The 70,602-nt window shown below is 47.6% G+C and overlaps 2 protein-coding genes and 2 long non-coding RNA genes across 6 annotated transcripts in view; 2 read left to right on the forward strand and 2 right to left on the reverse strand.

Moving 5' to 3' along the window:
* Positions 1-16,589: 16,589 nt before the first annotated feature.
* On the reverse strand, positions 16,590-18,853 carry LOC308465149. 2 transcript variants are annotated; one of them, XR_013980283.1, is made up of 3 exons: positions 18,761-18,852; positions 17,573-17,814; positions 16,590-16,676 (listed from the first exon to the last, which is right to left on the reverse strand). It is a non-coding gene; the product is annotated as an uncharacterized lncRNA (long non-coding RNA). The 2 variants fall into 2 exon arrangements; XR_013980284.1 differs by lacking the exon at positions 16,590-16,676 and having other exon boundaries at positions 17,584-17,814; positions 18,761-18,853.
* Positions 18,854-19,147: 294 nt separating this feature from the next.
* On the forward strand, positions 19,148-54,779 carry CA14 (carbonic anhydrase 14). Of its 2 annotated transcripts, none has more exons than XM_080984793.1 (11): positions 19,148-19,584; positions 29,189-29,209; positions 38,831-39,010; positions 40,675-40,817; positions 46,071-46,166; positions 46,326-46,392; positions 47,872-48,029; positions 48,554-48,680; positions 51,835-51,855; positions 53,633-53,717; positions 54,043-54,779. In XM_080984793.1, the coding sequence occupies exons 1-11, from the start codon at positions 19,527-19,529 to the stop codon at positions 54,110-54,112; spliced, it is 1,026 nt and encodes a 341-aa protein (XP_080840919.1). In that variant the 5' UTR covers positions 19,148-19,526; the 3' UTR covers positions 54,113-54,779. The 2 variants fall into 2 exon arrangements, with proteins under 2 accessions (XP_080840919.1, XP_080840920.1); XM_080984794.1 differs by having other exon boundaries at positions 19,160-19,584; positions 53,633-53,769.
* Positions 54,780-56,885: 2,106 nt separating this feature from the next.
* LOC308465229 lies at positions 56,886-59,004 on the forward strand. The gene is made up of 2 exons (XR_013980374.1): positions 56,886-58,039; positions 58,514-59,004. It is a non-coding gene; the product is annotated as an uncharacterized lncRNA (long non-coding RNA).
* The window catches only part of APH1A (aph-1 homolog A, gamma-secretase subunit), an 18,682-nt gene continuing 6,589 nt past the window's right edge, over positions 58,510-70,602 (reverse strand). The window contains exons 3-7 of the mRNA XM_080984854.1: positions 68,956-69,029; positions 67,778-67,900; positions 64,435-64,562; positions 61,761-61,884; positions 58,510-60,006 (exon numbers count right to left, since the gene is read on the reverse strand). Coding sequence (XP_080840980.1) covers positions 59,942-60,006; positions 61,761-61,884; positions 64,435-64,562; positions 67,778-67,900; positions 68,956-69,029 — 514 coding nt within the window. The 3' untranslated portion in view covers positions 58,510-59,941. The remainder of the gene's footprint in view (positions 60,007-61,760; positions 61,885-64,434; positions 64,563-67,777; positions 67,901-68,955; positions 69,030-70,602) is intronic.

The raw sequence follows: 70,602 nt of genomic DNA on the forward strand, positions 1-70,602 counted from the left end.
CCTTGCCATTGCGGTGGTGTGGGGAAGGCAGCAAGGCAAGTCCGTTTTGCTGCTGCATGTGAGGAAGAAATTCAACAGGTGCAGTTCAGGTTGCACTTCATGCAAGAGGGAGAAAGTTGCTTACAGAGAACGTTCAGAAGCAGTTTTTTAAGGTGTTCCAAGTGATGACAGCCCACACCCTGGCAGCGGAAACAGGTTCTGGATGAGCCCTGTCTTCCGCCAACAGCCGCACACAGGTTGAACTATTTACATAACAAAATGAGGTGGGAAGATGGCAAAGACCCGGGTTGTATTAGCAAAGCAAACCATTTCAGGCTGCAAGGGCGGGTCAAGCCTTTGAACACCCCTTTGCATTAAAAACAAGCAACGCCACACTACACAGGAGTTGCACTGAGTCAGACTTTCGGTTCATCCAGCTAACTATTGCTGACCATAGCTGTCAACTTACAGATTTGAAAATAAGGGACCAGTAGCCTTGAAAATAAGGGATCAGCAGCCAAAATAAGGGATTTTGCTTAGCTCATACAGAAATCCGGCACTGATGGAGCCAGGCTGCTTTGGCTGCCACTGACTGTGTTTTGCAGGGGGTTGGACTAGATGATCCTAAGGGTCTACAACTCCCACCAAAGAAGAGGGGCAGACAAAACTGATGAACGACGTCGAGATGGCAAAGCTTACAGGCAGAATTAGAAACCAGGAAGAGGGCCTCTTTCATAAAGAATGGGGAAAGTTTATAATTTAGTTGAAAAGCTATTGTAAAGAGTTACATACGTTGGTAGGATTGACAAAAAACATGTAAAAATTTGAACTATGGATGGACAAATGATTTATGAAAATAGAGTTATGAAAGGGATGCAGAGGGGGAAATCACTACATTAAGATGCTGCACTGGTTGGAGGGGATGCTAAGCAGCACGTCGGGGCTGCCATCGTCCTGGCGCAAGGAGTTCCATCGGCCCTTCCCTGCCCAAGAGGGGGGGGGAGGGAGAGAGACTCTCGCCCACGCTGCTCGCAAGCCCGGCATGAGGCGCTTGTGGCGGCGGTGCCGCGGCCGCTCAAGCGCCGCCCTTCTGCGTCCATCCCCATCCCCTCCTCTTCCTCCTCCCTCAGGCTGCCTCCTCAGCCGCTGCTGCCTCCGGCTTCCCCTGGCAGCGCGGCGGAAGTCTCGCAAGAGAGGAGATGCTTGCCCACCCGCTGCCACCCGCTTCCTCACGACGTGCCCCTGAGGGGGAAAAGGGAGAGACGGAGACGTGGCAGCTTGTGCGCACGCTCTCTCGCGGCGGAGGGCCCCGAGCCGCTGCTTCCCTTTCGAGCCAGGCGAGCATGAAACCCGGGAAATTTAAGGGACATCATCAATCCGGGACAGCAGCAGGACACGGCGCTGGGATAAGGGAGTTTCCCGCCAAATAAGGGACGGTTGACAGCTATGTTGCTGACACTGGCTGGCAGCAGGTCTCCTGGTGTTCCAGGAGCTGGGACCTTTTGCATGCAACGTAACTAAGGTACAGTCTTGCCCGGTCCTCGTAGAAGTGAGAAAAGAGGGTGTTCTTAAAAATAGAAACCTTGCTCTTTGTGGTTCTGAATGAAGGGTCAATTCAAAGAGTCAGGCTGCTGAGTGCATCTACCTCAGTATTGTCCACACTGACTGGCAGCAGCTATCCAGGGTTTCAGGCGGGGAGCCGCCCCCATCTCTATCACGGATTGAACCAGGGACCTTCTGCATGCAAAGCAGGTGTTCCGCCACTGAGCCACAACTCTTCCCTTAAAAATAAAAATAAGATCCCAGTCCTCATGGTTCAGGGACAGGAAGATGGGAAGGCGCCTTAAACTGAATCTAGCTCAGAAATGAGGTACTGAGCGGATGCTCATTCAATCTGCAGGTGACTCCAAGCAGGGAGGAATAGCTAATGTTACAGAAGACAGAATTGGGATTCAAAATGACCTGAACAGATAGGAGAACTGGGCCCAAACTAAGAAAAGGAAGTTCAATAGGTTCTGCACTTAGGCAGGAAGAACTAGCTGCACAATTATGAGAGACACACCTGGCTTACCAGTAAAAGTTAAGGTAAAGGGACCCCTGACCATTAGGTCCAGTCGTGGCCGACTGGGGTTGCGGCGCTCATCTCGCTTTATTGGCCGAGGAAGCCGGCGTACAGCTTCCGGGTCATGTGGCCAGCATGACTAAGCCGCTTCTGGCGAACTAGAGCAGCGCATGGAAATGCCGTTTACCTTCCCGCCGGAGCAGTACCTATTTATCTACTTGCACTTTGACATGCTTTCGAACTGCTAGGTTGGCAGGAGCAGGGACCGAGCAATGGGGGCTCATCCCGTCGCGGGGATTCGAACCGCCAACCTTCTGATCGGCAAGTCCTAGGCTCTGTGGTTTAAGCCACAGCGCCACCCGCGTCCCAGTAGTACATGGCTTACCAATAGTACATGCAAAAAGGATGCAGATGTCTTTGTAGACCACAAGCTTAACATGAGTCAACAATGTGATGCAGCAGCAAAAAAGGCTAATGTTATTCTAGGCTGCATCAACAGAAGTCTAGTGTCCAGATCAAGGGAAGTAATAGTACCACTCTATTCTGCCTTGGTCAGACCACACCTGGAATACTGTGTCCAATTCTGGGCACCGCAATTTAAGAAGGATGTTGACAAGCTGGAATGTGTGCAACCAAGATGATCAAGGGTCTAGAAACCAAGCCTTATGAGGAACGGTTGAGGGAATTGGGTCTGTTCAGCCCAGGCTTCCTCAACCTCGGCCGTCCAGATGTTTTGAGACTATAGTTCCCATCATCCCTGACCACTGGTCCTGCTAGCTAGGGAACATGGGAATTGTAGGCCAAAAATATCTGGAGGGCCGAGGTTGAGGAAGCCTGGTTTAGCCTGTAAAAGAGGAGAACAAGAGGAGATACAGTAGCCATCTTCAAATATCTGAAGGGCTGTCTGCATGGAGGATGGACTCAAAGCAGTGGCTTCAAATTACAAGGAAGGAGATTCTGACTAAACATCGAGAAGAATTTTCTGATCGTAGGAGCTGTTCAACAGCGGAACAGACTCCCACCGGAGATGTTGGATTCTCCTTCCTTGGAGGTTTTTAAGCAGAGGATGGCTGGCCATCTGTTATGTATGATCTAGCTGAGATTCCTGCATCAAAGGGGGTTGGACTAGATGACCCCAGGTGTCCCTTCCAACTCTATAATCATGTTTCCATAACTGACAGCAGCTCTCCGGGGTTTTCACTGGAAGTGCCTGTCCAGGGTCTCAGGAACAGTCACTCCCAGCCCTCCTTGGAGAGGAATGATCCTGGGACACCCGGCAACACTCAGCGGCCAGCATGACCAATGGTTAGTGCATGATTTAAACTAAGTTGTTTTTAATTGTTCTAAATACTGTGGTTTAAAACTGCAACCTGCCCTGGGACCTTTTGTTGTTGTTGTTGTTGTTGTTGTTGTTGTTCAGTCATTTAGTCATGTCCGACTCTTCGTGACCCCCTGGACCAGAGCACGCCAGGCACTCCTGTCTTCCACTGTCTCCCGCAGTTTGGTCAAACTCATGCTGGTAGCTTCGACAACACTGTCCCACCATCTCGTCCCCTGTCGTCTCCTTCTCCTTGTGCCCTCCATCTTTCCCAACATCAGGGTCTTTCCAGGGAGTCTTCTCTTCTCATCAGGTGGCCAAAGTCTTGGAGCCTCAGCTTCAGGATCCGTCCTTCCAGTGAGCACTCAGGGCTGATTTCCTTCAGAATGGATAAGTTTGATCGTCTTGCAGTCCATGGGACTCTCCAGAGTCTCCTCTAGCACCAGAATTCCAAAGCATCCATTCTTCAGCGATCAGCCTTCTTTATGGTCCAGCTCTCACTTCCATACATCACTACTGGGAAAACCAGAGCTTTAACTATATGGACCTTTGTTGGCAAGGTGATGTCTCTGCTTTTTAAGATGCTGTCTTAAAAATCTTTTTTACCATACTGGCGTGGCTTGCAGGTTCCTGCTCCAGGTGGATCACGTTTGGTCAAAACTCTCCACTATGACTTGTTCATCTTGGGTGCCCTGCACGGCATAGTTCATAGCTTCTCTGAGTTATTCAAGCCCTTTCGCCACGGCAAGGCAGTGATCCATGAAGGAGCCTGGGACCTTAGGGTGGGTAATTAAAAATAAACAAACAGACAGAGAAATAATAGGGCACCACAGGTCATGCCCCCTGCCCCAGCCCCACTCTGTCATCCGGCCCCACCGCAGCTGCACCTATGGGTGCTGAAAGGCAGCCTGCTTTGAGGAATCTGGATGGGCAGGAATGTTCTGGGAGGGCAAACTCCTCTCCCTGCTCTCTCGCTCTCTTTGCAGTGATCTTCCTTCCACTTTTAGGTAAACAAGGCAGCGGCCCGCCGACGCCTCCCGCTCCCTCCCCTCCGGGCCGCACACGTGTCTGAGCAGGAGTAAGGAGGCGGCGGCCGGGCCATGAATGGGTCCCCGGGCCACGCCCACACCCAGGCGCCGGCCAATGGCGCGGCGTTCCATCCGGCGGAGACGGGCCAATGGGGAGCCCGCTGGCGGATCTCGGCACCCGCGGCGTGAGTGAAAGTTACATAAGAATGAATGAGTAGCCTGCCGCGTCAATCAAGCGCGCATCCGCACGCGCCGCGTGTCCCTTTCGGTTTTTTTCCCACCCGCGACGCGCAGGACGAGAGAGGGTCGTGGGGATGAGGATCCGAATGGGGCTCTTAGCTCCCAAATAGAAGTGTAATTCGCTTTTCATAACGTCACCATTTTTTATTGATTTATGGCGCATCTGGAAAAATTATTTGGACCTATTGATCGGTCTTGAGAAAAGATCCCCTTCCTTTTTTTAGTTAGTAACGTGAATAACTTCACTTCTGGGTGGGTGAGTTGTATGTGCAAGAGCAGCATAAATTAAATTAAAATAGATAAATAGGTTGCTTTTTGCCACGCAGAGGGAATTCACGTTTGAAGAGCCAAGTAGATGTATTATTCGTATTACTTTTGTATTTTATTATTAGTAGAACTGTTAATTAACTATTAGTAGTATTAATTACTCTTCCTTCGCTCTTAAGTCTCACGGGTGGGTTGCAACAATTAAAGCACAACTTTTTTTTTAAAGGGGGGTTTGTTGTTTTTTTTTTAAAAAGCTACAATCACAAAAAATAAGGTTTGGTGTAGAGTGTCCTGGGTTCAAATAATTTCCCTTCAGTGGCCATGTGCATAGCCAGGATTTTTGTTGGGGGGGAGGCAGGCCTTTTGTTATGGGGGGGGGAGGCAGAACCTCAGTTTGCTATGGATCTTTATTGATGGGGGGCAGCTGCCCCCCCCCCGGCTACTCCCATGCCTCACTCCCATGAAGCTCGCTGAAGGTGACCTAGGAGCTATCTCAGCCTAACTTTCCTCAGAGGGTTGTTGTGAGGAGAAAGCAGTGAAAAGAGGGGGGGGGGAGTAGCATGTCACCCCCGGGTCTACCCATGCGCTCTTTGGAGAAAAAGTGGGATATAAATGAATGCATAGAATAAAAAAAAATAAAAACAGATACCTGTATGCATGCCTGCTAAGTACAGTGGTACCTCTGGTTGTGAATGGGATCCGTTCTGGAGCCCCCTTCGCATCCTGAAGCAAACGCAACCTGCGTGTGCAGGTCGCGATTCGCCACTTCTGCGCGTGTGCATGACGTCATTTTGAGCGTCTGCGCATGCGTGAGCGGCGAAACCCAGAAGCAACGCGTTCCGTTACTTCCAGGTCGCTGCAGAGCATAACCTGAAAACCCTCAACCTGAAGCGACTTCAACCCGAGGTATGACTGTACTTCTTATGGACTAGCACATGGGTAGGCAAACGAAGGCCCAGGGGCCGGATCCGGCCCAATCGCCTTCTCAATCCGGCCCACAGACAGTCTGGGAATCAGCGTGTTTTTACATGAGTAGAATGTGTCCTTTTATTTAAAATGCATCTCTGGGTTATTTGTGGGGGTAAATTCATTCATTTACACCCCCCCCCCAAAATATAGTCCGGCCCCCCACAAGGTCTGAGGGACAGTGAACCGGCCCCCTGCTGAAAAAGTTTGCTGCCCCCTGGTCCATTGCAGCTTCTCCCAGTGATAGCTCATGCTGGCTCTGGCTTCAGGGAAATTAAGTTGTGAGATTCTGCTGAGACTTTTCTTTAAAATCCTGTGCAGCGCCTGACAGATATTTTATTTCCTTTCACATGTTTATATGCCGCTTTTGGTCACAAGGAACCTCAACCCGGTTTATGTAAAAATATATATATTAAACAAATTGTATCATTACACCTGCTTATTTATTTATCGTTTCATTTATATGCCTCCTTTTCTCCAAGGGGCTCAAGATGGCGTGTGCACACTTCTCCAATTCTCCATTTCACCCTCCCAACAACCCTGGGAGGTAGGCCAGGCTGAGAGGTCATACCCAGGGAGCTTCAGGGCCAAGTGGGGATTCCAACCGGGTCTCTCCCATGTCCTAGTCCAGCACTCTAACCAGTACACAATACCGACAGAGGATGCTTGATCGCCAAGAGACTCCCATCCATAGCTGTCAACTTACAGATTTGAAAATAAGGGATCAGCAGCCTCGAAAATAAGGGATTTTCCGAACACAGGTATGTTCAACTTCTGAGCCCCTCCAAGCCCCTTCCAAAGCCCAGCCAGCAGCAACGAAGCTCAAGCGGTGGTTCCCACAGCGCAGCAACCCGGCAAAGGGGATGCAGCAAAGAAAACCACCGTCACCTCTCCGCTGGGAAGCGCTGAGCAAAGGCGAGTCCCCAGGCAATGCGGCTGATTTGATCGGCACAAGGCATGCAAGCTCCACCCCCCAGTCGTTCTTAGACTCCTTATTGGGTGAGCAACGCAACACAGTTGGAGCCTCCCTCCTCCCTGGCTGGCAGGGAGGGAGGGAGGGAGAGGAGCTGCTTCCTTTGAAACCCGGGAAATTTAAGGGACATCATCAATAAGGGACAGCCGCGGGACACGGCGCTGGGATAAGGGACTTTCCCGCCAAATAAGGGACGGTTGACAGCTATGCTCCCATCTAGTGCTGCCATGGTTTGCATGACAGAAGAAAAGAGATGTACAATTTATAATGGAACAACAAAAAAATGGCCTCGTCGCTGCATCACAACGCCCCATTCTGTATTGTTTTAGATGCCTGCTTAAAGCTTGATTTATTTCCAGAAGTCTCCCTAGGCATATAATTCAGTTTCCTATGTTGCTTTTTTTTAAAAAAAACACTACTTATTTTCTCTGTGTTTTAGTGATACTTGCTTTATGCATATTTGCTTTTGAATAGTTTTGTGGATTTTAGCCGCATCTGAGCTACAATTTTAATGGCGTGTGCACTGCTTAGAGAGCTCTTTGATTGAACAGTTTAGAGATACTTGCAAATAAACAAATTTACTGTTATTATTGCTACCAAATAACTCTTTCTTGTTACTGTGTGCCAGACATTGTATCCTTGGGTGTTAGGTTGCCACTTCGCCCCCTCCCAACCCTTGAAAAAGCTGCAGAGCAGGCAGAAATCCAACAGGCGAAGCTTGGCCCAGCTTTGAAAGACTTGGGGTGCTTTTTTGGAGGTCTACAGCAGGCATCTTCTAAGCCAGGGGTCAGCAAACTTTTTTTTTTTTTTAAATAATTTTTATTAAGGTTTCAGTAAAAAGTTAAACAGAAAAACAAAAAAAAATACACAAATACACAGTACATAATCCAAAAAAAGAAGAAAAACACAGAGAGCAGAAAACAAAACAAAAAAAAAAGGAACAGAACAATTAAAAACAATATCACCTTTTCATTTCCGTTTTTAAATTTACTTATTTTCTGGACTTCCTCATACCTCCCTCTTTTGTATTCCAGTCCAAATTATTTGTCCAGCAATTTCTTTTCCACTTTTTTAATCCCAATCTTTAATCTCAATATAATATAGCATTAAAATTTTACCTCTTAAGTACCAAATTTCCATTTCGTTAAATTTCATTAATCCTAATCTTTAATCTTAGTCTAACTATAACTTTATCCTATACAGCTGGAAACCACTTATTTTCAATCCAACATCACTCTAACATTCTTTAATTTTGCAATGTTTCTGTAGGTAGTCTTTGAATTTCTTCCAATCTTCCTCCACTGACTCTTCTCCCTGGTCACGGATTCTGCCAGTCATTTCCGCCAGTTCCATATAGTCCATCAGTTTCATCTGCCATTCCTCCAGCGTGGGAAGTTCTTGTGTCTTCCAGTGAGCAAACTTTTTCAGCAGGAGGTCAGTCCACTGTCCCTCAGACCTTGTGGAGGGCCGGACTCTATTTTGGGGAAAAAATATGAATGAATTCCTATGCCCCACAAATAACCCTGAGATGCATTTTAAATAAAAGGACACATTCTACTCATGTAGAAACACCAGGCAGGCCCCACAAACAACCCAGAGATGCATTTTAAATAAAAGGGCACATTCTACTCATGTAGAAACATGCTGATTCCCAGACTGTCCGTGGGCCGGATTTAGAAGGCGATTGGGCTGGATCTGGCCCCTGGGCCTTAGTTTGTCTGCCCATGTTCTAAGCTCTCTCAGGCTTGCAACAACAAAGGGATGTTTCATAAGCCTTTTTACTGGGGAGGTGGGAAAGAGTGATGTGCTGACACAGTGCACCAGCCCAGGGGCGGCTGCTTTTTCAAAACCCCAGCTGTCAACAAGCCAGCCTCTCCAGGGCAGGGCAAAGGTTGGGCTTATGAAAGCAAAGGGAAGCCACGTGTGAGCAAACCAGTCTGTTGGGCCAGGGAGGTGACGGCGAACTGGTGAAAGTGGCCAGCCTGAGCCGTCTGGAAAAGGTTGGCACCGGGTTCAGGAAGCGCTGCTGTGCAACCTGAGCTGATTGCTGGGTGTGCTTTTTTGGGAAAGGGCCCGAGGAGGGGAGACATGTGAAATGAGTAAAAGTTTGCTGCGAGTCTATTTCCGCCCCAATCCCAGGTTCAGTTCCTGGCAGGATCTCCAGGTAGGGCTGGGAAAACACCATTGGCTGAAACCTTGGAGAGGTGCTGCCAGTCAGTGCCAACAATACTAAGCTTTTTGTTGTTGTTGTTTAGTTGTTTAGTCGTGTCCGACTCTTCGTGACCCCCTGGACCAGAGCACGCCAGGCACTCCTGTCTTCCACTGCCTCCTGCAGTTTGGTCAAACTCATGCTGGTAGCTTAGAGAACACTGTCCCACCATCTCGTCCTCTGCCGTCCCCTTCTCCTTGTGCCCTCCATCTTTCCCAACATCAGGGTCTTTTCCAGGAAGTCTTCTCTTCTCATGAGCTGGCCAAAGTATTGGAACCTCAGCTTCAGGATCTGTCCTTCCAGTGAGCACTCAGGGCTGATTTCCTTCAGAATGGAGAGGTTTGATCTTCTTGCAGTCCATGGGACTCTCAAGAGTCTCTTCCAGCACCAGAATTCAAAAGCATCAATTCTTCGGCGATCAGCCTTCTTTATGGTCCAGCTCTCACTTCCATACATCACTACTGGGAAAACCAGAGCTTTAACTATACGGACCTTTGTTGGCAAGGTGATGTCTCTGCTTTTTAAGATGCTGTCTAGGTTTGTCATTGCTTTTCTCCCAAGAAGCAGCCGTCTACTAAGCTAGATGGGCTAATTGCCCGGATTAAAAACCAGCCCTCGGTTGAGAACCATGAGGACTAGAATCTTGCTTTATTTTAAGGGGAAGGGCCGTAGTTCATGGTTGAGCAGCTGGATTGCAAACAGGTGGTCCCAGTTTTGATCGCTGATGCGAGTGTCCCTGTTTGAAACCCTAAACTCGCCACATGTTGCTTCTGCATCTTGTTATCTGAGCCACCAGAGGGCAGTGTAAACCAATGCGATTTCAGAACGTAATGCACAGTTTTCAATAGCAAAGCAATGTGTGACTCCTATCAGCCAGATCAGTGGGTGGTGGTATCCAAGCTATGTTTTAATCAGAGGAAAGGTAAAGGGACCCCTGACCGTTAGGTCTAGTCGTGGACGACTCTGGGGTTGTGGTGCTCAACTCGCTTTATTGGCCGAGGGAGCCGGCGTACAGCTTCTGGGTCATGTGGCCAGCATGACTAAGCCGCTTCTGGCGAACCAGAGCAGCGCACGGAAGCGCCATTTACCTTCCCGCCGGAGCGGTATCTATTTATCTACTTGCACTGCATGCTTTCAAACTGCTAGGTTGGCAGGAGCAGGGACCAAACAACGGGAGCTCACCCCGTCATGGGGATTCGAACCGCCAACCTTCCGATCGGCAAGTCCTAGGCTCAGTGGTTTAGACCACAGTGTCACCTGCATAGAGTAGAGTAGACTCGATGAAATAAATGAGCATGCGTGGCTGGGGAAACCCAGCCAGATAGGCGGGGTATAAATATATTATTATTATTATTATTATTATTATTATTATTATTATTATTATTAGGATGAGGCCCTAAGCTACTGAAGGTTATGAGGCCCTTTATATGTCCAGCTGTAAACAAATTGTCGCTGTTTTGCGTGTTGAATATATGCTATATGGTAATTTATGGACCTAATTGGTATCTCAAGCCATTTGCACATAACAAGATAGGTAACCCAACACTGTTGCTGTGTGTAGGTTTTATTTTATTTGTTTTCTATCTTGTATTTTGGAAATGTACATCCAGGTTTTTTTCCCCTTTAAATTTTTTTTGGGGGCCCCCAAGAGAGTGGGGTCTTAAGCTACAGCTTGTTTAGGTTATACGTACATCTGGCACTGGGAGCACCTTGAATTGGGCCTGAAAACAAACTGGCAACCAGTGCGGCTGTTTTAAAGGGGGGCTTGCACAAGACCTGAACAGGGTACCCCCGCTGAGGCGGTTTTATGCCAGTGCCACTGAATTAGCTACAACAATGCAGTGGAATGGAGCGCGAGAGGCAAGGGGTGCCGGATTTTAGTGTTGCACCGGTTGCCGCTGAAATTTGAGAACCCAACGTCTGCCCGTGACTCCGGCCAGAATTCCGGCTGCTGCATTTCGGACCGGCGTCAAGCGCGCACAGGAAAGCACACAGGCTCAAAATGCATTCGGAAACCACCAGAGTCAAACTGATGTAACAGCTGTGTTTTGCCTGCAAGGGATTATCTTTTATTTTATTTATTCCCCCCCCGGATAATCTTTATTTGTTTTTTAATTACATACTACACACACACATATTACATTACCTTTTACATGTATACTTGTTCCTAGGAGCTGACTTCCCTCCTTCCTTCTTCTGGCTTTTTTATATCGTCTCTAAAAGCAGAGACATCACCTTGCCAACAAAGGTCCGTATAGTTTAAGCTATGGTTTTCCCAGTCATGATGTATGGAAGTGAGAGCTGGACCATAAAGAAGGCTGATCGCCGAAGAATGGATGCTTTTGAATTCTGGTGCTGGAGGAGACTCTGGAGAGTCCCATGGACTGCAAGAAGATCAAATCTCTCCATTCTGAAGGAAATCGGCCCTGAGTGCTCACTGGAAGGACAGATCCTGAAGCTGAGGCTCCAAGACTTTGGCCACCTCATGAGAAGAGAAGACTCCCTGGAAAAGACCCTGATGTTGGGAAAGATGGCGGGTGCAAGGAGAAGGAGATGACAGAGGACGAGATGGTTGGACAGTGTTCTCGAAGCTACCAGCATGAGTTTGACCCAACTGCGGGAGGCAATGGAAGACAGGAGTGCCTGGCGTGCTCTGGTCCAGGGGGTCACGAAGAGCCGGACACGACTAAACGACTAAACAACAACAATTTTTTTTCGCATTGTCTTTACCCATTTTGTATACTGTTGTTCTTCTTCCACATTTGTCCATAAAACGTCTGTAAACAAATAAATCTTTCTATATATACGTTTCTTGTTGTCTGTCTATATTCATTTACAAATACTGTTAGTTACATTGGTCACATTATACATTTTATTATTGTCCCGTAATATTCTTTGTATTTTCCCATGATGAGGTTTATACCAGTTCTACTGGTTTTACTATTTCACCTTATCTTTCCTATATATGACATAAATTTTTCCCATTCTTTTTGAAATGTTTCGTCGCCCTGTTGTTGAATTCCCCCTCTTAATTTGGCTATTTTTATGTATTCCATAACCTTCTGCTGCCACTCTTCTACTGTTGGCAGTTGATGCTGTTTCCAAACCTGCGCCAGCAAAAACCTCGCTGCTGTTGTTGCATATAGGAACAATTTCTGAGCATTCTTATCAATATCCTCTCCCACCATTTCCCAACACGAAAGACTCTGGTTTTTTCAAATTATCTTTTATGTATGAGCGCCGAGCTCGTCTTTGCCGTTTCTGGACCTGCTTATTTTTCCTGCTCATGGTGAACTTCTTTTTCCATCACTCGGAAAGAGGTAGATGGTGTGCAGGGCCGAGTTTCAACACCTCAAAGGCCTCTGGCTCCACTTCATCAGATAAGGAGCTGTACACAAAAAGCGGAGTACCATTTACTCTCACCAGAGAGAGGGATCATAGCCAGCCAATAATTACTGGGAGCTTTTTAGGGCAAAGGATGACAACTTTCCCTCTCCTGTTATTTCTGATACTTTTAATCCCCACTCCTATGAGTTGGTGTGACATTTGGAGGGGAGAGAGGTCTCTGCCCCAAGGGAATTGCAATTTAGAAATCAACATGAGGAGAAAGCAGGGGAAGGGAACGGCGGTAGGGGCAGCACCAGAATTATATTTTTTGGCGTGGGTGATGGGGATGGAGGAACAGGAAGGTCAAAGTATATTTCTAGGTGGGTGAGCTGAGTCCCACATGTTACAAATTTTAAGAACGGCACCCACAAAAACATTCATTGAATACAGTGGTACCTCGGGCTACATACTCTTCAGGTTACAGATGCTTCAGGTTACAGACTCCGCTAACCCAGAAATAGTGCTTCAGGTTAAGAACTTTGCTTCAGGATGAGAACAGAAATCGTGCTCCGGCGGCGCGGCGGCAGCAGGAGGCCGTATTAGCTAAAGTGGTGCTTCAGGTTAAGAACACTTTCAGCTGAAGAACGGACCTCCGGAACGAATTAAGTACTTAACCCGAGGTACCACTGTACTGACCAGTTAAAAAGAGAAAAAAGGCCTGTGCAATATGAACAATGCAGACTAGGTTTGAGCGCGCCTAAAATGCAATTTTTAGGGAAAGCATCATACAGGAACTGAACGATATTAGGCAGCATTACTTTGCAAAACTGCAATGTTGGTAAAATTGCAAGCAAGTCTTTGTGTGTGCAGGCATTGGTACTGAAATACTAATAAATTTTCATGGTTTTGAATGACTATTATTTTTAACGATGAATAAAATCGCAAACTAATTTGGTCATGTGGAGAATTGAAGTCAATAATTAAAAAGAGATTTTGAGAGAAAACGGAATTGACAGATTTGCCCGCGCCTAGACGCAGCCGAAAGGTGGTTGTTGTTAACTACATTCAAGCCCCACTTTTTTCCTTGAAGAGCTCCAGGGGGCAAACATGGTTCTCTCCTTGCCCTGGCGCCACAACATCCCTGTGAGGTAGGTCAGGCTGAGAGGCAACGACTGGGCCCCCCAAGGCCATACCCAGGGAGAGCTTCATGGCCATGTGGGAGAACTCGAACCCTGGTCTCTCCCAGGTCCTAGCCCGGCACTCGAACACACTACACCACACCACGCCGGCTCTCGTCCCACTAAAACTCTCCCCTCCCTGCTGTTCCGACAAAGGGGAGGTGGTAACCAAACGATCAAACAAACCCCTATGTTGCAAACAAATATCAGTAATATCCAATGGCAACACGATGACCAAGTTCAACAATGCGATGTCAATATAAACTCTTTATACAATCTATACAGAACATTGAACAATATGAAATATATGAAATATGCACTCTCTGCAAAACCAAATAAACAGAAATCTTCTAAATCTCTGAAAGTCACAAAATATGCACTCTTGATGGATTCTCTTGAAAAACCTAGAACCTACAGAAATGCTTCATAATCCCATCTATATGGTGAATGGAATTGTATAACTGTTATGTACTGAAGTTCTCACCCTGGGCCAGCAGGGGGATACCGTAGATAGTTATGCAAATAAGGGATTGAAAGTGACGTTCAGTGATTGGATAGTTTTAGAAAATTGTTACAGTTACGTTGTAGTGGAGCTCTATATAAGCAGGCTGACTTAACCCCTCCAGTTCAATTCTGTTCTGGCCTGTGAATAAACAAGAGCTGTTTGAAGAATCGCTGTGTCATCTGATATGTTCACCCACAACTTAACAATAACAGCAATTGCTATGAGGCATTTCTGTATCCTTCTGCTGTGCTGAAGAAGAATTCCACGAAACGGGGGATATCCGGAATCACTGTTCACTACGTCTGTTTGCGGACCACTTCGGCAGCGTTGGACGTCATAAAACAAAGCTTTAACGGCTTGTTTTCACCAGATAAGAATCTGACCCATTGCTTCTCTCAGAGACTTGCATAGCCCAACACACACTTTCAGAGACCTATAAGCCACCTGTTCATTTGGTTCTAGGTTTTCAGGAGAATCCATCAAGAGTGCACATTTTGTGACTTTCACAGATTTAGAAGATTTCTGTTTATTTGGTTTTGTTGACAGTGGTACCTCGGGTTACATACGCTTTAGGTTACATACACTTCAGGTTACAGACTCAGCTAACCCAGAAACAGTGCTTCAGGTTAAGAACTTTGCTTCAGGATAAGAACAGAAATCGTGCTCCGGCGGCACGGCAGCAGCAGGAGGCCCCATTAGCTAAAGTGGTGCTTCAGGTTAAGAACAGTTTCAGGTTAAGAACAGACCTCCGGAACGAATTAAGTACTTAACCCGAGGTACCACTGTATTTGGTTTTGCAGAGAGTGCATATTTCATATATTTCATATTGTTCAACGTTCTGTATAGCTTGTATAAAGAGTTTATATTGACATCGCATTGTTGAAAGGGGAGGTGGTAGCAGGATGCAGGTAAAACCTAACGGAAGGTAAGCAAACTGCTTGCGGTGGAGAAATCAGGGCACTGTGACCGTGACTCCGTTTGCAGCGGTGAAGAGCAGGCCTATGAATAGAGCAGGACTCCGGCCCGCAATGTTTGGTCTGTCAGGGAGCTGACTTGACAAGGGTACAGTTCAAATCCTGAAGAGGCCACGGCTAATGTTACAATATGACGTGTCCAGGATCCAGCCGCCGTGGCCATGCCAAAATGCCTCATGGGCAGCAGAGCCTGGCATGATTCCTACACCTCAGGAGGTCCACGCATTTATTTTTGAGAGCTGGTGAATCTGCCACCTCGGAGGAGCTCACCTGTGCGTCTCTGTGTGAATCTCTCTGTGTGCGGAAAGGACTATTGATGGCTATCAGCCACAACGACCTTTCTCTGCAAGAAAGCAGGAAATGCTTCTGAATCACAGTTGGGGGAGAGTGTTGCTTTTGTGCTCAAATCTTGCTCAAGAGTTTCCCGCAGGTTGGTCACTGTGAGAAGAGGATCCTGAACTAGGTGCATGCTCTAGTTATTTCCCGCTTGGACTACTGCAATGCGCTTTACGTGGGGCTACCTTTGAAGGTGACCCGGAAACTACAACTAATCCAGAATGCGGCAGCTAGACTGGTGATTGGGGGCGGCCGCCGAGACCACATAACACTGGTCTTGAAAGACCTACATTGGCTCCCAGTACGTTTCTGAGCACAATTCAAAGTGTTGGTGCTGACCTTTAAAGCCCTAAACGGCCTCAGTCCAGTATATCTGAACGAGCGTCTCCTCCCCCATCGTTCTGCCCGGACGCTGAGGTCCAGTGCTGAGGGCCTTCTGGCGGTTCCCTCATTGTGAGAAGCAAAGCTACAGGGAACCAGGCAGAGGACCTTCTCGGTAGTGGCGCCCGCCCTGTGGAACGCCCTCCCACCAGATGTCAAAGTGATAAACAACTACCTGACATTCAGAAGACATCTTAAGGCAGCCCTGTTCAGGGTAGTATTTAATGTGTGACATTTTAGTGTATTTTTGGTCTCTGTGGAAGCCGCCCAGAGTGGCTGGGGAAACCCAGCCAGATGGGCGGGGTACAAATAATAAATTATTATTATTATTATTATTATTATTATTATTATTATTATGTGCGCCCCCGATGGAGGTAAATATATTTAGCTCACCCGTATGGAGTACAGTGGATGCTCGGGTTGTGAATGTGATCCGTGCAAGATGCACGTTCGCAACCCGCAGCGTTTACAACCCGTGTCTGCGCATGTGTGGGTTGCGATTCGGTGCTTCTGCACATCCGCAAAGCGCAATTTAGTGCTTCTGCGCATGTGTGACCGCCGAAACCCGGAAGTAACCCATTCCAGTACTTCCAGGTTTCGGCAGGTCCGCAACCTGATAAAACGCAACCTGAAGCAGCTGTAACCCGAGGTATGACTGTAATAAAAGAATCGGCTGGACGCCTAGATTGGTCTTAGCACAATCTCCCATGGGAGAGAACCCCTTGCAGAATTTAAAACAGTCATAATGCCATGCAGGGGAATAATAGGCTGTTGGACCCTTTTACATACCCCATTTAGCTTGCTTACGTGCTTCCCCCGTCACAATGAACAGACCACACTCTTAAGTAAGTTTAAAAGTTTTACTTGCAAAATCCAAAGGTCTGGTTCATGTATCATTCCACGTGGCAGCAAGGAGAACACAGGTAGAATACTCTTGGATACAATATATAGAAAGTTAGTTTCAAGATCAGACATGTCCTTCCTGGTATGTTACATGGCAAAAAGAAGAATAAGGAAAGAAGATTCACTTCCTCCCTCAATGGAGGCGAGGGGGTGTGAGTCTAGCAATGCAGCTCTGTGGTCTTAACCCTTTCGTGCCTTAACTAGCTCTACGCTTGCAAATTATGTTTAACTGCAATTTCCCACACCCCTTTGGCCTGAACCAGCTGAAGGGAGTCCTTACGTTCTTATGAAACCCACAAGAAGGGCGAAGTGTCGAACTGCCCTCTCCTGCTATTGCTAACTCACAACTAATATTCACAGCAAGGCTGCCTCTGATCATGAGGGTAGCATTGACCTTCCAGAAAGGGATTACTGGATTGCTCCCAGAAAGGGTAAAACCCAGATTAAATGCAAAGGGGGGTTGGGAAGGCTGGAGTTTCGATGCAAGCAAGGCGGCACGTGATTGCTACAAATACACTTTCACGAATGGGAAGCCCCCCACCTCATAAATAGACGCCTGTCTGGAAGCCTTCAAAGAAATGGAAAGATTTCTTTAGGAATAAACACTGAAATCAGTGGAATTTAAAAACGCTTAAGGGGTGCATGCTTACTTGGGCAGAGTAAATCCCTCTCAAGCTAAGCAGCCACTGATTGCCTTACACTCTCCAAATTTGATCCCCTTTTTAAAAGGCATCTAATTTGGTGATTTCCTGCAGCAGGGAGTTCCACAGTTTGGTCCCTCGAAGGAGCACGTTTGTCTGTTTACCACCCATGTAGCTAAGTATTTTGGGTGGTTTGCAAATGTCGATATTTGCAACCCCAACTGCGAAAGCAGTTAAACCTGGTAATAAATAAAAGCATCTGTGTCGGAGCGCAGTGCTAGCCACCTTAATCCTCCTTACGCTCCCTTCAGATATTTATTTTGAAGACTGATGCTCATCACAGAGGTGCAGAAGGGGCTGACATCCGTCCTGGACACATTGTCGAGGCCGACAAACAGCTTTGAGAAGTCTCCCACAGCCTCTGTTTTTGGCTGGCCTCCACATTGCGTTCTTCTTTGGTCATCTTCGCTGCCTTCCAGGCCTCCAGAGAGCCAAACCAAGAAAGAGCCTCGTGGTACAACAGACGCCTTAAAAGAAAAAAGCAAACACATTTGAGCATCCATAAGCTTTTGTGGACCAGATGCCACTTTGCCAGAGTCCGGGTTTCAGTTCTGCGTTGTGTAGGAATGCAGGAAGCTGTTGGCTGACATCAACAATGTGTCCGGGACCAATTGTTCCATCTAGCATCTAGCATTACCAGCACTGACTGGCAGCAGAGGCTCTCCAGGCTTTTGGGCAGGAGACCTTCCCTGCCCTACCGGGAGAAGCCGCTGGCAATTGAACCTGGCCCCTTCTACATGCAGAGCAGGTGCTCTCTCGACATCTTCCTGCAAAAGTAAGAGTTTTGATTTGTAACATGGTTTTGATTTGAGAAGGTAAAAGGGTAAAGGGACCCCTGACCATTAGGTCCAGTTGTGACCGACTCTGGGGTTGCGCTCTCATCTCACTCTATAGGCCGAGGGAGCCGGCGTTTGTCTGCAGACAGCTTCCGGGTCATGTGGCCAGCATAACTAAGCCGCTTCTGGCAAACCAGAGCAGCGCACGGAAACGCCGTTTACCTTCCTGCCAGAGTGGTACCTATTTATCTACTTGCACTTTGATGTGCTTTCGAACTGCTAGGTTGGCAGGAGCAGGGACCGAGCAATGGGAGCTCACCCCGTCGCGGGGATTCGAACTGCTGACTTTCTGATCAGCAAGTCCTAGGCTCTGTAGTTTAACCCACAGCGCCACCCGCGTCCCCTGAGAAGAAGGTAGGAAGATGTTTTTCACCAAATCAGTCCCTGGGCTCCATCAGGCTCGGGCCTTTTGCATGCAAAGCAGCTGCTCCCTACCACCGCCAAACCCCGACCCTCGGATCCTCGACCGTAATGCCACGTGGCAGATAGTAACTGGCCAATTTCCTCTAGGTGAAGTGACTCTGCCATTTAACTCAGACGGCTGAGGCACAGTGTCAGGGCTCTGTAGGGCACTGACCTTTTAGATAGAAGGTGCCCCATATGCTCAGGGACAAGGGAGACAGTGACAACTGGAACCTTTGCGCTCCAGGGCATTCTGTGTATGCTCAGTGGAACCCTTGCCTTCATTGTTACATTACAGGCGTCCTAACAGGCTCCTGGTGCAGGCAAACGAGTCCCTGGCCCCGGACTCGCTTTGGCCATTTTATAATCACCGCCAGAACCGTCCCTTTCCCACGTCCCCCACTCCAGCCCGTCTCCTCTGTTAGGACCAGTGGATCAAAGCGGCCGGCCTCTTGCAGAGGGACTTGGCTGGCACAGACCTGAACAGCGGCCAAATTCCAGCCCCCCCTTCCCCCGTCCCCTTTCTCTCTCTCTCTCTCGCCTTGTCCAAACACCGTTGGGACTCCACAGACTTCTGTGGACGACGTATTTAAGGAGCAGGGACCTCAGGCGGCGGGCAAACTCCCTCTGTCGCTCAGAGCTACCTTAAAAACAAAATAAAAAACATCCAGGGTTCTTTTTTGTGGTGGTTGGCAAAGTGGCTCCGATGACTCCCTGGGAGAGGACAAGGTAAAAAGGCAAAAGAAGGCAGATCTCATCCGTGGTGACCTGGACGTCCATCTGAACCCATTCTGTTTCGGGGAACTGAATATACCTTTGCGCAGACTGGGAAGCCACAGTGGAAGGAAGCATAAAAAGGCAATTATTATTATTTTTTGGACCAGAGAACATCCATCTATTTTAAAAAAAATCCTCATCCACCTGTCTACTGGCATTGCAAGATGCTCCTTGCTGTTCTCTTCCTGCAAGTTTTGCCCCAAGCTTGGACTGGGAGCGGCGGTAAGTCTTCACCTTGATAATTTCTGCTCTTTTGCCGCCGGGTGGATTTCCCCTCTGTTGGGACGAGGTGCAGTTGAGCCCCTGTTATCAACCGTTTGTGGGTGGCTAGAGCATAATTCTCCCCCAAATAAACAGAGCAGCCCTGACTCTTTTTGCACAAACAAACAAACCCCCAAGTGATCAGCGTTTGGATGGAATCAACGGCTACTTCCTCTGCTGCAGACGTGCCCCTGAAGGGCATTTGCAAAGACTTTGCTCCCGTTCCAGAGCCAGTGTGGCTTAGTGGTTAGAGTGTTGGTCTAGGACCCGGGAGAGCAGGGTTCGAATCTCCACTTGGCCCTGAAGCTCACTGAGTGACCTCAGCCTAAGCAATCTCGCAGGGTTGTGGGAATTAAATGAAGACTAGGACTTGGGGGAGACCAGGGTTCGAAGCCCCAGTAGGCTACTGGGTGTTTGCTTGGGCCAGACACTGCCTCTCTCAGCTCAGCCTCCCTCGCAGGCTTGTTGTGCAGATAATAATAATAGTAGTAATTATTATTATTATTATTATTTATACCCCTCCCATCTGGCTGGGTTTCCCCAGCCACTCTGGGCGGCTTCCAACAAAACACTAAAATACAATAACCTGTTAAACATTAAAAGCTTCCCTAAACAGGGCTGTCTTTAGTTGTCTTCTAAAAGTTTGGTAGTTATTTTTCTCTTTGACATCTGTTGGGAGGGCATTCAACAGGGCGGGATAAAATAGAGAAGTATGTAAGCCACCATGAGCTCCTTGAAGGAGAGGTGGAATACAAATGTAAGTCGTCATCATCATCATCGTAATAATAATAATAATAATAATAATAATAATAATAATAATAATAATTCATTTAGTCCAGAGCTAAGAAATGTCTTATAGAACAACATATACTTTGCTATTCCTGACCTGGCACAGGGGAGGAATTTGGCCTTCGCTTCCTGCATGACGCTTCCCAAGGCAGTACAGGAATACAACTATCGTTTGACATTGCCCTTCTCTGAATTTTGCAATGCAGCTGTACAACAAAGCAGTCAACCCAAAAAAGTGAAAAAATGCGTATTTTTTGGGGGGGGGGGTGAAGTGTCCACAAAGTGCATGCATTAGCCAGAGGAGTCTACAAAATCACGTCAGCAGAAACTGCGTGTCAAAAGGTGTGCAAAAAATATGCACAAAAATGCTGGTGAATTTTCGCGAGGGCTTAAGAAACAAAACTAATGTGGGCACATGAAGGCGTGTGACGAACTGAATTTAGGACTGGGGAAAGGAGGAACTCCTCTGGCAGACTAATCCATTGCGATCTGCAACCTCTACAAAACGTTATTTTTCTTACTTACAGTAATAATAAATATTACTAGTTATTATTATCTGTGTTTATTATTTACTATAAATGATTATTAATTACTAGTGATTGTAAGATATTATTAAGAATTTATCAATATTAGTTATTTCAGTTATTATTGTTGATAATAATACCATGTCATCATCGCCATTATTTCTTGTCTACCCTTCTCCATCCAATTGCAGGGCAGGTTACAGCAATTTAGAATTCAATACAGTCGTACCTTGGGTCCCAAATGCCTTGCGAGTTGAATGTTTTGGCTGCAAACCCAGAAATGCTGCAAACCCAGAAATGATTGTTCCAGTTTGCGAATGTTCTTTGGAACCTGAACGTCCGACGGGGCTTCCGCAGCTTCCGATTGGCTGTAGGAGCTTCCTGCAGCCAATCGGAAGCTGCGCCTTGGTTTCCGAACGTTTTGGAAGTCGAACGGACTTCCGGAACGGATTCTGTTCGACTTCCGAGGTACGACTGTATTGAAAGCAGTTGGGGGACTGGGGTGGATCCTGTAAATGTCTATCTCAGGTGTCAAAGGGCAGGGCAAAGAGGTGTGTGACAACAACAACAACCAACAACAACGACAACACACCCCAGCCTTCCACCCTCCTAGGCAAAACTCTCAAGGAGTCAAGAGAGGATAATGACTCAAAATCTGAGGAGTGGACATCCCACACTCTACCTAAAAGAACAGGGAGTGGTTTGTTCATTTGGAATTGTCCACACCTTTGCACCCAGGTGATGATGATGATGCCAACGATAGTAATAATAATAATAATAATAATAATAATAATAATAATAATAATAATACGTTAGGAGGAAATAGCAGAGAATAATCCAAATGCGATTTTGGTTTTAAACGCAGTGTAAGGTAGTCTCCAGGGACACGGGTGGCGCTGTGGGTTAAACCACAGAGCCTAGGACTTGCCGATCAGAAGGTGGGCGGTTCGAATCCCCGCGACGGGGTGAGCTCCCGTTGCTCGGTCTCTGCTTCTGCCAACCTAGCAGTTCAAAAGCACATCAAAGTGCATGGAGATAAATAGGGACCGCTCTGGCAGGAAGGTAAACGGCGTTTCCATGCGCTGCTCTGGTTCACCAGAAGCGGCTTAGTCATGCTGGCCACATGACCCGGAAGCTGTACGCCGGCTCCCTCGGCCAGTAAAGTGAGATGAGCGCCGCAACCCCAGAGTCGGGCACGACTGGACCTAATGGTCAGGGGTCGCTTTACCTTTACCTTTAAGGTAGTCTCTATGGCAGTATATTGTATTTAAAAATGGGGTATTGGAGTTTTTAGGGGGCTAACCAGGTTGTGATAACTGGGATAGCAGGCTTGTTGGTTTTTGAATGTCTGATGTAGATTTTTTCAATTTCGTTGTTCTGTATGGGACAATGACAATAAAGATGATCATATTGAATACTGTGAAATAAAAAGAAAGAAAACGCCAAAGCGGAGCTCTGACGAAGCAGAGCAGGTAATGTGTTCGGGAGAAATATGCTTCCACGTAGAAGAGCCGTGGTCAGAAAATAAAGGCTTTCAAGGTCTGCAAAATGCTGCTGGTACACAGGAATATCAGAAGCTGCCTTGAACCAAGAGACCCTTGCTCTACCTAGCTCAATATTACCTACACGGGCCAGCAGAGGCTCTGCAGGGTTTCAGGCTTAGATGCTGGGGATCAAACCTGGAACCTCCCGCTTGGGGCTCTCTCACTGGACTATTGCGCAGGAGAGAAAGCAAGGTGCTAGTGAACAGACGGCTGAGGAAGAGAGGGAGATGCTTCTCCCCACATCGGGCCCTTGGGTCCTTTTCACTCAGTCTTGTCTGCAACTCTCCAGCATCTCTTCAGGGTGACGCAGTGTTTCTTAACCTGTGGGTGCCCAGATGTTGTTGGACTACAACTCCCATCATGCCTAGCCAGCATAACCAGTGGTCAGGGATGATGGGAGTTGTAGTCCCAAAACATCTGGGGACCCACAGGTTGAGGACCGCTGGTTTACAGGAAGGGATTGCCCCCCCCCCAGCCCTAACTGGACAGACCTGTTCGAAATGTAAGAGGGTTGTGGCCAACCTAACTCAAGAGGAGATTGAGAGCGAGAGGGAGATATTTTTCTTTGTTGTTGTTGTTGTTGTTTAGTCGTTTAGTCGTGTCCGACTCTTCATGACCCCCTGGACCAGAGCACGCCAGGCACTCCTGTCTTCCACTGCCTCCCGCAGTTTGGTCAAACTCATGCTGGTAGCTTCGAGAACACTGTCCAGCCATCTTGTCCTCTGTCATCCCCTTCTCCTTGTGCCCTCCATCTTTCCCAACATCAGGGTCTTTTCCAGGGAGTCTTCTCTTCTCACGAGGTGGCCAAAGTATTGGAGCCTCAGCTTCACAATCTGTCCTTCCAGTGAGCACTCAGGGCTGATTTCCTTAAGAATGGATAGGTTTGTTCTTCTTGCAGTCCATGGGACTCTCCAGAGTCTCCTCCAGCACCAGAATTCAAAAGCATCAATTCTTCGGCGATCCGCCTTCTTTATGGTCCAGCTCTCACTTCCATACATCACTACTGGGAAAACCATAGCTTTTACTATACGGACCTTTGTTGGCAAGGTGATGTCTCTACTTTTTAAGATGCTGTCTAGATTTTTTCTTTAAACCATTTTTCTTTAAATCATCTTAAAAGGCATATCCATTTTGCCCAGATCCAAGCACTCTTTTTCGCCACTGAAGCACAACAAACAGCAATTCAGGTTTCTAGCTGTTTCCTCTGGTTTAGCAGCAAAGCGCAGGATTTCATGGTGAAAGCTCTGGGGCAAAAACAGGGTGCTCAGACACTGAGGCTTAAATCACGAATGGTGCGTGGAAAGTGTGCTTAAGCTCTGCATGTGATTGCATTTCTCAGAGGTCTTAGCCGGACGTCCTCCAGGTGAGAAACGAACAGCTTTATTGTGGAGAAAACTAGCACAACATCCTGTTCTCCTGACATGACAGGTGTCTGCAAAACTGGGCCTGCCATGGTGAAAGCGGATAGAATAATTGAATCATAGAGCTGTAGAGGTGGGCGGGATCCTGAGGGTCATCTAGTCCAAGCCCCCTGCGATGCAGGAATCTTTTGCCCGACGCAGGACTTGAACCCGTGACTCTAAGATTAAGAGCCTCGTGCTCTACCAACCGAGCTATGGCAGGACAGAAAGAGGTTTTTCCCTCCTTTCCTAACACTAGAACTCGTGGGCATTCGGTGAAGCTGAATGTTGGAAGGTTCAGGGCAGATGGAAAGAAACTACGGAACTCCCTGCCACAGGCCACCAACTTCAATGCTTTCTAAAGCAGATTGGGAAATTCACAGAGGAGGAGAAGCCGATCGATGGCTACTAGCCAGGATGGCGATGCTCAGCTGCCACAGTCGGAGGAAGCAGGGGTGGAGGAAGGGGGGCGGTGGGGAGCGGGCCGCCCCAGGTGTCAGCACTGAGGGGGGTGACAAAATGGCGGCCGGCACTCACCACAGGGCCTGCAACAAGCCCGAGCCACGTGTCTCCCCTTGGAGTGATGCAGTGGCTTGGGCGCTTGCTGCCCAAATAATAATCATAATAAAATTTTATTTATAGCCCGCCTTCCCCAGCCAAAGCCGGCCTCAGAGCGGGCTAGCAACAGTAAAAATAGCACAGTTTACATAAAATCATAGTCAATTAATTGAAATACATTCTAAAATCAATTCCTTCTAAAATCAATTCAGAATCAAATCAATGGCAACCGTTGGGCTAGAGGTCTATGAGGATTAACAAAGGAAGGGGTCAGGCTGTGCCTTGGCCAAAGGTCTGGTGGAACAGCTCTGTCTTGCAGGCCCTGCGGAAAGATGTCAAGTCCCGCAGGGCCCTAGTCTCTTGGGACAGAGCGTTCCACCAAGTCGGGGCCAGTACTGAAAAGGCCCTGGCTCTGGTTGAGGCCAGCCTAACCTCCCTGTGGCCCGGGATCTCCAAGATGTTTTTGTTTGAAGACCGTAAGGTCCTCTGTGGGACATACCAGAAGAGGTGGTCCCGTAGGTATGAGGGTCCTAGGCCGTCCACCGTTCCCCCTCAGCTGTAGGGCGGTGGGGTGGGAGGAAGCAGGCAAGACTCCTGTCAAGTCCCATGGACATCCTGCCCTGGCTGGCTCCCAGGACGTTTCCGAGCACAAGTCAAAGTGTTGGTGCTGACCTTTAAAGCCCTAAATGGCCTCAAAGGCCCAGTATACCTGATGGAGCTTCTCCACCCCCATCGTTCTGCCCGGACACTGAGGTCCAGCGCCGAGGGCCTTCTGGCGGTTCCCTCACTGCGAGAAGCCAAGTTACAGGGAACCAGGCAGAGGGCCTTTTCGGTGGTGGCGCCCGCCCTGTGGAACGCCTTCCCATCATATGTCAAAGAGAACAACAACTACCAGACTTTTAGAAGACATCTGAAGGCAGCCCTGTTCAGGGAAGCTTTTAATGTTTAATAGACGATTGTATTTAATATTCTGTTGGAAGCCGCCCAGAGTGGCTGGGGAAACCCAGCCAGATGGGCGGGATATAAATAATAAATTATTATTATTATTATTATTATTAGCCCCACCTCTGGGCACAGGGCACACGCACCATCCCAGGCGCCCGATCAACTTGCTCCACCGCTGTGAGGGAATAATGCTTCTGAATCTCAGTTTCTGGAAACCTCAGGAGGAGAGACTGATCTTGTGCTTGTATCCTGTTTGATGGTTTTCCCGCATGCCTCCGTGAGACCAGGGTGCTGGACTGGGCGGGCCGGATCCAGCGGGCTCTTCTTATTTTCACAAGAAATCCCTCAAAAAATAACTTCCCAGTTCCCTTTGTCTGTCAAGACCCAGTCTCAGCTTCCTGGCCCCTGCCCAGCCCATGGCAGCAGCCCAGACACTGACTCAGCAGCGGCAGGGAGCTTCCTTGCCTGATGGAGAGATGGACCATTGCCCTTATCCCCTCAAGCTCTTTTTATGTTCTCATGACAAAATTCAGCCTGGTGCCTGCACTGAAGTCTTTCAGGAACATGCGATGGAAGCCATTGCTCTTCTGACGTCCTTATGGAACCTCCAGGTCCAGAGGCAGTCTATCTTGATTCTTAGGTTCTTTGGGGGTCATTTGGCCAGCGTGAGACGCTGGACTAGATGGGCCATTGGCCTGATCCAGCAGACTCTTTTTATGGTCTTATGGAGTAAAGGAGTGAACTTCATCATGTTGGCGGGCATTTATACACATAGCACGTGGGTGTAGAGAGAGGGAGAGGAAATGTAAATAGCGAGGCTAGATAGAAATCCGCCCCCCCCCCATAGCCTGTTGACAATCCCCTATAAAGCTCAAATGCTCACAAGGTATGCAAAGTGACCATTTACAGCAGCGGAAATTGGCGCTAACTTAACCATCCTGTTAATGCCCATCTGTTAGAGGTGGGAGGGGGAAAAACCTGTTGTCTTGATTTGGGCCTAGATTAATAGATTCAAGGGACGCGGGTGGCGCTGTGGGTTAAACCACAGAACCTAGGACTTGCCGATCAGAAGGTCGGCGGTTCGAATCCCCGCGACGGGGTGAGTCCTGTTGCTCAGTCCCTGCTCCTGCCAACCTAGCAGTTCGAAAGCACTTCAAAGTGCAAGTAGAGAAATAGGTACCGCTCCAGCGGGAAGGTAAACGGCGTTTCTGTGCGCTGCTCTGGTTCGCCAGAAGTGGCTTAGTCATGCTGGCCACATGACCCGGAAGCTGTACGCCGGCTCCCTCGGCCAATAAAGCGAGATGAGCGCCCCAACCCCAGAGTCGGCCACGACTGGACCTAATGGTCAGGGGCCTTTTACGTTTAATAGATTCAGACTTCCTGGTAAGTTACAGCTCGGCAAAGGCAGCAAAACTGGGGATTCACGCAACCGACAAGGCGAGTTCAAGGCTAGCCCACACAACTGAATGTGCGAGCTTTCAGGTGGCGCTAGGCTCTTCTTGGCTGTGGTTGCTTTGCTCTGGCTGGAGCAGCCACCGGCCGCAATGGCTACTGTCGGAGGCCGAATGTTTTTAAAACAGGCCTGTTGGGGTTTCTTCTTCAGCCAAGATTCCTGCATTGCAGGGGGTTGGACGAATGACTCTCGGGGTCCCTTCCACCTCTATGATTCTATGCTTCGGCTGGCATTCTTACGCTACAACAGAAAAGATTTGAACACGAGGTCACACAAATAGAATCAAAGAATTGTAGAATTGGGAGGGGCACCCAGGGGTCATCTAGTCCAACCCCCTGGAATGCAGGAATCTCAGCTAAAGCATCCATGACAGATGGCCATCCAGCTTAAAAAACCTCCAAGGAAGGAGGGAGTCTGCCACCTCTATTTTTTAAAAAATAATTTTTTATTGAGTTTTCATATTTAATTACATCTCATTGCACAAATCTATGACATAAAGCATTGCTCAAACAGAGCATCGACTTCCTTCCCTCCCTCTTTCTGACTTCCACACATCTTTTACTGAATTCTCGCATTTCTATAACCACTTTTTTACCTTAAAACTTCTTTTTTTATAAAGATTACCTCCTTATATGTAAATCAGTTCCTTATTTTTTCACATTACAAAACATTTCAATTCAAACCTACAAACGTTTTCAAATGTTTACAATTTTCTTTCATATAGACTATAAATTTGCTCCAGTCCTTTTGAAACAGTTCATCTTGCTGATTCCGGATCTTCCCCATCAGCTTTGCCATCTCCACATATTCTACCATCTTTATCTGCCAGTCTTCCAATGTAGGAAGTTCCTGCTGCTTCTCGAGGGAGTCGGTTCCACTGTCAAATGGCTCTTTCCGGCAGAAATTTCTTCCGAGCATTGAATCGGAATCTCCTCCCCCCCCATTTTTCCTTTTTATATAAATTTTATTAGTTTTTTAACACATCATTTCCAACAATAATTAAACATACTTTTGTACCTTATACAATTTTTTTGACTTCCATCAACCACATCTGAACATTTCCCAATCTATTCACTTAATTTACCTTTCTTACTTTCACTATTACATTCAAATCTTATAAAGAATACCTCTATTCTTTCTCTACTTTGCAATGTTTCATATATTTCTCCTTACAAAACTTCTTGTAGTCCTGCTAGCGTAACTTGTTGATTACAATCGCTCTTCAAATAGTTCGTATATTTCTTCCAATCTTCTGTGAATCTCTGGTTTCGAATCCTTCCTGTCATTTTATCTAATTCTGCGTAGTCCGTTAATTTTGTCTGCCATTCTTCTTTCGTCGGAATTTCCTCTTGCAGGAATCTCCCTTCTTGTAGCCCTAACTTCTTCCAAGCTATTGGGGAGGGAAGGGAGATGTTCTCCCCCACTTTTTTCCAAGTTCACGCGACCGAGGTAAATTTAGCAGCGGCCCGAGATAAACTCTCCTGCAAATCAGATCCCTGGCAAGGGACTGGCTTCCTTTTCAGGCATGGAACGAAATTCCAATTCGCTTATCAGCTTTGACTCAGGTTTCTTCTGTTGCAGCTGACTGCTCACCAATTTTAGGTCCCAGGTGTGATTTAACATATCCCTCTCTCTACATACATGCATTCATATATATGTATAGATATGTATATTTCGGCTACAAATAAATTAAAAAGCATTCACCAGCTTTCCCGAAGTTTAATTGGAGATGGGCTTTTTAGATTCGGTGTTTGAGCAGACTCTCAAACGTTCCCTGGGGATGGGATGACCTTTTGTAAAAGCTCCTTCGTCTTTTTAAAAAAACAAAACATATGAAAGGAGCCAGCTTAAAAGGGCAGAACCTCTCTGAGGGCAAGGATGTAGTACTGGCCAATAAACTTTTCAAAATGCCACATGGGATTATGTCATGAGATGACGGGGGTGTGCGTGAGAGAGCAGTTGCGGCTGTCAAAAGGTTTCTTAACAGGACAAGATGGAACCTCAGGATCAGATGCAGTCTACCTCAGATTATGGGACGCGGGTGGCGCTGTGGGTTAAACCACAGAGCCTAGGACTTGCCTATCAGAAGGTCGGCGGTTCAAATCCCCGCGACGGGGTGAGCTCCCGTTGCTTGGTCCCTGCTCCTGCCAACCTAGCAGTTCAAAAGCACATCAAAGTACAAGTAGATAAATAGGTACCGCTCTAGCGGGAAGGTAAACAGCGTTTCCGTGCGCAGCTCTGTGGTTTAGCCCACAGCGCCACCCGCGTCCTCAGAATGTATACATGGTGATTATTGCTGATGATGCTAAGATTTAGCAACATTGACTCGCCACTTCTCTTCTCCCTTTGCAGGATCCCACTGGACATACGAAGGTAAGGAGAGGCTGTTCGTCCTCCCGGTGTCTGAATTTGCTTTCCAGAATTTCAAATGCATTCCTTTGTTGCCAGTGGTAAGTTTGCCACAGCGCCACGTTCGAGGAGGCCCCCTCCCCGAGTTGCAGGCAGCACCAATGAAACAATACCAGGCTGATAAGCTCCTGAGCATGCACAGAAGGTCTTTGCCTAGCCGCCTTCTTTCCCTATGGCATCAGTGTGGTGTAGCGGTTAGAGGGGGACCTGGGAGACCAGGGTTCGAATCCCCCACTCTGCCATGAAGCTGGTTGGGTGACCTGTGGGGCAGTCGCTCACTCTTGTCCTAACCTTTCCTGCAGGCTTGTTGCAAGGATCAAATGGAGACTACTATGTACATTGCAAATAAATGCAACACATATGCAATAAAAAGAGAGAGAGTAAATAATTAAGCTCGTTTCATGCAGGTTTTGGGAGAGGCAAATAACTTGAAAAATTGCTTCTCCCTAGGCAAACCAACCTGGGTATTAAGATCCCTGGTGATCACCTTGCAAAGGTGGATTTAGCCTTAGTTAGCCTTGGTGAAGACCGGATGTTTTCATCCCCAAAAAGCTTTCCATTGAAATGAGGCTGCATTTTAATGTTTTAATGTTGTATTTTAATCTTGTTTTTAAGTTGTATTTCAATTAATTTGTTTTTATATCGGTTGTTAGCCGCCCTGAGCCCAGTCTTGGCTGGGGAGGGCGGGGTATAAACAAAATTTATTATTATTATTATTATTATTTAGTAGGTGTTTGCCCAGCTTCTGGAAGGAGGGTCTGATAGGGTCCTAGAGTCCCCCTCCCCCCTCCCCAAAGCCGGGCAAACCATCACCAGACTGCCAGGGCCTTGCACCTTCTTCCCAAAACCCGACGCCTTGTTTACCTGGCTTAAGCCAGCGCTGCGAGGGCTGGCGGGAGTTTGTGAAGTGGCCTCACATGCGGAGGCATATTACCAAGGTCCACCCCTGTTCCCTTGGCCTCCTCAGCATCAGAGGCCCGGTTGGTGGTGACAAGATACAGGGCCTTTTCTGTGGCAGCTCCCAGATTGTGGAATTCCTTCCCGGGAAAGTCTAGACTGGCTCCCTCTTTGTTATCCTTCCGCCGGCAGGCTGACGCCTTCCTGCTCAGACAGGCCTTTGGAAACGAAGATTCAGATGATACTGCTGTCTGGGCAAACACTCATGCACATTGGCTACATTCAAATGAAGGAAAGGTACTGCATAGCAGCCTAAGCAAGTTGTGCTTCCTTTTTCTGGTTAATTGGCCATAACTTTTGATAGAATACAGATAATCGAACGGACATTGTTGCATTACATTCTCCATTAAATTATCTTTCCATTGATATATAATTTTATGGCATTGCTCCCAAAAAAAGTGGTGTTATGGGCAATCAAACTTCAAAAATACACTTTCCCCACAATTTTGGCCACTAGTGGAAATTGCAGGGGCTCAGTGTGCTCTGATGGGTTTTAAGGGCTGCTTTGAGCAAGTTTGCTTTTGCCACCTTGCATTTTATAACGCTGCCGTTAAATGTCATAAGCTGCCTTATGATGATGGTTAGAGCATGGTGCTAGTAACATCAAAGTCATGGGTTCAATCCCTGTCCGGGACAGCTGCATATTCCTGCATTGCAGATGCTCAGAGGTCCCTTCCAACTCTATAATTATATGCTTCTATGTGGATCTCTAGACAGCATCTTAAAAAGCAGAGACATCACCTTGCCAACAAAGGTCCGTATTGTTAAAGCTCTGGTTTTCCCAGTAGTGATGTATGGAAGTGAGCGCGGGACCATAAAGAAGGCTGATCGCTGAAGAATGGATGCTTTTGAATTCTGGTGCTGGAGGAGACTCGTGAGAGTCCCATGGACTGCAAGAAGATCCAACCTCTCCATTCTGAAGGAAATCAGCCCTGAGTGCTCACTGGAAGGACAGATCCTGAAGCTGAGGCTCCAAGACTTTGGCCACCTCATGAGAAGAGAAGACTCCCTGGAAAAGACCCTGATGTTGGGAAAGATGGAGGGCGTAAGAGAAGGGGACGACAGAGGACGAGATGGCTGGACAGTGTTCTCGAAGCTAACAATATGGATCCCATCTTGGGGGAAAGGCGGGATGTAAATACATTAAATCAAGGGTTCCCAAAGCAATAGGTGGTGCTTCCTGAGGGTGGGTGGTATCACCCAGAGGGTGCCAAGAGGCAAGGGGGGGCATTGGAGGGATAAATGACTCAGACTTTGCAAAGCTGGTCCTTCTTCTTTGGCGATCATCTTAGCCGAGTAAGATTGTCTTCCATAAACACGGTTTTAACAATGAGTCCGTAAGTGACTGTGGAGGCCAATTCTGGATCCACACGTCCTTGCACAGTGGGGACATTGGTTTCCGGGCGGGAGTTGATCACAGTGTGGATTTGCCAAGCGTGCCTTCCTCTTAGCACGTTTCTCCCTTGTGTCCTGAGTTCGAGTGTCTTCAAAGCCCATGACACCTTTGGTAAAGGCTGTTCTCCAACTGGAGCGTTCGCAGGCCAGTGTTTCCCAATTGTTGGTGTTTATACTACATTTTTAAAGATATGCCTTGAGATAGTCTTTAAACCTCTTTTGTTGACCATCAGCATTACGCTTTCCATTTTAAAATTCGGAATAGAGTAGTTGATTTGGAGGACGATCATCAGGCACCCGCACAACATGACCAGGCCAACGAAGTTGACGTTGAAGAATCATTGCTTCAACACTGGTGATCTTTGCTTCTTCCAGTACACTGGTATTAGTCTGCCTGTCTTCCCAAGTGATGTGTAAGATTTTTCGGAGACACTGTTGATGGAATATTTCGAGGCTGGTACCACTGGATCAAATCCCCCTTTTGCCGAACTAATCAAACCGAATAGTTTCCACTGGATTTTGAATAAATGTGCAAGTAGTTGTTGCTGTTTCAGTTTTTGTGTGTGTGTGTGTTAGTATTTCCCCCTTACTGGGTCGTGCAAACTGTTATTCTGAATAATACTTTGTAGAGGGCAGGGTAAGGGGCACTGGGGATGAGTTTGTGGAGCCAAGATGGAGGGAGACCCTAAAAAGTTTAGGAACGGCTGTGTTACATGGAGAGAGAAAAAACAATTCTCCCCTCTGGCCTCTAAGCCCCCAAAGTCCCTTTTGTAACTCCTGAGTGTGTTTTCTACAGCCGCTCTGCTGTTTTCCCCCAGCTAAAACCTTCCGCACCAAATCACCGTCCCAATTAGCAAAGGAACCGGCGACGTTCCAATGAGGTTAGCATTGCGGCACTCAGCCAGGCCAGCTTGATCCTCTTTCACGGAGAGTAATCCAGTTCCATCCCCTCCCCTTAAGCTCACCCAGAGTGGCCAACTCATGGGAAAGAAACAAAGGCATTGTTGATGTTGAAGGGCTGAAAAGGGCTTAGCCGTGGCGGCGGCGAAGGCCGGCTGAGATCCCTTGGCTGGGATTGGCGTTATTTGCAAGGAAGGGGGAGAAGTTCTCTTTGGTTCGCGTTTAAAGGTGAACCTATCTGAATTTGCTTTTCCCAAAAGGACCTGCAGAGCAAATCATGGCCACCCTTTAAAATTCGGAATTCTCTGAATTTTGCAACGCAGGCCTCTGACGAAGCAACGTGTTCAAAAATGCATATGCAGGGGAAAGCATGGAGATGCTTTTTTTGGGGGGGGGTGATCGTTTCCCTAATAGTTGTGAGTGAGTGCGTACACACACACACACACACACACACACACAATCTATCAGTGAAAACAATGTTTTAGAAAAGTATTCTATTAGGGGAAATCACATGGGGAAAGTGCACATATTGGAATAAATTTGCCTTAACATGCTGGTCATTTTTCATGAGGACCAGTACATTTTTTTAAAAAAAGGGTAAATAGATTCGGAAATGTTGAAAGAAGGAGAAACAGGGATGGCTTCATGCCTGTGATGACTCTTCCAACAAGTCTGCAAGACAATCTGATATTGATGTCTTCACCTCTCCTGAGCAGCAAATAGTCAAAAATGACCCCGAAATTGGAGAAAACAGTGTACCATGATCGTTAGTTACCGGTAGTTCACCTGTTGGTGCTCTGTTGGAGAAAATCAGAGGGGCAACGGCCAAGCAGAATGGTGTCAAAGTCCCCGGAAGGCTCTTGAGCTCTCATTGGTTCATCCCAGGCCCCTCCTACAATGGGCAGGGCTTGAGAAGCGTGAGCGACGGCTGGGAGGACTTCATTTCCTGAAAAGTTATTTTTTAATAGAAATTTTGCCCTGATAGGTTGTTCACTTGTCTGCCCTCATTCATTTTTCGTAGTTGCAGAAAAACAAAGGGCTGCACCAAACGAAGCTCTACTCTGAGTAGGACCCAGTGAAATTCATGGGCTCAGATTTAGTCATCTGTATGTCATTTCCAAGGGACGCGGGTGGCGCTGTGGGTAAAACCTCAGCGCTGCTGCTCTGGTGCCGGTTCGCCAGAGCAGCTTCGTTACGCTGGCCACGTGACCCGGAAGTGTCTGCGGACAGCGCTGGCTCCCGGCCTCTAGAGTGAGATGAGCGCACAACCCTAGAGTCTGGCAAGACTGGCCCGTACGGGCAGGGGTACCTTTACCTTTACCTTTTATGTCATTTCCAATGGGTCAAACCTAGACAGCATCTTAAAAAGCAGAGACATCACCTTGCCAACAAAGGTCTGTATAGTTAAAGCTGTGGTTTTCCCAGTAGTGATGTATGGAAGTGAGAGCTGGACCATAAAGAAGGCTGATCACCAAAGAATTGATGCTTTTGAATTCTGGTGCTGGAGGAGACTCTTGAGAGTCCCATGGACTGCAAGAAGATCAAACCTCTCCATTCTGAAGGAAATCAGCCCTGAGCGCTCACTGGAAGGACAGATCCTGAAGCTGAGGCTCCAAGACTTTGGCCACCTCATGAGAAGAGAAGACTCCCTGGAAAAGACCCTGATGCTGGAAAAGATGGAGGGCACAAGGAGAAGGGGACGACAGAGGACGAGATGGTGGGACAGTGTTCTCGAAGCTACCAGCATGAGTTTGACCAAACTGCGGGAGGCAGTGGAAGACAGGAGTGCCTGGCGTGCTCTGGTCCAGGGGGTCACGAAGAGTCGGACACGACTAAACGACTAAACAACAATTTCTTTTCCAATGGGTCGGGCTAAGTGTTTGGTGGCGGCGAATTTTCATCCCATGGGGCAGGAAAACAACTCCTGAACCCTCCAACCATGGTGCTGTTATTTTAAGCTCTGAGGCCACCGGAATGACAATTGCGCCAGGCAGGGAAAAAGCAAACAGCTTTATCCTTGCTTCCCTGCATGGAAGGAAAACTTTTGCAGCCAGCGCAGAGCCCGGCAAGCGCTTGAATTCAGATGCAAGGGAGCGTGTGATGTGTTGCTCCTGCCTTGCATGGGGGGGGGGGCGGCCATTCAGAAGCAAACCTCTTTCACAGAAAGAAAGAGGACCTGACTTGCCTTTTCGCCTTTTTTTTTTTTTTGGCGAGGAAAAGACGTCCCTTATTACTGGTGGAACTGGCACTGGGTGCCAATGCTAGGAAGCAGATGAGGACAGACAAAAAACTCTTTGTGGGTGGCAGCGCGGTGGACAGTGGCACAGATTTTGGGGGTGGTCAGATGCGGGCTGTGTATTCATCAGGATCAGTTTTTATGGTTAATTTGAATAAATCTTTTCTGGTCTCATGCTTTTTCATTTTTTTACGTTTGCTGGCTTAGAAACTCCAGAATTTAAAATGCTTTTTCACATGGGTGTCCAATTATACACACATATATACTTAAAAATCCAGTTTTTCCACAGTTCCTGCCCATTTCGTGCTTTTGTGTATCAATCAGCAATTACGGGGGGAAATGTTTTTGAGCCTGCACCGGGTATCAGTTCTTACTGAAAGGAACAGGATTTCGTACCCTCCAACATTTCTCTGAAGAAAATAGGGACACGCCCTATTCCATAATAATAATAATACCCCACCCATCTCGAAATATATAAAAAAACAAAAAATTGTCCAGTAGCACCTTAGAGACCAACTGAGGTTACGCGCTCATCTGGCTTGGGGGCTTTGGTCCAAATTGGAGGCCCCTTCGCTCCAAATTGCCTGCCGGTAGTTTGGTGTTCTGTCAGCAACAGGCTCTCAAAGATGATGCCCTTTCCTTCCTCCCTCAGTCCAGACCCCAAATAATCGCCCCAGAACACATCTGCACTACCAGTTCCTTCCGCCTGCTCTCGCGCCCGGCGGCCTGTGTTGAGAGAGGCCATGTCTGAGGAGCTGTCATCGCGCCCAGGTGGTTGGCCTGATGTCTACCAGCCTTCTAGGTTGGAGGACTATGGACATCTCAAAGCTTTCCTTGTGCTCCTCAAAGCTAAGTAATAGCTTTTCAGATGGTCCTTGCAGCTTACTATAGAGTAAGCATTACAAGAACATACTATCAGCAAGATACAGCACACCCTTGCTTTTTTATTTTAATTTTATCATCTCTCTATTCCTATGTTGTATACAGTCATACCTCTTGTTACGTCCACTTCATGTTACGTTCTTTCAGGTTACGTCCCGCAGCGACCCGGAAGTACCGGAAAGGGTTACTTCCGGGTTTCGCCGCATGCGCAGACGCGCAAAATGACGTCACGTGCATGCCCAGAAGTGCCGAATCGCAACCTGGGAGTGCACAGATGCGCCGCTGTGGGTTGCGCTCTTTTCATGTTACGAATGGGCCTCCGGAACGGATCCCGTTCGCAACCAGAGGCACCACAGTATGTGATAAGAAAGCAAGGGAATTAAGATTAACACATTCTTGTTTGATCCATCACATGTATTAGCACGACGTTTCCTTTTCCAAATACTTAGAAGCATTTGTTTACACCACGGAAGATATTCTGCTCTGCCAATGTTCCGTCTATGCGCTGATGGTGCTTAATGCTTAATCTCCACAACTTCTTCTCTCTTCTCTTTCTCACTTTCGTTCTGGAAATTTTTCCTTTTCTTATAATTTCAAAACTTCAATAAAAGTTAGATGGTGGGGGAAGAACCTTAAATAAATAATGATTATGGCAGAAAAGGACCCTTCTCTTGCTGATCACAGAGAAGGAGCTTGGAGATTGACCTCAAGGTCTGAGTGGGCTTGTACAGGGATAGGTGATTTGAAAGAACATCTCTTGTGAATGAAATCAAGGGTTGTACGGTGGTACCTTGGGTTAAGAACTTAATTTGTTCTGGAGGTCTGTTCTTAATCTGAAACTGTTCTTAACCTGAAGCACCACTTCAGGGGCCTCCTGCTGCCGCCGCGCGATTTCTGTTCTCATCCTAAAGCAAAGTTCTTAACCCGAGGTACTATTTCTGGGTTAGCAGAGTCTGTAATCTGAAGTGTCTGTAACCTGAAGTGTCTGTAACCCGAGGTACCACTGTATCCAGTGTGGGGCATGAAGTTAGAGTCACTTGGCGCAGCGGCGTAGCGTGGGTAGTCAGCACCCGGGGCAAGGCAAGTAATTTGCGCCCCCTAACCCGGGGCAAGGCAAGTAATTTGCGCCCCCTAACCCCTAACCATGGTCATTAATACTGACGGCTCTACTCTGGGGCAAATTTCGTAGTGACTACTGCCCTCCGTGGTGGTGTTTTTGCAATTAAAGGACCCCTGCCTCAAATAAAGCATGGGGATTGGGCACTGGGATTTGCCAAGGGAGCTGGGAATTGCAGTTCAGTGGCGGGTCAGGGGGAGAGGGTCCCTTCCGCGTCTGGGTGCCGTGGGCCCCTTTGCGCCAAGACGCGCGTCTTTGGGCGTTGCGGCGCAGCCTTCTCGGTCTCCCTCCCCGGCCCGGCTAGCCCTGACGCGGCTTCTTTCTGGCGCGGGGAGGGGGCGCCTCTGGGGCCAGTGGGTTGGCCAGCCTCCGGCGCGGGTGGGCGGGCCCCGTCGGGGCGGGTGGGCGGCGTGGCGCTTGGTGCCGAAGCCTCTGCCCGCAGCACCCCATCGGGAGACCTGGCCGGAAGGAGCCTCGAGCCGGCTGTCGGACGCGGCTGAAGCAGCCAGGGCGGCATGGCAGGCGGCGGCGGCTCCCCGGCAACTCCATGCGGCCAGCCCTGCGCGCTGGCCGAGCCCCGCAGGCGAACGCTGCCCGTCGGTGAGGAGGGGCTGCCTGGCGCGCCTTCCGCAGCGAGCGCTGAGAGCCGCTGCCATGGGGCTCTGGGCGATTCCGGAGGCAGCGAGCGCGCCCCCCCAGAAGTTGCGCCCGGTGCGGCCGGCACCCCTGGCACCCCCCACGCTACGCCACTGACTTGGCGATATACTTATGGCACTGCTGGGAGGTTGATGCACCAAGGGAATGTTTAAAAGCACTTTTTCAAAAACAAAAACAACCCCCCCCCAATACCCAGAGTCCTTTTTGTTGGGGATAATTCAGACAGAAATTCCCAGGTGTCAAAAAAGGTTACTTATGTATGGCACTACTGCGGCCCGTGTTTTGTTAGCCCAAAAATGGAAAACGAGCGAGGTCCCAACCAAAGAGGAATGGCAACTTAAACTGATGGAATATGCTCAGCTTGCAGACTTAACTTATAGAATAAGAGAACAAGAAGAATATACATTTAAAGAAGACTGGAAAATGTTTATTGAATATATGGGTGAAGATTGTGTACGTATGAAAACGTTGGCAGCATTAAGATAAATTCAGCAGTGTAAATAAGTTTTGATGGATGTAAAAATTCAATACTGAATGGTTTAGTTTATGTAAAATATGCAGGGATCTATGGCATGCAAACTGAACCATGGAAAGGGAAGAAGGGAAGTCACTGATATTTTAAAGTTGTTTAAATGAAGATTCTAAAATGTGAAATAGAAAAACTTAATAAAAATTAAACGATAGAGAGAAGAGAGAGAGAGAGAGAGAGAGAGAGAGAGAGAGAGATGGCTCAAAGTTGTGCATTTACCAACTCCTGATTTTCCCCAAAAACAGAATAAGAGCCTGCAGGATCAGGCCAAAGGCCCATCTTATCCTGCATCCTGTTCCCACAGGGGCCAAACAGATGCCTCTTTCGGGAAACCCACAAGCAGGACTTGAACACAGGACCGGTTCTCCTCTCCTGTGGTTTCCAGCAACCACAGAAGAATTTCTGCCTCCGACTGTGGAGGCAGAACAGAGCTGTCCTGGCTAGTAGCCATCAATAGCCTTCCCCACCTCCATGAATTTGCCTGATCCATTTTTTAAAGCCATGCGTATTGGCGGCCATCGCTGCTTCCTGTGACAGGAAGTTCCATAATTTAACTATGCGCTGTGTGAAGAAGGATGCTCTTTTATCTGCCCCGAATCTCTCCTCCCCACAAGCATGTTGCTGCCTCAGTGGTCAGTGTTTATGTTAAGTTGTGGGTGAACATATCAGATGACACAGCGATTCTTCAAACAGCTCTTGTTTATTCACAGGCCAGAACAGAACTGAACTGGAGGGGTTAAGTCAGCCTGCTTATATAGAGCTCCAGTACAACGTAACTGTAACAATTTTCTAAAACTATCCAATCACTGAACGTCATTTTCGATCCCTTATTTGCATAACTATCTACAGTATCCCCCTGCTGGCCCAGGGTGAGAACTTCAGTACGCAACAGTTTATATTCTTCCTTCTCAGGGTCCCACGGACAGGAGCACTGGCCGGACACTTACCCAGACTGTGGGTGGAAAGCTCAGTCCCCTATCGATATTGACACGGGAACAGTCCAATACGACCCTTCCTTGCCTCCGGTTGAGACGTCGGGGTATCGAAATCCAGGAGGCAACGACTTCACCCTGATAAATAACGGACACACAGGTGAGGCTGTTTATGGGACTTAACGGCAGTCCCCTTTCCCCAACCCCATCTGCCATCTGTATTTTCTATTTTCCTGGGGTTAGGGAACGCTCCCTGCCAGAATGCCGCAGGATGGAAAGGCAGATTCGATACACAAAAATAGAAAAATGCAAGAAGCTAGCACATGTCTGTCATGTATAATCACCTTGTTGAACAGCGGTTGGCCCATGGCTACAGCCCAGGCCTGCAAAATCTCTGGTGCCAGGAAGACTCCCCTCCACGTCGCCATGGAGACCTCTGTACCAGGGAAGATGCTGGTCCATTACCATGGTGATGAAATGTGGCCAGTTGTTCACCTGGCAACTCCAGGGCACTATCCATTCTCCTTGCACATGCGACTAATAATGCTTCTTCTTGCAATGAAGGGCTGAAGGAAGCAATGGTTCTCCCCATCCAATCACAGACCCTCTAAGTGTCCCTATTTGCCAGAGACATCCCTGATTTAGAGAAGCCATCCCAGTTTCTGATTTGATCCCGGAATGTCCCGCTTTTCCTTAGGACGTCCCTATTTTCCTTGGAAAAATGTTGGCGGGTATGCAGTTATCTGACCCCTGAGCTGTCTGAAAGCAATCCTGTATAGGGAAGTTTTTTAAAAAAATGTTTAATGTTTTATTATGTTTTTATATACAGTCGTAACTTGAGTTGCGAATGTGATCCGTGCGGGTGGCACATTCACAACCCGCAGGGTTTGCAACCCACAGCTCCACATCTGCGCACGCGCATGACGCGATCTGGCGCTTCTGCGCATGCGCGTGATGTCATTTTGCGTTTCTGCGCAAGCACGAAACCTGAACATAACCCGTTCCGGTACTTCTGGGTTCGGCGTGGTCCGCAATCTGAAAACGTGCAACCCGCAGGGTTCGTAACCGGAGTAAATGTAGCCTTTCAGACCTTTCCCGGGAGGTTGCTCCCGGGAGGGAGGAAGGAGCCAATAGACACCGAGGGTAGGTTCAGAGAAACAGTTTATTTCTGCTCTCTGGAATAGCAGAAAGGCACTGCGTGATCAGTCACAAGCAAGCACACCTAAAGAGCAGTTACATACAGCCTATATTCCCTGTAGGTCCCCTTTCCCCCTCCCCAGGAATCCAGCCTCATGAGTTTGTACACATAAGTTTGCATCCTTGAGCATGAGTAGAAATTGTTTCTGTACTTTTATCTGGCACTCCTGGCGCCATTCCTGGGGTCTGTGCGTCAGTGTGGTCAGGATAGTTACAACTGGTAAGATAAGTTGGATGCGCCATCCCGTCTCTACTCGGAACTGACAAGGCCATCTATTACGCCTTCATGGACTGATAAAGGAGAAGGCTTTGTTTATTCAGCTACTTTGTGTTATATAGCTCAAGCTAATGGATTTTAGCTAATGGATCCTCAAAGAAAGAATTTGGGAAGTTTGGGGCCTAGTTGGGGTGACTACACAGTCAGGTTTGGGTAACCTGTCCCTTCAGTATGACTGTATGTAGCCCAGAATGGCCGGGGCAACCCAGTAAGACGGTATGGGGTATAAATAATAGAATTATCAATATGGAATGGGACGTCCCTGTTTTCATCCGAGAAAGGTTGGAGGGTTTGCAACCACCAGAATGAGGACCTTGTGGCTTCTCTCTCCCTCCCTCTCTCTCTTGCAGTGCAGATGTCTCTGCCCCCAAGCATGCAACTGCATGGTTTGCCCAAGATGTTTACGGCCGTTCAGCTGCACCTCCACTGGGGGAGGAAGGGGAGCCTCGAAGGCTCAGAGCACAAGGTGGACGGCAGGCCCTTCCCGGCAGAAGTAAGTAGGCCAGAGCAAAACATTCACACTCCTCCAAATTTTGTACTGTAGATCTCCAGCCAAGTCACATGTACGAAAATGCATATACTAAAAAAGGGACCCCTGACCATTAGGTCCAGTCGTGGCCGACTCTGGGGTTGCGGCGCTCATCTCGCTTTATTGGCCGAGGGAGCCGGCGTACAGCTTCCAGGTCATGTGGCCAGCATGACTAAGCCGCTTCTGGCAAGCCAGAGCAGCGCACGGAAACGCCATTTACCTTCCCGCCGGAGTGGTACCTATTTATCTACTTGCACTTTGACGTGCTTTTGAACTGCTAGGTGGGCAGGAGCAGGGACCAAGCAATGGGAGCTCACCCCATTGCGGGGATTCGAACCACCGACCTTCTGATCGGCAAGTCCTAGGCTCTGTGGTTAAACCCAAAGCGCCACCCGCATCCCTATATATACTAAAGTATATATACTAAAGTATGCACAAAAATTGATATATCAGGGGGAATGACACGCAAAAAGGTTTAACTTGAGGAGGCTTTGCAGAAACAAGCATGTTAGGCAAAATTGCATGTAGTTATTTCGTTTTATCAGATATTTATTTATTCTTGCGGCCCACACTTCAAGGAGATCAAGGTGGCGTATACATGTCTCCTCCCCATTTAACCTTCTCAACAACCCTGTGAGGAAGGTCAGGCTGAGAGGCAGGAACTGCTTCCACCCCACACCTCCTTCCAGGTCATACACTGAGTTTCCTGGCTGAGCAGGGATTGGAGTCCTGGTTTCTTCAGTGCTCTAACCACACGGACTCTCTAAAAACGTATGAATCAGGAGAAATCTGTGCTAAAAATTTGCCGGTGAATTTTCACGGGGAACTTAAAAATAGATTCTCAAGCGAATGCGGAGAGAAGAAGAAGAGTTTGGATTTGATATCCCGCCTTTCACTCCCCTTCAGGAGTCTCAAAGCGGCTCACAACCTCCTTTTCACTTCCTCCCCCACAACAAACACTCTGTGAGGTGAGTGGGGCTGAGAGACTTCAGAGAAGTGTGACTAGCCCAAGGTCACCCAGCAGCTGCATGTGGAGGAGCGGAGACTCGAACCCGGTTCCCCAGATTACAAGTCTACCGCTCTTAACCACTACACTACACTGAACTTATGATTGGAAAAATGAGAAGCTGAAGGACACTGGAACTGACAAGTTCACTTCTCCCTCCCTCCCTCCCTCCCTCCTTCTTTCACACACACTTGTTTTATTTTTATTTTTACAAAACTGCACTTTCGTAGAAAATATAACCAGGTAGCGTGCGATGAAAAAGCACGACGCAGGAGATTTAGCGTCCTTCCTCTGGGCAGCTTCAGGCCCTGAAACAGGAGGCAGAGCCACCTTTGCAAATTTGTGTAATTGCTCCAGAAAGATGGAGGACTTTGGCCGGATTTAAGATCCCTCCAGTTCACGGAGGGGCGGTGGGGGATTAATGAGGGCAGCCCGGGACAGTGAGAATTAAGAGCGCGGGAAGAAAGAAGGGAGGGAAATGGCTGAAGTTCTTTTGTCAGAGCAAGCGCTGAAGGAGACCTGGGCTGACCCAGCCATGGCAGCAGTAGACGGGTAACCGGCTTAAAACTCACAGCAGATGCCACGAGGGCTGAGGGAATCAGAAACGCCTTGGGGGGGGACAGGGCTGCTGTGGGACATTTTTGCACCCGGGGCAGGACGACGGCTCATCCTTGTAATTTTCTTCCCTGCTATGGAAGGCTGTTTGTTTGCAGTGCATTTGGACACCCCTTAAGATGTCACTGCCGGTGACATCATACGACGGTTCTTGAGACCGAGAAGCAGGCTTTCTTCTCGTGTTTTTGGACGACATTTTGAAATCAAGATGGCCGACTGGACCGTCGAAGCAGGCACTGATTTTAACCGCCGATTTCAAAAGCACGCTGGTTTTAACCACCAGTTTAAAAACTGTCCTGATTTTCACTGCTCATTTCAGAACCTTTGCTGATTTTCACCACAGAAAGTGCACCAGTTTTAAGCACCGCTTTCAAAACTGCCCCGGGTTCAAAAAATTGGACCGATTTTGTTTGTTTGTTTGTTTCTTAGAATTCCCGAGCATCACTAGGTTTGAAGCTGCTGGTTTATTACGTTTATCTATTGCTTCTTACACAAAAGTGCCTGAAAGTTGTGATAGGAATTTTATGGTCTTAGATGTATGATAATGTTCATAAGTGTACCAACCAAGCACATACATAGATCAGCACAGGAAGGCCAACCTGGAACCATTTTTTTTTTTAATAAGATATTTATTAAGATTTTCAAAATATTACAAAATAAAAAGGAAAAAAAAGAAAAATACAAAATAAAATTAGTTAAAAACAAGTCAATCTTTCGATTACTTATTTTTCATTAGCTTGTTTCCCGGACCTCCTCACGCCTCCCTTTTTTGTATTCCAGTTCAGTTTGTTGGTTCAGCAAATCCTTCCCCTCTTTGTTTATCCTAATCTCTAATCTTAAAGTATTGTAACATTAAATTTTTACCTGTTAGTAATCCATCTTTCATATTCCCTTATAATATTTCTGCTAAAAACCATTTAATTTCTATCCAACATCATTCTAACATTCATTAATTTTACAATATTTCTGTAAATAGTCTTTAAATTTCTTCCAATCTTCTTCCACCGACTCTTCTCCCTGGTCTCGGATTCTGCCAGTCATTTCCGCCAGTTCCATGTAGTCAATCACCTTCGTCTGCCATTCTTCCAGAGTGGGTAGATCTTGTGTCTTCCAATACTTTGCGATAAGTATTCTTGCTGCTGTTGTGGCATACATAAAAAAAGTTCTATCCTTCTTTGGCACCAATTGGCCGACTATGCCCAGGAGAAAGGCCTCTGGTTTCTTCAAGAAGGTATATTTAAATACTTTTTTCAATTCATTATAGATCATCTCCCAGGAAGCCTTAATCCTTGGGCACGTCCACCAAAGGTGAAAGAATGTACCTTCAGTTTCTTTACATTTCCAACATTTATTATCAGGCAAATGATAGATTTTTGCAAGCTTGACTGGGGTCATGTACCACCTGTAAATCATTTTCATAATATTCTCTCTTAAGGCATTACATGCCGTAAACTTCATACCTGTGGTCCATAACTGTTCCCAGTCAGCCATCATTATGTTATGTCCAACATCTTGTGCCCATTTAATCATAGCGGATTTCACCGTTTCATCCTGAGTATTCCATTTCAACAGCAAGTTATACATCCTTGATAAAGTCTTAGTTTTGGGTTCTAACAGTTCTGTTTCTAATTTTGATTTTTCCACCTGGAAGCCAATTTTCTTGTCCGAATTATATGCCTCCATTATCTGATAATAATGAAGTCAATCTCGCACTTTGTTTTTTAGTTTCTCAAAACTCTGCAATTTCAGTCTATCTCCCTCTTGTTCCAAAATTTCCCAATATTTCAGCCATTTGGCCTCCATATTGAGCTTTTTCAGTGCTTTTGCTTCCATCGGTGACAGCCACCTTGGAGTTTTGTTTTCCAGTAAATCCTTATATCTTATCCAGACATTAAACAATGCTTTCCTGACAATATGGTTCTTAAATGCTTTATGTGCTTTGATCTTATCATACCACAGATATGCATGCCATCCAAATACATTATTAAAACCTTCTAAATCCAAAATGTCTGTGTTTTCAAGAAGCAGCCATTCTTTCAACCAGCAAAAAGTTGCTGATTCATAGTAAAGTTTAAGGTCTGGCAGGGCAAATCCACCTCTTTCCTTTGCATCTGTTAGTATTTTAAATTTTATTCTAGGCTTCTTGCCCTGCCAGACAAATCTAGAAATATCTCTCTGCCACTTCTTGAAACAGTCCATTTTGTCCACAATTTGCAATGTTTGAAACAAAAACAACATTCTAGGCAATACATTCATTTTTATCGCAGCAATACGACCCAGCAGTGAAAGCTTCAAATTTGACCAAATTTCTAAATCTTTTTTCACTTCGGCCCAGCATTTTTCATAGTTGTCTTTAAATAAATTCCCATTTTTTGCTGTCATGTTAATCCCCAGGTATTTCACTTTCTTAACCACTGTTAAGCCTGTCTCATTCTGAAACCTCTCTCTCTCAATCGGTGTTAAATTTTTCTCTAAAACCTTGGTTTTTAACTTATTCAGTTTAAATCCTGCAACCTGACCAAATTCTTGAATCAGTTCTAAAACCCTTTTAGTACTAGATTCTGGCTCCTGTAACGTCAATACTGTGGGATGTAAACACAGGAGCAGTCAATGACAACATTCCTAGAGTGTACATGTTAGAACATGGGGAGGGATGTCAGTCCAGCAAGCAGGTAAACTTCCTGGGGACGGACTTCCTCTGCATGTGACCAGAGGTGGGTGTGGCCTCACCTGTGCAGGTAAATGATAAAAGCACAGGGCAGGCAGCCACTCTCTCTCTCTGCCATTTTCCTTCGATGAGGAAGCATCTAAAGATGCTCTCTTGGCTCTCAGCCAAGAGAGGAGGAAAGGACTATCTTGCTATAAGATAGATTCTGAATGTATGTAACCTTTTTAAGCTGTCTGCCTTCTGGGATCATATTGTGAACAGAACGTGAGTAAACTCTTTTATACTTTTATAAAGACTGTGTCGTGTCTTGTATTTTAAGAGGGAACAAAGGGGAAATTACCAGAGTAATTATTATAGAGGTTCTAGCGAACCTGTGCACACGTCACCGTTGCGAACTTAAAGGGGAATGTCTATAAACTCTGCTGATATTTTGGGAACTTGTTAGCACAAGTTGGATTAGGATATAATCTCACAATATATCCTCTCCTGCACCCCTGAACATTCCCACAAATACTAAGTCATCTGCAAATGCTCTCAATTTGTACTGTTTGGCTCCGACTTGTATACCTTTAACCAACTGGTCCCTTCTAATCATATTCAGCAAAACCTCCAGGACCGATATAAAAAGCAATGGGGAGATTGGGCAACCTTGTCGTGTCCTTTTTTCTATCTTAAATTCTTACTAGCTGCTTTGCTTCTCAATATTCTCTGGTTGGCCTCTGTTATCTTCTCCTACCAATAGGGAACCTATGTAAGGACTCTATATGGGCTCTTGGATACCCCATAAGGGAAAAGGGCAGATTATTGTTTACAACAAAGTGACTTACAGTGCAAGAATGGAAATAATAATCGCAGGTGATCTGCGGCCCTAGCTAAGCCACATGCACTAGATCTCCTGATTTTCTCTCTCTCTCTCTTTCTCTCTCAGCTTCACGTTGTCCATTACAACTCAGAGAAGTACAGCAACGTGAGTTTGGCAATGCACCACCCAGATGGGCTGGCGGTCTTGGGCGTTTTCCTGGAGGTAAGCGTTACAATAGCAAAGCCACAATGCGCATGAAAAGCTGCCCATATGAAGCTTGTGTATGTTCTCTGGGGCAGGGACCTCTCAGGGCACCACAGAAATAAGGAAATAACAATAGCTCACCCGTCCGATCTCCTCTCTTCCCAATGTGTCTGGCAGGCCGGCGATGCGGAGAACCCTGCCTACGACCACATCCTGGACCTCCTGGACAAGATCCAGTACGCAGGTGAATCGCGCCTCTTGACCAATCAGGGCAGGCAGGATTGTGTGTGTGTGTGTGTGTGTGTGTGTGTGTGTGTGTGTGAAATGGGATTTGGAACGTGAAAAAGGGCAGCGTTTGGAAAAGGAGGACCCATCTAGTCCAGCATCCCATTCGCCCAGTGGTCAAATACCCCTAAGCACCTAGGAAGGACGATAGACTGCCTCTGGAGCTGGAGGTTTCATTAGAAAAGCCCTGCTAGATCAAGCTAATGGCACACAGTGTGCTGGGCCCGGGGGTAACTTGAGTAACGAGGTCCAGGTCTGGTCCCAAATCCAAGGGTTCCTTGAGGAGTCAGTCCGACAGGGCCAAGGCAGGAAACCAGGCACGGTCAGGTACAGGATCACAGGCAGCTTCTGGCAAACAGTAATGTTGCTCCCGCAACTTGGGGCGGGGTCCGACAGCCTTTTATCTCTGTCGGGATAGCGGCAGGTCCTGATGCCCCGGTGACTCATCTCCCTGTTTTGCCCGAAGGCAAGCACTCCTCCTGCGAGTACTCAGGTCCCTCCTTCTCTCAGACCTCAGTCTCTGCAGCTCGGGAGATGCCGGTGGGTTACTAGACCCAGGGGCCGCCTCAGCCTCCCCTGACCCAACCAGTAGTGGAGCAGCTGTAAGCGATGGCCCAGCTGAAGGCAACGAGATCATCCCTGCATCTGGAGCCAGGGCAGGCTCAGGCCCCTGACTCGGCCCAGCTGGTGTTTGTTGCTGGAGAACCTGTGCATACTGGGGCTCTTCAGGATCAGGCCCCAGGCTAGGTTCAGCTGCCGCCTGAGGCAAAGGATCCGGTGCAGACTGAGACTCCTCTGGTTCCGAGTCTGAGCCCAAGTCCCAGGCTATCACACATAGAATCAGAAAATTGTGGGGACGCAGGTGGCGTTGTGGGTTCTCTTTGACATCTGGTGGGAGGGCGTTCCACAGGGCAGGCACCACCACCGAGAAGGCCCTCTGCCTGGTTCCCTGTAACTTGGCTTCTCGCAGTAGGGGAACTGCCAGAAGGCCCTCGGAGCTGGACCTCAGTGTCTGGGCTGAATGATGGGGGTGGAGATGCTCCTTCAGGTATACTGGACCGAGGCCGGTTATGGCTTTCAAGGTCAGCACCAACACTTTGAATTGTGCTCGGAAATGTACTGGGAGCCAATGTAGGTCTTTCAAGACCTGTATTATGTGGTCTCAGCGGTCGCTCCCAGTCCCCAGTCTAGCTGCCACTTTCTGGATTAATTGCAGTTTCCGGGTCACCTTCAAAGGTAGCCCCACGTAGAGCGCATTGCAGTAGTCCAAGCAGGAGATAACCAGAGCATGCACCACTCTGGCAAGACAGTCTGCGGACAGGTAGGGTCTCCACCTGCGTACCAGGTGGAGCTGATAAACAGCCACTGAAGCTGTCCTGTTGCGTTATGGGCTCTTCATTCTCCTCCTCTTTTTCCTCTGCTCACATCTCCCGGACAGAACAGAAAACCACCGTTGCCCCGTTCAACGTCCGCGACCTCCTGCCGGTACATTTGGGCCACTTTTTCCGCTACAACGGCTCTCTGACCACCCCGCCTTGCTTCCAGAGCGTGCTGTGGACTGTTTTCCACCAGCCCGTCCAGCTCTCGGCTGCCCAGGTATCTTCTCCATCACACACAAACCCTTAGGCTCACCCCTCGAAAACCCAGAGCGATGTTCAGTGCTAGGTGAATGGGGAAGAGCTGCACTGGAAATTTAGAATCATGGGAAAGGGACCTGCCGGTCCTCTAGCCTGACCCCCGAAATGCCGGAATCTTACCTTACCCTTGGTTTTGTACCCATTTCAAAGCCACAGAGAATCCTAGGGGGGTTTAGCTCGTGAGCTGGTGTGGCATAGTGGTTAGAGTGCCAGACTAGGACCCTGGAAACCAGGGTTCAAATCCATGAAGCTCGCTGGGTGTGGCTTTGAGGCCAGTCCCAGCCACTCAGCCTGGCCTCCCTCACAGGGGTTGAGGGGATTAAATGAGGAGCGGGCTTTTAACTATGGAAAAGGTCGGTTCCTTGGGTGACTCTGGGTCAACAAGCCGAGATTTTCTTCAGGGGACACGTGGAGAGTTCCTCCTCCCACAGTACAGAGACAGGGCTGCCTCAAGTTCACCTTTATTTACCTCTTCTCTTTCAGCTAGAGAAGCTGCAGAAATCTGTCTATAGTACAGCGGAAGGCGAAGCCCACCCAGAGCTCCTCATGGATAATTTCCGGGCTCCGCAATCCTTGAATGGCCGAGTGGTTCTTGCCTCTTTCCCCGTGGGTGAGTGCCACCTTCTTGCGCAGGAAAATTCTGCTTAAACACGCATATCTCTCTGTCTGCCTCTGTAAGCCGGATAAATATTGGAGGAGATGCACATGCAAGGGCTCTCCTCCAGTTGCTCACCAACCCTCCCCACAACCCCACCTTGGGGAGGTGTAAAAGGAGGGGGGGCTGGTGAGCAACCCAAGCAGGTATAGCAGCTCCTACAGTGTGTATGTATGCATACAGAATCCCAGCAACACACAAGCCGGCCCTAAATCTGTTTACTCGGATGTAAGCCTCACTGAGCCCAAAATGATTTATTTCATAGTTAAGTACGCAGAGAGCGTCTGCCTTCGCTTCCAAAGTACAACCATACAGTGGAGCAGCGGGAAGAATTTCCAAAGCCCGTGCAAAGCGATTAGAATCATAGAAATGTAGAGTTGGAAGGGACCCCAAGGGTCATCTAGTCCAACCCCCTGTAATGCAGGATTTTCAGCTCAAGCATCCATGACGCATGGATACCCAACCTCTGCTTAAAAACCTCCAAGGAATGAGAGTCCACAACCTTCCAGGGGAGACAGTTCCACTGCCGAACAGCTCTCGCTGTCAGAAAGTTATTCCTGACGTTAGTCAGAATCTCCTTCCTTGTCACTTGAAGCCGCGGGTTCGAGTCCTACCCTCCGGAGCAGGAGAAAAAAAGCTTGCTCCATCTTCCACGCGGCAGCCAAAGCTTTCACTCTGATGGGAGGATGGAGGGGGTGGCAAAGACGTTGAGGAACCAAATAGATAAATAAAGTGAGCAGTTGGCATAGCAGCCCTTCCTTGTGCATCATGGTTTTCAACCGGGGCTGTGCGACTGCGACTTTCCCAGCAGCTTCACCTGCAGCAGTGAGCAGGGGGATGGCATTTCTTTCTGTGCAAATCTGTTAATTTTCGATGTGCTGAGCTGGTAATTGAGGGCTCCGGGAGAAGCTGTCTGAGAGGCTCGGAATGGGCGAATGGAATTCGCTCTTTCTGGGCGAAGTTGCCAGCTAGGAATGGTGGGAAAAACAGGCAGGGAGTTGCCACCCTCTAGTGGACAAAAGTGGCCCAGCAGCCACAAAGGGAATATGAACAGCGAGGGTTGGGTACAGGTGATGGGTCCTGAATTTAAGAGCACGAGTAGGCAAACTAAGGCCCAGGGGCCGGATCTGCCCCAATCGCCTTCTAAATCCGGCCCTTGGATGGCCCGGTAATCAGCGAGGAATCAGCGAATAGAATGTGTCCTTTTATTTTAAATTTATCTTTGGGTTATTTGTGGGGCATAGGAATTCGTTCATTATTTTTTTCCCCCCAAAATATAGTCCAGCCCCCCACAAGGTCTGAGGGACAGTGGACCGGCCCCCTGCTGAAAAAGTTTGCCGACCCCTGGTTAAGAGCAATAAATTTTCCATGTCTAAGGGCCGAGGTGTGATTTGCAAAGGAAATCCAGCCTTCTAAACTGGCTCATGTTGCAGAATCATAGAACTGTAGAACTGGAAAGGGATCCAGGGTCATCTAGACCAACCCCCTGCAATGTTGTGGAATATTCATGTCCTGGTCCATTTCTATTTCTGCTACCATGTTTTACTTACATATGTCCCTGGTTCCCCAAACGGATGGTATTTCCCCCTAGCCGGGTGGGATTACTTAAAGGTAAAGGCACCACTGACCATTAGGTCCAGTCGTGGCCGACTCTGGGGTTGTGGTGCTCATCTCGCTTTATTGGCCGAGGGAGCCGGCGTACAGCTTCCGGGTCATGTGGCCAGCAGGACTAAGCCACTTCTGGCGAACCAGAGCAGCGCACGGAAACGCCGTTTACCTTCCTGCCAGAGAGGTACCTATTTATCTACTTGCACTTTGATGTGCTTTCGAACTGCTAGGTTGGCAGGAGCAGGGACCGAGCAACGGGAGCTCACCCTGTCACGGGGATTCAAACCGCCGACCTTCTGATTGGCAAGTGGTTTAACCCACAGCGCCACCCGCATCCCGTGGGATTACTTAAGGGGGTGCTAATAGGCAAGGGGGTGGCAGGGGGCAAGGTGTCAGAGGTGCAAATGACTATCGGCTTTGAAAAGTCGGCATTGCTGAATCAACGTCATCCTTCTTCTTCTTTTAATTAATCAAACTAAACAGAGTTTTGAATGGATTTTCAATAAATGTGCAATTAATTGTTGCTGTTCTGAATTTTATTGTGTTGTTATCTCCCTTAGCAGGTTGTGCAAATTGCTATTCTGAATAATGCTTTTTATAGGGTAGAGCAGGGAGTACTGGGGATGAGTTCGTGGATCTAGTGTCGGGGGTGGGGGCGGAATGGTGCCCCCCCCCCCAATTCCAGAAACCACTGGGTTGAACTTTTGTTTTGCAATGGTCCCTGAGGACTAGAAACAATCAAACTTAATAAAATCATAGAATCGTTAGAAGGGACTGCGAGGGTCACTTTGTCCAACCCTGGGCAATGCAGAAATCTTTTGCCCAACGTGGGGCTGGAACTCACAACCTCGAGATTAAGAGTGTCATGCTCTTACCAACTGAGCTATATATACAATACGATACGATACAATAATCTTTATTGTCATTGTGTCATACAGAACAACGAAATTGAAAAAATCTACCTCAGACATTCAAAAACCAACAAGCCTGCTATCCCAGCTATCCCAGCCTGGTTAACCCCCTAAAAACACCCCATAATTAAATACAATATACTCCCACAGAGACTACCTTACACTGCGTTTAAAACCAAAATCGCAGTTGGATAAAACCTGTTTCTCAGGCAGCTAGTCCTAGTCTTCATAACCCTGTACCTTCTTCCAGAAGGCAGAAGCTGAAAGAGATCATATATTTTTTGCTCTATAAGACTCACTTTTTCCCTCCTAAAAAGTAAGGGGAAATGTGTGTGCGTCTTATGGAGCGAATGCAGGCTGCGCAGCTATCCCAGAAGCCAGAACAGCAAAAGGGATTCCTGCTTTCACTGCGTAGCGATCCCTCTTGCTGTTCTGGCTTCTGAGATTCAGAATATTTTTTTTCTTGTTTTCCTCCTCTAAAAACTAGGTGCGTCTTGTGGTCTGGTGCGTCTTATAGAGCGAAAAATACGGTATGTAATGCATACCTGAAAATGCATAACACTGAAAATTCCTCTCATCTTACCTTTCAGGGCCGCCAGGATATTCTGCAGGTATGTGGACCTCTTGTTTATTCAGCGGGATGGACGGAGCTGCTCTATGGAGGGGTCACCTGGAAGTGTTACCCGCGGGGTGGTGAAATTTGCAAGAATGGCATAGGGTGGTGGCTTGACATGATGGGATGGAGGGTGGGAGCTGGGAAAGGGCTATGGAGGGAGCCAGGCAGGATCTGGGGATGGTCACAAATCCTGCAGAGCCTGGCAGGGGGCATCGAGGTGGCAGGTGGAAGAGGTGACCGCAACTGGAAATATTTATTTAAACATCCCAGAGAATGAGCCCTGGCTCAGTGGAAGAACATTTGCTGTTAATCCACAAGGTCCTGGGTTCAGTCCCCACTTCTGACATCTCCAGGCAGGGTTAGGAGAGGCCCATGTATTAGAATTGTGTTCTCAGTATCTTGAGGACTAGAATCCTGCTTAGTTTTTAAGGAAAGGGCCAAAGCTCAGGGATTTGTTGTTGTTGTTTAGTCGTTTAGTCATGTCCGGCTCTTCGTGAGCCCCTGGACCAGAGCACACCAGGCACTCCTGTCTTCCACTGCCTCCCGCAGTTTGATCAAACTCATGCTGGTAGCTTCAAGAACACTGTCCAACCATCTCATCCTCTGTCGTCCCCTTCTCCTTGGGCCCTTCATCTTTCCCAACATCAGGGTCTTTTCCAGGGAGTCTTCTCTTCTCATGAGGTGGCCAAGGTATTGGAGCCTCAGCTTGAGGATTTGTCCTTCCAGTGAGCACTCAGGGCTGATTTCCTTCAGAATGGAGAGGTTTGATCTTCCGGCAGTCCATGGGACTCTCAAGAGTCTCCTCCAGCACCAGAATTCAAAAGCATCCATTCTTCGGCGATCAGCCTTCTTTATGGTCCAGCTCTCACTTCCATACATCACTACTGGGAAAACCAGAGCTTTAACTATACGGACCTTTGTTGGCAAGGTGACGTCTCTGCTTTTTAAGATGCTGTCCAGTTTGTCATTGCTTTTCTCCCAAGAAGCAGGCGTTTTTTAATTTCGTGGCTGCTGTCACCATCTGCAGTGATCATGGAGCCCAAGAAAGTAAAATCTCGCACTGCCTCCATTTCTTCCCCTTATATTTGCCAGGAGGTGATGGGACCAGTGGCTATGATCTTTTTTTTTTTATGTTGAAGCTCAGGGATAGAGCGTGCATAATGTCCCATCAACATCTCCAGGTAGACCCCCCGCTGTTTAGTGCCAACAATAATGAGCTAGAGGGGTCTGTATAACACAGCTTCCTTTATTCCTATTTAAGCCAGCCCTTCCTGAAGAACCATGAGGACTGGAACCTTACTATTGCTTTTAAGTGAAAGTGCTAGAGTGCCTGCTACTTGGCACCCAGGAGGTCCCAGAGCCAGTCCCTGCCGGCACCTTGTCAGGACTGGGAGAGACTCCTGCCCAAAGCTGCGGAGGGTTGCTACCAATCAGTGCAGACACTACTGATCTAGGTGGCTGGGTGGCAGAAAGGACAGTTTCCTATATTCCAGGAGAGAGAGAACAGCGCTCTCCATCTTCTCCTTGAGTTTCAGGCAAGTATGTAAAGAAATAGCCTCTTCAGCTGCTCCACTGCGCTAGTCCTCAGTGAGGAAGCTACGCACATTCCACCCCAACCAACTTGGGACTCTGTATTTTATTTATTTAACAAAATTTATGCACCGCTTATGAGGACAAAAGGCCTCTAAGAGGTTTGTAGGAGACAGTCTAAAATATTCAGCTGTAAAGAAGAAACATGAATGGCGCTCTCTCTCTCCCTCTCTCCCTTCCAGGTGAGATTGTGGCCATCATTTTCGGGGTGATTTTGGGTTGCCTGGGCATCTTCCTCGCCGGCTGGATTGTGGCGAAGAGAATACGGTGAGATGCGGACACAGACTGAGGCCGAGCTGGTTCCTTCTTCCGGCAGGAGGTATCCCCCCTGGTTAACTTGATGCCAAAAAAACCAAGAAGTGGTTCCCCAGACATGCCCCCCCCCAAGGAGATGGGTGCTGATTTGGGGTGAGGGCTGTGGTACCTCTTAAGACCCTGTCAGGACTGGGGAACTCCCATTAGGCTCAGCAAGTGGCAATGGGAATTGTAGTTCAGCCAGCGCCTTAGAGCAGACTCGCCACAGCTGCTGTAGGATCTCAAGAAGTTATTTCTGCTGCCTCCCTGACTTTCGCCCTCCCTCCTTCTCAACCAGGGAGAAGAGGATGGAGGAACAAAAGGGCGTCGTCTTCACATCTTCTTCCCGGCGAGCGGTTTTGGACTGACACCTTGACTCGCGACGCAAACAGGCTCCCTCTGAACCATCTCCTCCTCCTTTGCCCTCACTCACACACAAAAATTACGCATTTTGCAGGGCCAGGAAGGGCAGCGGATGAGGCCACAGAAATTTGGCCCTCCCGATGTTGAGGAACTACAACTCCCACCCCCTTCCCTGGGCGGGAGTTATAGTTCAGCAGCACCTGGGTCGCCAAAGGTCTCCCACCTCCGCTTTGTCCAGAGAGCAGGAATTTAGGGTGGCCTTTCTCTCAAGCAGCTGCCTTCCAGATAATGTACTCCGACTCCCATCGGCCAGCGCAACCAACGAGTTGAGGAAGTTTACAGGGTCAACATCTGGAGATGCAATGCTGATAAGAAGGGAGGGAAATCCAGGTTGTTTAAAAAGAAAAAAGTTTGGCACAGCCTGCTAGGTTTGACAAGGAACAGATGTACAAAGAGTTTTGGGTTTGTCCACTTTGCAATTTCTTTCCACCCGGGGAAAAAAAAAATCAGAATCAGAACATTCTTGTTATTTTCATGGATTTAAAACACCCACACATACACACCGCATTTCTTCCTGGAGCCAGTTGCAAACAGATGTAGACTGAGTCCTCTTTTGAGCAGATCGTTTCCATCTAACCACTTTATAAAAGAAATAAAAGTCCCTTCCCCATCTTTTTGCCCCAGTGACTGCATACTGCTTTGGATTTGGGGTGGGGGAAAGGGTGGTGGGGAGACAAGGGGAGATGGGGCACAAATCTCTTTTGGGGAGGAAATCTCTAGTGTGTCGGAACCGGAAAGAGACCAGGGTTGAAATCCCTGCTTGGACATGAAGTGGGCGAACTTAGGCCGGTAGCTGCCTGTCGGCCGACTGTTGTGTGGGTTAAAAGAGGAGGGGAGAGAACCAGGTTTGCCACCTATATTGATGGAATGAATGAATGAATGAATGAATATTAGGGGATATAAATGTGGATTTGAAAGGGAGCTGGTCCAAACCTTTGCTCATTTTATGCTTGTTTCGGATTAGCACTATGAGACCCTTTGGGGATGGTCTGTTAGCTTAGGTAGTGTGAGCAAAGCTAATAATAATAATAATAATATTTATACCCCACCCACCTGGCTGGGTTTCCCCAGCCACTCTGGGCAGCTCCCAACAGAACATTAAACACGATAAAACATCAGACATTAAAAACTTCAGATGCCGTCAGATGTCTTCTAAAAGCCAGATAGTTGTTTATTTCCTTGACATCTGATGGGAGGGCGTTCCACAAGGCGGGTGCCACTACCGAGAAGGCCCTCTGCCTGGTTCATAATGATCTGTTTCACAATCTCTTTGAAATGTGGGGTGGGGGGAGGAGCCACGAAGCATAGAGGAGATGGTTTCTGTAATTCCCAAGCCAACAGACAACAGGGCACCGCCATATCCTGAATCAGGCAGTCAGGGTCCAATTTAGTACTTGCCAACACTGATTGGCAGCAGTTGGCTTTCCAGGGTTTTGGGCAAGGGGTGGCAGGGGACAGAACCCGGGGCCTTCCGCAAGCAAAGCAGATGCTGTACCACTGAGATACAGCCCTCCCATCGTAAACAATGCAAGTGTCTAGTCCTCATGGTTCTGGACTGATTCAAACAGGAAGCTGCCCTGTACCAAATCAGAGCCCTGGTCCGTGAAGTGCAACATAACTTACACTATAGACTCTACACACTGACTGGCAGTGGCGGGTCTCTGGTTTTCAGGCAGGGGTCTCTCTCTCCCAGCCCTGCCTGGTGACGCCATTGGGGACTGAACCTGGCGCAGCTCTGCCAACTGAGTTGGGGGTTGGAATAGATGGCTCCTGGGTGTCCCTTCCAACAGTTCAGTTCTCCAGTGCTATGATGTTAGGATTCCCACCTTCAAATATAGCATGCCTGAAGAATGGATGCTTTTGAATTCTGGTGCTGGAGGAGACTCTTGAGAGTCCCACAGACTGCAAGAAGATTAAACCTATCCATTTTTAAGGAAATCAGCCCTGAGTGCTCCCTGGAAGGACAGATCCTGAAGCTGAGGCTCCAATATTTTGGCCACCTCATGAGAAGACAAGACTCTCTGGAAAAGACCCTGATGTTGGGAAAGATGGCGGGCACAGGGAGAAGGGGACGACAGAGGACGAGATGGTTGGACAGTGTTCTTGAAGCTACCAGCATGAGTTTGACCAAACTGCAGGAGGCAGTGGAAGACAGGAGTGCCTGGCATGCTCTGGTCCAGGGGGTCACGAAGAGACGGACATGACTAAACGACTAAACAACACCACAGATTGTACATGAGAATGGCCAAACACAACCCCCCTCCCTGCAATTCCTTATTTGCGTGTTGACATGGGAACCGCAATTAGGAATTCCGCTACATTCCACACCAGCCGCCACTTGGGAGCGGAATGCAGTTTGTGGCGGGGGCACAGGGAGCGTTGCCAACACAGGATCAGCTGATTCCTGCATTCCCTGCCAAAAATAGCCAGAGGCCTCTGAGAGGTGGGCATTTTAAAAACACCACCTTTCCCAGCAAAGAAGACCCCTCGGTCTGCGAGGTGGGGTATCTCTGGGCTTTTGCTGGTGGTTGGGGGAGGAAAACTCCCCCTCGGACCTCTTCCTTCTGCCCCATGGAAGATGGAGCAAGTTTGTTTCCTGCTGTTCCAAAGGGCATAGGCCAAACTGATAAATAATAATAATAATAATAATAATAATAATAATAATAATAAATTTATACCCCGCCCATCTGGCTGGGTTTCCCCAGCCACTCTGGGCAGCTTCTAACAGAATATTAAAATACAATACAGTGGTACCTTGGGTTACATACGCTTCAGGTTACAGACTCCGCTAACCCAGAAATATTACCTCGGGTTAAGAACTTTGCTTCAGGATGAGAACAGAAATTGTGCAGCCGTGGCGCCGCGGCAGCAGGAGGCGCCATTAGCTAAAGTGGTGCTTCAGGTTAAGAACGGTTTCAGGTTAAGAACGGACCTCCGGAACGAATTAAGTACTTAACCCGAGGTACCACCGTATATGATTCTTTGGGGGGGGGGGTACACAGCGTCAAAACATCTCCCTCATGCAAAGACCCCCTTTCCTTGCCTGAGTGCAATCGTGCCAACTGCAATCCTGAAGATGGGATCCCAGACCCCCCACCAAAACCAACAGGAGACATTTATAACAGTTCTACCCATCCCTAGCAACGCCACCCTTTGCACCTGTAGAATAATAATAATAACATGGCGTTTTGCCACTCCCAACGCAGGAAGCCCTATTACAAGAGAGAAGTCCTTTTATTCATTGCAGCAACAGGGATGATAGGAAGAAGGATCCTGGCTTCAATATATATCTCTATATTTAAAGGACTGGTGATCTGTCAAAAAGCAACAACCCAAACCCTTTAAATGCCTCTTCCTTCCCCAACATATCAAAGCAGCAGTATGTTAATGTAGATGCAGTGGCACATCCTGGCCAGCAGATGGCGCTAAAACTTCCTGCTGCAGCACAAGTGCTTTCCTGCCCCAGGTTCCAATACTGCTGCTCACTGGCTGGCAGCCACAACCATAGAGTTGGGGGGGAAATCCAGAGGGAGAGACAGCCTTCTTCTCTTGTTCCTGTTTGAAAGTGGGTGGGGGACAGAATCATTTAAACTCTTCCTCTTTATGGAGAAAGCCCTATTTGCCTTGGCACTGGCCAGCAGCCACACGGCCATCTTCAGTCGGAGGTGCCAACTTAGCCCTTGGTGACTCCACACTCACAGGGCTGCCATATGCCCAGAATTTCACAGACATATCCGGGATTTGTCTGCCAAAAACAGCGTCCAGGCAGAATTTCTGATAACTGGTTAAAAAGTCTGGGAAAATCCATGTTGGAAGTTGGGGTTTTTTTGCAAAGAAAGAAAGAAAGAAAGAAAGAAAGAAAGAAAGAAAGAGTGAGTTTTGATAGCCCAAAAGTGGAAGTCACAGGAGATTCCGACTGTAAGGGAATGGCAGATAAAGTTGGTTGAATACGCTGAAACGGCAAAATTGACACACAGAATTCGCAATCAGGAGGAGACGAAGTACCAAAAAGAATGGAGTAAATTTATGGTTTATATAAGTGAGAAGTGCAGAAATATAAAAACGCTGGCAGGATTGAATTAAATCTTATGTCACGGTGTAATTTTTAACCAATGAAACTGTGAATTATAGACTGGAATAAGAAAACTTGGGGAAGGGAAGGACGGAAGTCAACGGCTCTATGGAGCATGAAGTAGGATATATGTAATAAGATTTGATGTTTTTGTTGGTTGGTGTTGGTGTTCTTAAATCTCAATAAAAAGCAAAAGAAAAGAAAAGAAAAGAAAAGAAAAGAAAAGAAAAGAAAAGAAAAGAAAAGAAAGTTTTTTGTAATGAAAGAAAGAAAGATAGATCCACAACTTTATTGTCCGGATTTTTACTTTTTGAAATATGGCAACCGTACACACTGAACTGGACCTAAACCTTCTTCTTCCCTTCCTCAAATATCCCATGAAGGCCGCTCTCATCGTCTAAGGGACCTGCTATCTTTCGTGGTCCTTGGGCTTGACCGCAGCTAGCATTGAGGGAGGGAGTCCACCTGTGGCCCACCAGATATTGCTAGGAGTCCAGCTCCCTTCAGCCCCTGCCACGATGGCCAAGGAGCAAGGGAATGCTGGGAGCTGGGAGCCCCCAACAACTTAGGGAGGGCTGCCCTCGCGCATTCAGACACACATATATTAAAAATCCAGGGCTCCAGTGTTTCAACGCATCGAGGACAACAGGAAGGCGTTTAGGTCCAAAGGCTTTTCATGCGCCACCTCTTCTGTCCTCTCAAAGGGAAAAAAAAGAAACTTCAGTTCAGTTTTTGTCCGTGAAAAAGTACGACAGTAAAACAAAATCAATTGCACACAGAGGAAGGATTCTTTCAGAACAAGGGATCATTCCAGGTTGGGAGTTTTAACAGCAAAAAGTGGGTGACCGACCTTCACTGCCGTCAGCAAGACTGATCTAGAGTAACCTGGTCACTTGAGGGGATCGTGCTCTCTTTGCAGATTAGAGCAGGATCGGCGACTCACAGCAGCAGGGCCAAATCCGGGCCTTCTTGAACAGTTCCAACCAGCTTCCAGTTGCTATTACGATGCTGATGGGAATTGCTTCATTCGAGGAGGGTGGATTGTGGTCGAGCAGGCCTGCTCTCCTCTCTTGGCCCTCTGGCCAAAGTTGCCGACCAGGAGTAACGGGCGCCTAGCCTAGGCACAACAAACTTCGCACCACTTTTACGTCAACATCACACATCCCAGAAAGAGAACTGGTTGTATATCCTGAGCTCCCCGACGTTGAAGAAGAGGGAAAAGGGGCTCATTTTGGCTCCAAGAAATTGTGTGTCCCAAGAAAACATCGGAGGACAAATTACGTGGCCTTGTTTGCCTCTACCGAAAAGATGAAACTGCTTAAGAGATTAACCGACGTTCTCCCTCTTGCAGATCAGAGTCAAGAAAATATACCTCCTTACACACACTGGAGGGACGGTAGGGAAGCCAACCACATGGAATATTGAATTCCCAACCACATGGAATACTGAATTCCCAAGCACGTGGAATATGTAATGAGCTCTTCTTGGGAGTAGTTATCATCCTGCCATCAGAGCTGTCAGTTCGGGCCAAAGGAATCATCCCTTGGGCTAGGAGGGTCGACTCTGGACTTGTGCCTCCCAGACAGAGGGGGAGGGAAGAGAGAGGGCGTGGATTTGATTGGCAGAGGCTGAAGCCAACGGAAGGGCACTTGGGTGGTCCTCAGGAGCATCCTCAGATCCAGGATGTTGAAAAAGGGTGGGCTCAGTCCTCCACAGGAAGCTGCAGTGCAGAGTAGACCATCACTTGGTCAGCTTCCTTCCGCCGGCCTGGAAGAAAAGGGGGCTGTGTCAGGACAGAGAAAGACAGACGTATAGAGGCAACCACTGGCTAGACTCCATCTAAACCACGTTATCTGGGTGGTCGCTGCTGCCAGTTGGGCAATCTTTGGCCAGTTGTCTGCTAGTAAGACTCTGGCCCTATCTTAAGCACTTTAAACTGGATCAATTTAGGCAGACATGGCTTCCCCCCAAAGGATCCTGGGAAGTGTAGATTTTATATATATATATTATTGTTTCAGAATATTTATCTCTTTTTAAAATATATATATATATAAATTTTATTAGTATTTTCCACACAACAACACGAAAAATATTGAAAAATAACAATACACAAAACACAAAAACCAACATTCAAAAAACAAAAAAACCACAAATCCATATCTTACAAGTTAATAATATAAACACTAAAAAGAAAAACAAACATTGACTTCCACCAATCCCACAGCACCTCCTTTACCTCTCATTGTGTCTTCCTGTTTTCCTGATCATCTCTATCCTAACATCTAGATATAAATCCCTCTTTCTTATCCTTTCACTTCACAAGGTTATTCCAGACTCAGATTTCTGCCCTCGAACCTTGACTTTTAAGGTATTCATTTAGGCACTTTTTTCACTTCGCTTTTTGGTTTTTGTCTTATTATGCCTGTCGATTTGGCTAATTCTAAATATTCTGAAAGCTTACATAACCACTGGGAACTGTAGATTTTTAAGGGTGCTGAGAGTTGCTAGGAGGAGACCCTCTGTTCCCACCAGAGAAACCAGTCCCAGAATTCCCTGGAAAGAAGGAACCGGCTGTTAAACCACTCTGGGAACCATTGCTGTCTCCGGCAGGACCGAGTTCCCAAGTTTAACTCGGCGCTGTGTGGAGAAGCACTCCTTTTATCTGTCCTGAATACTCCAAAGCCCATGAGTTCCAATGTTATGAGAGAGGGAGGAAAACATTTCTCTCTGCCCTTTCTCCATGCTATGCAGAATTTGATAAGACTCCTCTATCACGTCACCTCTTGCTTGCCCTGCCTTTTTCTCTAAACCAACAAGGCTCAAACACTTGAAATCCCTGCAGACATATGGACTAGAAACTTGGGTTTTAATTTTTTTTTTAAACTAAAGCTACCGCAGTTTTTGCTCTATAGGACGCACCTGACCATAGGACGCACCTTGTTTTAGAAGGGGAGAACAAGAGAAAAAAAATCCCCCTCTCTGCTCAGCGCCCCTTCAGTGAAGCGGCAGGAGAAACGGAGCCCCTTCCATTTCTCCTCCCGCTTGGCTGAAGGGGCGCTGCACAGCTCTCCCTCTCTGCTGAAGCCGGGAGAGTCTGGCTCTCCCGGCTTCAGCAAAAGGAACCCTAAGCCTTCGGAGCGCAGCGCGAGTTCCCACTGTGCTCCGGAGGCTTCAGGTGGCTATACCTAAAGCCCCTCTCGCTCTCCAGGCTTCAGCAAAAGCAACGCATAGCCTCCGGAGCACGGAGGGAGCGCTCCCTCTGCGCTTCGGAGGCTTCGTGTTGCTATCGCTGAAGCCAAGGAGCCTGCATTCGCTCCATAGGACGCACAAACATTTCCCCTTAATTTTTGGAGGGGGAAAAGTGCGTCCTACAGAGCGAAAAATACGGTATTTGCTTAGGTTAAGCAAGCTGTTTCTGCTCCTACCCATGCCTGTATAAACCTAGGTGGACTGGGGGTGGTGGTCTGTTTTAGCTATTGCCCTGCACCCGTTCCTCTCCCACACAGAAGTGCGACCCTCACATGACAGGCAGGTGACGATGCTCCTCAGGGAACCTCCGGCGGTGAAGAAGGCCCAGACCCCCATGGAGAAGGTGATGATGAAGATGGGGATGAGGCTGGCTTCGTAGCAAGGATTTAGAAACGTCTGTGGAGACGGGAGAAAAAGAGAGGATTTCAGAACAAAGGATTTCAGACCACAATAAATCTGCTCCATATATAATAATAATAATAATAATAATAATATATTATTTATACCCTGCCCATCTGGCTGGGTTTCCCCAGCCGCTCTGGGTGGCTTCCAACATAATATTAAAATACAATCGTCTATTAAACATTAAAAGCTTCCCTGAACAGGGCTGCCTTCAGATGTCTTCTAAATGTCAGGTAGTTGTTTATCTCTTTGACATCTGATGGGAGGGCGTTCCACAGGGCGGGTGCCACCACCAAGAAGGCCCTCTGTCTGGTTCCCTGTAACTTGGCTTCTCGCAGCGAGGGAACCGCCAGAAGGCCCTCAGCACTGGACCTCAGCGTCCGGGCAGAATGATGGGGGTGAAGACGCTCCTTCAGGTATACTGGGCCGAGGCTGTTTAGGGCTTTAAAGGTCAGCACCAACTTTGTATTGTTCTCGGAAACGTACTGGGAGCCAATGTAGGTCTTTCAAGACCGGTGTTATGTGGTCTCGGCGGCCGCTCCCAGTCCCCAGTCTAGCTGCCGCATTCTGGGTAAGTTGTAGTTTCCGGGTCACCTTCAGAGGTAGTCCCATGTAGAGCACATTGCAGGAGTCCAAGTGGGAGATAACTGGAGCACGCACACCCTGGCGAGACAGTCCGCAGGCAGGTAGAGTCTCAGCCTGCGTACCAGATGGAGCTCCATATCCAGTCTTTAGCTGTGGTTCCTGCATTGCAGGGGGTTGGCTGGATGACCTAGGGAGGGCCCTTCCAGCTGTATGATCTGATCCTGTATCCTCTCCTTGCGGTTGCTGCCAATCCCTTCCACATCCCATAAACCTCTTCAAAGCAGGCAGCTCAGGCTCGTCTCCACGGCAACTGCGGCTGACCGATGTGGCTTAGGGGATAATTCCCTGCTGTTCTAGAAGGCCAGATGGTTTTCATGTGACTGCAAATCTCGCATTTAATGTCCTCCCACCATCCTCTTCTCCTCCTACACTGCTAAGGAGAAGAGTGAAGCAGGTAGGGGGTGCGAGGAAAACAAATCAAGAGTCCTGCTAGAAGGCCTCACTTTCCTTTGCAACACCTGGAAAAGCGCACAGGAAAGCCTTTGGAAATCTGGGGAGAGGGGTGGTTGTAACTGAGCCGGGATATCACACGTCATTTGAGACCTTTAACACCAGAAGATTTTTAAAAGGGGCGCAGGAATAAAACTATTCACGTTACTGTGTGAATTCAATATTCACTATTAAATGGAGAACTCCCCACCCCACCAATAAACAACAGGATAAATGAACAGCATAAAAACAAAGTAAGTGGCCTGCAGGATCAAGCCCATCTTGTCTAGCATCGTGCTCTCACCCAATGCCTGTGGCAAACCCACAAACAGAATTCGGGCACAAGAGAATCTCTCCCCTGCTGCAGTTTCCAGCAATTGGAATTCAGAGACACTGCCGCCTCCGGCCGTGGAGGTAGAACGTAAGCGTTGTGCCTCGTGGCCACTGATAGCTTCACTCTATGAATTTGTCCAGTCCTTCTTTAAAGCCACCCAACTTAGTGGACATCACTGCCTCTTGTGGGAGCGAGTTCCACAGTCTATGCACTGCGTGATGAAGTACTTTATCTGTCCTGAACCTTCCAGCGTTCAACTTCATTGGATATCCCCAAGATCTAAGGTTACAAGAGAGAGAGAGAAGCTATTCTCTAAACCTTTGGGCCCATCTAGCTCAGTTGGGATGTGGGTGGCGCTGTGGGTTAAACCACAGAGCCTAGGGCTTGCCGATCCGAAGGTCAGCGGTTTGAATCCCCACAACGGGGTGAGCTCCCGTTGCTCGGTCCCTGCTCCTGCCAACCCAGCAGTTCGAAAGCACGTCAAAGTGCAAGTAGATAAATAGGTACTGCTCCGGCGGGAAGGTAAACGGCGTTTCCGTTTGCTGCTCTGGTTCGCCAGAAGCGGCTTAGTCATGCTGGCCACATGACCCGGAAGCTGTACGCTGGCTCCCTCGGCCAATAAAGCGAGGGAGCAGGGACCGAGCAACGGGAGCTCACCCCGTCACGGGGATTTGAACCACCGACCTTCTGATCGGCAAGCCCTAGGCTCTGTGGTTTCACATGCCACCCACATCCCTTGAGACTCCTTAAGGGGAGTGAAAGGCAGGATATCAAGTCCAAACTCTCCTTCTTCTTCTTGCGGGAGGGAGTTCCGTAGTTTAACCCACGCGCTGCGTGAAGAAATATGCAGGAGTGTTCCTGCATCCATGTCTTCTCTGCATGTTTCCCTTTCGGGTGTCTGCTCAGCCACTGTGAGAACAGGATTCTGGATTAGATGAGCCGCTAACCTCACCCAGCTAGAGGGCTCTTTCTTATGGACTTTCTTATGGAACCTCCAGCTCCAGGGGCAGTCTATCTGAATTCCTAGGTTCTTGGAGGCATTCAGCCACTGCGAGAACGGGATGCTGGAATAGACTGGGGCCAGATCCAACAGTGCTCTCCTGATGTTCCGATGTAACACGGGTCATTCTACTCACCAAGCCAGACGTGACCAGGTGACTGATGACCACCAACGCCAGAGTCCAGTAGCGGCCCTTCTCACAGGCGTCGAAGAAGATCGTGCCCCAGAACGTGTGTAGGAAAACCAGCGCCATCGTGAGGAAGGCTGAAAGGAGGAGGGCGGGAGAATGGTCAAGCCATATTGCGGTGAGTACGATTTACGCTGTTTCTCAAAATCGGTGGTTTGGCAGTCTGTTCCATGTGGACAGTGCCAGTTTAGAGAAGCATTTGACAATCTTTTTTGGACTGCCAAGTGGCCAGCACCCCAGGTAGGGATGCAATTGTCCCATTACTGGAAAGCCTTTATTAGTCAGTGTGGAGCAGGGCAGGGGAAAATTTTAGACAGCAACTCCCATTAGCCAACATTCAGAGATGATGGGTGCGTGTTTTATTTTATCTATTGTTAAACATATATCCTTCCTCCCAAAGGCAGGAGTGATCGGACTTCTTAACATCAATCCCACTACACACTGAAGACTAGGCAAGATCTCTTCTAGACAAAAAAAAGGTTATTTATATATGCTACTACTACTGCGGCCCGTGTTCTGTTAGCCCAAAAATGGAAAACGAGCGAGGTCCCAAGCAAAGAAGAATGGCAACTTAAACTGACAGAATACAGTATGTGCAGCTTGCAGACCTAACTCATAAAATAAGAGAACAAGAAGAATGTATGTTTAAAGAAGATTGGAAAACGTTTATTGAATATGTGGGGGGAATTTGTGTACATTTGAAAACGCTGGCAGCATTAAGATAAATTCGACAGTGTAAATAAGCTTTGATGGGTGCAATAATGGATTACTGAATGGTTTAGTTTATATAAAATATGCAGGGATTTATGTTATGCAAAATGAACCATGGAAAGAGAAGAAGTCATTGATATTTTAAGGTTGTTTAAATGAATCTTTTAAATTATAAAACAGAAAACTCAACAGAGACAGCACCTCTCCAATATTTAGAGGTCAGAATTCCAAATGAGAGATACCACAACCTTGAAGGCCTTGTTTCTCTATTGCAGACACCCCCAAACTCGGCCCTCCAGATGTTTTGGGACTACAATTCCCATCATCCTTAGCTAACAGGACCAGTGGTCAGGGATGATGGGAATTGTAGTCCCAAAACATCTGGAGGGCCGAGTTTGGGGATGTCTGCTCTATTGTATGGAATGGGCCACCTGATAAGCTGGTTATCCTCACCTGGGGAGTGCAGGTGTCTGTCAGGTATATAAGGGCTGAGACCATTCTACATGTTCTCTTTTAGGATTCTAGAGGGCCAAAGGTTTCCCCATAGTGAACACTGAGAACTTAGATGGATCCCAGAAGTCTGGCTCAGTATCAATGGCCTTCCTATGTTCCCAAAAGAATGTCACCTGAAGTTAATTTTTTTTCTAACCAAGAACCAAAACACAAACAGTGAAAACAAACAGTGAAACCCCCCAGGCGGCTGATCCATTGGGTATACATAATCAATGATAACATATTCAAATCAGCTATATGTACAATTCTATACATACCTTAACACTCCTCCCTCCACAAGGTTTATTTACAGTGGTGCCTCGCAAGACAAAATTAATCCGTTCCGCGAGTCTCTTCGTCTAGCGGTTTTTTTGTCTTGCGAAGCAACCCTATTAGCGGCTTAGCGGATTAGCGCTATTAGCGGTTTAGCGGCTATTAAAGGCTTAGTGGCTTAGCGGCTAAAAGGCTATTAGCGGCTTAGAAAAGGGGGGGGAAAGCGAAAAAAATCGCAAGACTCGCAAGACTTTTTCGTTTTGCGAAGCAAGCCCATAGGGAAATTCGTCTTGCGAAGCGCATCGAAAAACGGAAAACCCTTTCGTCTAGCGGGTTTTTCGTCTTGCGAGGCATTCGTCTTGCGGGGCACCACTGTAACTTTTAACATTTTAATTGCCCCAATTTGTTCAGACCTGCCCAAATAATTCAATATCTTCTCAAACCAATCCTCCTCACTGATCTTAAACCCTTTCATTTTATGTATCTTCACAGTTAGATATTCTAAGATTATAATATTTTTCAGTTTTTTCCTCCATTGGTTCACCCCTAGCTCTTCTGCGTTTTTCCAATTACTCGCTGTAACTTGTCTGGCTGCAATTACCATCAATTTTACCCATTTACATTCCTCTTTTGTTTCTAACTCGGTGCCACTCAGGCTAATAAGAACCATTAATTTAGATATTTCCACCTTCCTACCCACAATTCCCGATATTTCTATACCAATCTGTTTCCGGAATTCATTAACTAACGGACAATCCCACCACATATGACTTCGAAGACAGAGGTCCTATGGCTGGGTCGGGATGGCATGGGGATGACGGACCAACTCCCTTTCTCTTGCGGGGGCCCAATTAGTGCCATTACCTTCCGTTAAGAGTTTGGGTGTAATCCTTGACGCCTCCCTTTCCATGGAGGCGCAAGTTACAGCAACAGCCAAGGCGACATTTTTCCACCTTCGCCGCATCAAGCAGTTGGTCCCTTACCTTTCCTGCCCCGACCTGGCCACAGTGATCCATGTCACGGTCACCTCCAGGCTTGACTGCTGTAATTCGCTCTATGCGGGGCTGCCCTTGAAGCTGTCCCAGAAACTCCAGCGGGTGCAGAATGCTGCAGCGAGGCTCCTCACGGGGTCTCTGCCATGGGAGCATATTCACCCAGTGCTTTTCCAGCTGCACTGGCTCCCGGTGGAGTACAGGGTCAGGTTCAAGATGCTGGTTTTGACCTTTAAAGCCCTTCACGGCCTAGGACCCTCGTACCTATGGGACCGCCTCTCCCGGTGTGCCCCATGGAGAGCCTCAAGGTCCATAAATAACAACACCCTAGTGGTCCCAGGCCCTAAGGAAGTTAGATTGGCTTCAACCAGAGCCAGGGCCTTCTCAGCACTGGCTCCGGCCTGGTGGAACGCTCTGCCTCATGAGACCAGGGCCCTGCAGGATCTGATTTCTTTCCGCAGGGCCTGTAAGACAGAGTTGTTCCGCCTGGCCTTTGGCTTGGAGCCAATTTGATTCCCTCCCTCTCTTTCTTTTTTCCTTTCCTTCTCCTCCTACGATGAGGCTACATTTTATTATTTTAATGTTTCAATACTTTAATGTTGTATTTTAATTTTGTTTTTAAGTTGTAATCATTCAACTTGTTTTTATTATTGCTTGTTAGCCGCCCTGAGCCCAGCCTTGGCTGGGGAGAGCGGGGTATAAAAAAAAATTATTATTATTATTATTATTATTATTATTATTACGTTCCCATCACTCCACATTTCCTCCAGCAATTCTTACTCCCAGATTTTGTAATACGATATAACCTTACAGGTGTGTAATACCTGAAGTAATGAAGTAATGGGGCGAATCCCCATGGATTCCCACGGTGCCTGGCCCAATGGAGTCCGCAAGGATGTTGATGACGGAGAAGACCCCGCTGATTATTCCAAAGGAGAGACCCGACACTGCGGAAGAGAGTACGAAGGACAAACCAAATTTCACACCACTCTGAGAACGTTTATTGCTATGCCGTGCCTCATCTTACAGGACATCGCTTTCCGACTAGCAGCCACCATCGTGAGAGCTGTTTATAATGGAATTTGCACACACAGGGGAAGGGCAACTCAAGAGTATACCTGAAGGAGCGTCTCCACCCCCATTGTTCTACCCGGACACTGAGGTCCAGCACCGAGGGCCTTCTGGCAGTTCCCTCGCTGTGAGAAGCCAAGTTGCAGGGAACCAGGCAGAGGGCCTTCTCGGTGGTGGCACCCGCCCTGTGGAACACCCTCCCTTCAGATGTCAAAGAGAACAACAACTACCAGACTTTTAGAAGACATCTGAAGGCAGCCCTGTTTAGGGAAGCTTTTAATGTTTGATGTATTCCAGTATTTTAATATTTTTTGGGAAGCCGCCCAGAGTGACTGGGGAAGCCCAGCCAGATGGGCAGGGTATAAATAATAAATTATTATTACTATTATTACTATTATTACTATTATTACTATTATTACTATTATTAGAGGTCTGAAAAAGTCAGCAAAGTTGTTACAGTGGTACCTCGGGTTAAGTACTTAATTTGTTCCGGAGGTCCGTTCTTAACCTAAAACTGTTCTTAACCTGAAGCACCACTTTAGCTAATGGGGCCTCCCGCTGCACCACCAGAACACGATTTCTGTTCTCATCCTGAAGCAAAGTTCTTAACCTGAAGCACTATTTCTGGGTTAGCGGAGTTTGTAACCTGAAGCATATGTAACCTGAGGTACCACTGTATTTCACTTGGGAGGGACCGCTCTGAAAATGGAGCTTTAAAGGAAACCGAATTCTGAAGTGTAAAGGGCTTCTGCTTTAGCTTTGTTGGTTACAGGCGGCTGCTTTTTAAGGCCAGAAAAGGGCTCTTGGTCCAAGCTAGCAAAAAAAAAAAAAGGACATCTGGATTCTACAAGGAGGGACTGTTTCAGCGACAGTTGTGGCGCACGTAGGGAGACAGACACATAAGAAAGGGAACAGCCAGCAATTCGCTCACCATATGCCATCTGCTTGATCGAGATGGGAGACCGGCCGTCTTCGCTGATGGTCACCAGCCCCTCGTCAGCTTTCCTGAGGGCAGGATGCAAAAAGAAAGCAGGAAATTGGTCGGCGGTTTGTGAGGCAGAGACAGTCACGAGATTTTTATAGCATAGAGTTGGAAGAAGCATCAAAGGTTGGGTAGTCTTGCAATGCAGGAATCAAAACTAAATAATCCCCGGATGCCTCTTTAAAAACTTCCATGTTTACCCAAGAGCTCCTAGGTTCCGACTCTTTGAACCATACTCCATTTTATTTGCGATGCACTGCTGCATTTCCCCCTGCCATCTTTTATTTAGGAAATTTCAGTGAACAATTGTTTTCCATTTGTTTATTAGTTTTATCTCAAACTATCTCCTTTTATGACTCCAATTTTATGTTTTGATTTATTGTATCCTTTGTATGCATATAAAGGAGATGGATGGATCAATTTTACTTTTATTTATTCAACAAGGTTTATACACACCACTTGATTGTAATAAAAAACCTTTGAGTGGTGTTCTTTTTTTTTAAAGGACGCTGCATTAAATTTATCAATAAAAGACCATTATAAAAAGGTATTTACAAACATTCAAAGGGTAAGTAATTAAAAATCAAAGGTAAATGAAAAGAAACAGTCTGGACAGGGCCTTGCCTAAACAGATATTGGTTTAAGCAAGTGCTGGAAACAGTAAGGCAACAAAGGGAAATAAATAAAATTACTGTATTTTTCCATGAAAAAGATGATGGTTTTTGCTAAAAAAAATAAGGCAAAAATTGGGTATCGCCTTATACACAGATAGTGAATGCAAAGCGGGGACGTGCAATTAGTGGCAGAAGCAAGCAGGAGATTGGCAGCAGCGATTGGACAGGTGATTGGCGGCTGCAGTGAGCTGTGCGATCGGCAGTGGCTATGGCAAGCGATCGGCAGTGGCAGGCAGGCGGGTGAGCGATTGGTGGAAGCGACCTCCTCCACCCCACCCCCCAAAGCTAAACAACTTAATTTCTTACCGTATTTTTTGCTCCATAAGACACACTTTTTCCCTCCTAAAAAGCAAGGGGAAATGTGTGTGCGTCTTATGGAGCGAATGCAGGGGGGAGGCAGGCAGGAAAAGCCCCCAAGAGCCGCACACACACTCCACCCGGCTCTGTAAAGGGAGCGCTGAGCAGAGCCTGGGATGCCATACAAGCTCTGCTCAGCGCTCCCTTTAAATAATATTTTTTTCTTGAATTCCCCCTCTAGAAACTAGGTGCGCCTTATGATCAGGTGCGCCTTATGGAGCGAAAAATACGGTAATTTTGGGTTTAAAAAGATTGGGGTCGTCTTATACACGGAAAAATATGGCAAGTCCGTGCATGGTTGAACTATGGAACTCGCTGCCACAGGAAGCAGTGATTGCCACCAATACAGACAGCTTTAAAAGGGGATTAGACAAATTCGTGGAAGAAGAAAAGGCTATTGACAGCTACTAGCTATGACGGCTATGCTCAGTCTCCATGGCTGGAGGCAGAAATGCTTCTGAATATCAATTGCTGGAAACTGCAGGAGGGAACAGTGGGTCCTGATTGCGGGTTTCCTATTAAGGGGACTTGGTTGGTCACCGTGAGACCCGGATTTGGACTAAGT

The sequence above is a fragment of the Podarcis pityusensis genome, assembly GCF_964106645.2.
Source record: "Podarcis pityusensis genome assembly, chromosome: 16".
Taxonomy (NCBI): Eukaryota; Metazoa; Chordata; class Lepidosauria; order Squamata; family Lacertidae; genus Podarcis; species Podarcis pityusensis.

Coding starts and splice junctions, on each gene's coding strand:
- CA14 (XM_080984793.1), top strand. CDS start 19,527: ATGCTCCTTGCTGTTCTCTTCCTGCAAGTTTTGCCCCAAGCTTGGACT. Junction 39,011..40,674: donor GATAAATAACGGACACACAG/GTGAGGCTGTTT, acceptor TCTCTCTTGCAG/TGCAGATGTCTCTGCCCCCA. Junction 46,167..46,325: donor TCTTGGGCGTTTTCCTGGAG/GTAAGCGTTACA, acceptor TGTGTCTGGCAG/GCCGGCGATGCGGAGAACCC.